This window comes from Mauremys mutica, chromosome 2 (assembly GCF_020497125.1).
Source record: "Mauremys mutica isolate MM-2020 ecotype Southern chromosome 2, ASM2049712v1, whole genome shotgun sequence".
NCBI lineage: Eukaryota > Metazoa > Chordata > Testudines > Geoemydidae > Mauremys > Mauremys mutica.
Window position 1 is genome coordinate 290,338,666 of NC_059073.1, and position 71,742 is coordinate 290,410,407.

At 48.6% G+C, this 71,742-nt stretch overlaps 1 protein-coding gene across 1 annotated transcript; it reads right to left on the reverse strand.

Moving 5' to 3' along the window:
- Positions 1–2,315: 2,315 nt before the first annotated feature.
- MYL3 (myosin light chain 3) lies at positions 2,316–49,585 on the reverse strand. The gene is made up of 7 exons (XM_045005745.1): positions 49,454–49,585; positions 29,440–29,467; positions 16,066–16,215; positions 12,915–13,088; positions 6,840–6,917; positions 6,441–6,476; positions 2,316–3,114 (listed from the first exon to the last, which is right to left on the reverse strand). Exons 1-6 carry the CDS (start codon positions 49,583–49,585, stop codon positions 6,448–6,450), a joined length of 591 nt encoding a protein of 196 aa, XP_044861680.1. The 3' UTR covers positions 2,316–3,114; positions 6,441–6,447.
- Positions 49,586–71,742: the final 22,157 nt, after the last annotated feature.

The window sequence follows — 71,742 nt, forward strand, 5'->3', positions numbered from 1 at the left end:
CCCAAACCCTTCCGCCTGCCAAGGGTCTCCTGAAGGGGCCTCCAGAGCAGAGCAACTGTGGCCACAGCTTCTTTTCTCTCTCTGTTTTCTGGTCCCTTCTGGCTCTGACGGGATACCAGCTGTCCCCTAGCATGGTGGTTTTCAAACCTTTTTCCTCATGACCCAGCTGAAGAAAATCGTTGGTGCCCGTGACCCAACGTAATTATATCTTTTGACTAGAGTTTTCATAAAATCATAATATTGCAAAACATTCCAGCTTACCCCGCTTGACATAACTAACACTAGACGCTAGCCCTAGTAAGCCAATGGTAAGGAGTGTGGGAGGTGGCCCAGGGTAGGGCAGAGGGTAGGGTGCGGGGGTGAGGGCTCTGTCTGGGGCTGAGGGCTCTAGGGTGGGGCCAGGGATGAGGGGTTCAGGATACAGGAAGGGGATCAGGGCTGGGGCAGAGGGTTGGGATGCGGGGTGGAGAGCGGGGATCTGGCTGGGGATGCGGGCTCTGGAATGGGACCAGGGATGAGGAGTTGGGGGTGCAGGCAGGCTGCCCCAGGGCTGGGACCAGAGGACTCCCCCCAGCCTTCTCTGCAAGTGCACACGGCTCCTAACGAGCGATGCTTCATGGTTGTCCAGTCCTGGGCTCTCACCCAGTTCTGCCAATGACCCTCGGTCCTTTCCTGCAGTGTTACCCATCCTCATGGTTTTATTGAGAGACTCCTGATGTTTGGAGTTTTCTTAAATTCCCGACTCCTGGAGTCAGATGAGTGTGTCTGGGCACTGAGGTAGGAGACCAAAGTTTGGAATTCAGTATAGTTTTGTAATCTGCACCTTGAACTCAGCACCCTGCGGTGAGGGGAAATCCTGGGGCCAGAAGCAGCCTGACTCCTGCATGAAAAGGACGCCTGCCAGCAGTGATCATTAGCCCCTCTGCAGTAACTGAGAAGTCCAGAGTCCTCTCTGAACCTGAGGCTCATTCACAGAATTATGAGTCACCATCTTTTAGTTAGCCGGTGAACTGTGTCCTCGAGCCAGGGGGTCAGGGCTTGGGAATTTTATTACCTGTTGCCCATTAAACCTGCGGAGGGTCTCACCACCTTATCCCACTTGTGAGTCTTTGGGGCTGTACTGAGCCCAGTCAGCCGCATCGCTAAGTGCTGCACAGAAGATATCGTGGTCACAAGTCATCGAGGGCCCCTACAAAATATGGGTACCAATGGGATACTCGTTTTCATGATCAGGTCACATGACTTTATCAGGTCACATGACATTATCAGGTCACATTATCAGGTTATATCAGGTCACATGACTGGGAAACTTCACGGGTATTATCAACGTGGGCATCGGTGACCCTGAGAATAACGCTCTACCCTGTTAGGTTATATTTCTCTCCTGTTTAATACAATGATTTGTTTGTGTTTGCGTTAATTCTTGGAAGTCTCCAACTCTCTGGAAAGTAAGTCGGGGTCACCCTGTGGTCAGAATTTTCCTCCCAAGCTGCCCTGGTGACCCTGCCAGGAAGGAGCAAGGAGGGGAGGGAAGCACTGCCAAATAAATGCCTATGGAAAGAGAATCAAGAAGTTACACACTGAGGAGTGGGTGGCAGGCTCCAGAAGAACCCAGGCCTGTCCATCACAACCTGTAAGGAGATCGGCATTTAAGAAGGTAACTGGGTGATTAGGGGGTTCTACATACACAGCTTCGTCAGTGCCGCCAAGCTTCTATCGCTTGCATGGGTAGCAAGTATTTGCAAAATGTTTTATATAGACCAGTGCATAGCAAATTTCATTGTGACCTAAATCATTTCAGGGGCTTGCCTAGATGGCATCGAAGGGATGTTTTGTCTCCCCTTGGAGAAAATGGCTGAGTTTTATCTATTCGGTTGGACCTAACCAGAATCTCAGCTGCGGATTCAGATCCAAGTTTGCAGCTTGAAACTGTACAGACTGTCTCAATGGATCCATTGGTTTTAAGCACTTGTGATCATGGACTCTGCATTCCTGCATAACACCAGCCATAGACATTCACCCAGGGATTTCTGCAGTAGAGGGAAGTAAGCTCTAAAATGTACGAACACAGAATCCAAACGTCCTGCCATCAGATTTGGAATGCACCTCAAATCACCACAGCACGGAAGGGTTGGAGCCATGATTTTGTTATGCCCCTCCCAGAAATGAGAAATTCAGACCCCGATCTGCAGTTCAGACTTGTGGCTTTAGCTATGGCCCCTCTCTAATACACACCCACACGCACACAATGCAGCAAACAAGGAACCAAGACCCCCACACATGAGAAAAGAATGCTTTAATGAGAAAAGCTACAGTAACAAGAGGCATGTGTATCAGAACATTCTCCAATCTGAACTGGGGTAGACGTTTCACTTACTCCATCATTCAGGCGGTTGAACTGGAAGAGCCCTTTATGGACAAGGTGGACTTTGTGACACCTTTTAACTGACACAAAAACAAGTTAAAATGCCCATACTTCATGCCAAAAAAGGTGCTTTATTCAGGTTGAAACTAAACTTGTGCCTTCTACATCCCAGAAGGTGATGCATTAGGTTGCATTTGATGGTGCATTGGTGGGTATTACGCATCCCTCCCCCACATTTCCTCAAGGACCAATACACCCCCAGAGAATATTTCCTGCACACCAGAGAGATCTCTACACTGATCAGTGTTAATTCCACCTATTCTACCCCACTTGTGAGCTAACTTTGAAGCCTCAAATTCCTCCAGACACAACAAATGCAAAGAGATGGCTCCAGTTGTGTTAGAGGGAAAAAAAACTCTGCTAAATTTCAGATCTTCCAGTTCTTTTTGGTATGAAATAAGTGAAATATCCTTCCCCCAAGCCTATATCTATCAAGTCACTGTTTCCTCTCTTGTATCAGAGAGCAATGAGACTGCCAAAGTACTCATAATTCACCCCAGTTCCTTCTGATCACCACATTTCTGTAAAGGCCACCCATCCTCCCATGGGAAAAAAAATTATCCAAATAACCTCAGGGCTGGGACATTTTGTAGCTTTGTAACAGGAATCTGGGCTGGAAAATGAAGAGACATTCCTGTTACGTTGAAATCCAAGGCCAGCATTGGGGGTTCGTCAGAATCTGTCTTGTCCTAAAAACAAAGTTATTTTTAAGCACGAGGGGGAAAAAAAAACAGCAAAAAGCAAAGCCCCAACAGGCTTCAGATTCTCTTGGATCTGCACTCGGATTCTCAATAATGAAACAGCAAATTGATTTTCACTCTCGTGTTATTATTTAAATTGCAGTAAGAGCCAGAGATTGGGGTCCCACTGTGCTACAAAGTGAAAGACAATCCCTGCCCTGAAGAGCTTAGGGTCTTAAATAAAAACACAGAAAAGGGAATAGAAGAACAAAGGGGCAAAGTGACTTTCCCAAGGACATATGGCAGCCCAGTGGCAGAGCCAGGAACAGCGAGTTATAGCCCAGTGTCCTATCCTCTATACCATACTACCTCCCTATCTCGTTTCTTATATTGCAGTCATCACTCTTATCTGACCACAGTTTCCATCCCACAGCGAGGGAACAGCATCGCCTGTGCCTTGTACCTTTTCTAAGTTATTAGCGTAAGAAGTGAAAAGAGCAGCAAATCTGAGAATGCTTCCCTACGGCCAGGCTGAATGTGAAGCAACAAGAGCTGGCTGAAAGCCAGAAAAGCACTTGGCTGAGAGATCTAACAAAATAAACCGAGGATTCACTAGCAGAGGATGTAACAAATTATACTGTATTATCAAGAGTTTGCAGCAGCCGGTTGGAGAGTAAGTGGAGGGACCAGTCTGTGGTTGAGAATAAAGATGCAAACAGGCAAACTAGTTGTGATAACCAATGACCATAAACAAGAAGAACACAGATCACTTAAGCTACTGCATTTGGCTCCAGATCCACGCTTCCCTGGGTGCTTAGGATGTTCAGGCCTGATGCTTTGGTTTGACCCATTAATCAGAGCCATGCTCCTAATTCAGATTCAGATCTAAATCGCCACAAAACTCAGATGGATTCATATCCAGGGTTTGGAGTTGGCTTGTTATACGGTTAGAAGTCTGTTATCAGTTTGGGCTCCAGATCCGAATTTTCCCAACGCTGCGGTGAGGTGGCATGTGTTCGATTTGGGACTATCTCTAAATAATAATCATGATGAATTATGTTAGCTGTGGACACGGTCCATTTTGGATGTGGGCTGGGGGGGATTTAAACATGCTAGGCATTAGCTAAAACAGTGTGTACATAAGGATGAGAGAGAGAGGCCTGAAAGAAAGAGAACTGGACGGTGACAAGAAAACAGCAGCTGTTTAAAGCCAACTCACATTTTGGTGGCAAATTATATTTTGGAACCAAAGTACTGGAGACCTGGACTTGACTCTGACTCAAATGAACTCACTCTCTTGGGCCTCAGAGAAACACAAAACCAAAAAGCTACAATTTTGCTGTCCTATCACTGTGGGCTGTGACAGTGTCAGATCTCACAAGCTAAGCATGGATCTCACAAGCTGGGCCTAGTCAGTGCATGGGTAGAAAAATAAACCAAAGCTGAAGAGAAAGGAACTGGTCCAAATGAAGCCAATCTCTTTCCTGGCCTATCAGATCCTTTGCGAAACAAATGGGGTGGTTGGTTCTTAGGTCAAACTTTTCCCATGGGCTGTCAAGATATAAATACGGGGATAAGACATGCAGAAATGTTTTCCAGGAAGGGATAAGAAAACCATGGGTAGTAAATACTGGAAATGAAGTTCAGCCAGTTTGGAACGGCGAGACTTGGGTTTGAGGTACTTAAGCTCTATTGTGGTTTGGAGAACGCATTACTGAACGGGAGGCCAAAGGTACTGCCTGGAACAACGGAGGGCTTCATCTGGAAACCTGGGAAAGCTGCCCATAAAGATGGAGAATCAGTGTTGTGTGTGGCCAGTAACAGAGAATCTGGATTTAGAACCATAAGCTTGAGTTACTTCTTTCTATTTAGACAACCATTTTCGTTTACCCGTGACTTCCTCCCCAATCAGTTTCTTCTCGTCTTCCCTACAGGAAGCAAAGCAGGGGTGAAAGTAAAATTGAGCTTTCACTGGTATGGGGCCAGCTCTGACCCCCACCCACCCGACCCACCCCAGAAAAGGGGCGGGGCCTCAGGCAGAAGGGGTGGAGCTGGGGTCAGCATCCACCAGCCAGCCCATCTGTGCTACCTGGTCCGCGCTGACCGGGACTTCAGCAGCGATTTAAAGGGCCCATGGGGGATGCCAAAGAGGCAGTGATGTTAAAGTGCTGCCATGGCAGCGTTTTAAAGTCAGCGGTACGGGCCGGTACTGGTGGCTACTTTTTCCCGGCACGCTGTACCGGACCGGACCGGCTTACTTTCACCCCTGCAGCAAAGCCTTTAAATTGCACAGCTATATTTTCAAAAGTGATGAGTGATTTTTAGGGTCTTCAGTTTTCAGGCGTCCAGTTTGGGCCACCTCTAAGGGGCCTGATTTTCAGAAAGTGCTGAGCGCCCATCTTCTGAAAGTGAAGCCCTTTTAGGGTATCTTACATTGGACTACCAAAAATGTAAGCACCCTAAATCACTAGAGTTTTCAGAAGGTAGGTCACAGATTCATTGCACTTTAGATCCAGTGCGGTGTGGAAAATTATGCGTAACTCTCTTGAACGGAAGTTCTCGTCCGAGTTCCTCCTACAGCCCACTGAAAATGTTCATCCCCTGTGACTGATCATTGGCATTTCACACAATGATGGGTTTTCCAAGCCCAACTCAGAGACATAGATTGATTCCATGGTTCCCGCATCCACCCTTCACCCTCTTTTCAAAGGCCTATATTATGGCAGCTAGCAAGAGATAAGCCAAAAGTAAGGGCGAGTTTTATTTTACTCTCCCCAAAATTGGTGGGGTGGGTGATCAGGCAATAGGTTCTGAATTGGGCCTCTTGTTATCAGGGTGATGGGGATACATTATTTCCAGCCTCTTGTGCAATAAGCTATTGATTTAAGAGCTGAAAATCTAGCCCTGAAAGATTTTGTCTCTGAAACGCCCTCACACCCAAAAGTGCTGTTTTCCAGAACAGAGATGGAAGAGCAAATTGGAAATATAACCCTGGACAAAACTGAAATGAAAACATAGCTTTAGATTTCATAATGACCATTCACAAGGGTATTTGCCTTGTGGTCTCCTGAAAATGATCTGAAGGGGATAAATATCCCCAGTATATAAACTGAACTGTAGATACCAACTCACAGTGGAGGGCTAGCTGGTCAGGCAATTCTCCTCAGCATCCAGGGCATCTTAGACTGTGGCTTTGGAAACAAGGTCTTTGGAGAAAAAGGCTGAGTTCCAGCTACATGTGACCCCACACCCCCCAGATGAGGAGGAGGCTGAAAAGCCAACAGGGAAAACTGAAAAAATGATGGGATTGAGGGATGAAGAAGGAAGAGGCTCACCGAGTGTTCAGTTGGTCATGATGTGCTTCACAAAAGCTGGAATGAATAGAAAGAGATCGTTTAGCATCTATTTCCTTCACTTCAGGAGCATTCTGCATCTGTTCAGCACTGTTGTTATTTAATTCCACTCCTTTCTCATCGTTTTGCATAATGAATGCAATTTAGCTTTGTAAATAAGCCCCCAGGTGCCATGGTGACAAGTACTCTACAGATCCTTAAAATAATATCTACAGTATGTTCTAATGGTCTCTCTAGCCCATATCTGAGTGGCACCCAAACTTTGGGGAAGGTCAGATCCAAATCATAGCTTTGCGGTTGAGGCCCATCGTTGAGCCAAACTTTCGCAGGCTTATTGACACTAAGTCTTGTGAGATGAATCCAACCCTAACCACCTCATACCTTCATAGTTGATACAACCATTGGCATCTTCCTGGCCAGCCATTAGCTTATCGACCTCCTCTTCACTCAACCTCTCACCTGGATAGAAAAAAAAACAAATTCCTGCTCAGTGTTTAGGAGTGTTGGTCCTGCTTTGAGCGTTGGACTAGATACCTCCTGAGGTCTCTTCCAACCCTAATATTCTATGATTCTATGATTTTATGTGTCCGAACCATCGCTTGGGTTGGGTAGTGGTCACCATCCAAAAACTGCCTACACAATAACAGCACCTTCTTTCTCATCTTAGCAGCTATCTGTCTGTTTGTCTGTCTTCAAGTCATAGCTGCTGACTTGGTGTGGAGAAATCAAACTTTTCAATTCTCCCATACAGGTGTGGGAGAGAATCAGATTCTGTGCTACCTCGCATACCTTCTTCATTTCACACTGATGATCGAAGTAGCAAAAAGAACCCAGATGAAATAAGGTGTTGTTAACGTGCGTTTTTAATACTTAAGAAGTGCTCAGGTGCTATGGTGATGGATGCCACATAAGAAAAGAGAGAGAGAGAGAGAGAGAGAGAGAGATCCCAATGTTGAGTGTTAAAAATCCACTTTAGGGCTTGCAAATGGAGGAAATTTGATTTAAAAGCCAGTGACTCTGAACAAATGTGGAAATCCTCACCATATCATTTTCACATTATCACTTTTCTAAGTATAAATATACTTTAGGGGCAAAATCTTAAAGTCCTGAGGTCCAGATTTTTAGATGTGTTTAGGCACCTCACTTCCACTGAAATTAATGAAATCAATTAAAATCAATGGGATTTTGGCATCAATGGGACCTTTTCCCTCAGTTATCACTCAAGGAAAACTCATAGTAACGTCATTTCAGTTTAGCTTTGAGTTTTAGATCCAGAAGGGATCCAAGATGTAACCCAGGACCTCTGGTCTTTCAGGGTCTGCTCCAACTCCCACTGAAATCAGTGGCACGACACATATTGATTGAAATGGTGCTCTTGGGAGCAAAGCATGGAGCCATCTGGAGTGTTAACAGAGACTAATTTATAGAAATAATGTATTTTAGATAGCACTAACTATGATTATGATTTACAATGTTGCCAACTCTGGCAATTTAATTGTGAGTATAGTTTTCTTAAAGCCCCAACTCCAGGAGTCCTGTGATTAAGTGAGAATCTCAGCTCTCGTTTTTTTTTCTAAAAAAGTGAGTTTCTAGTTGTAGAGAAAACCCTAAGAACATGACCCAGGTTAACCTAATTGCTCTGAGACCAGAAGACAACTAAAAATAACTTAGTTTATTTTTTAAAAACTCTCATGTTTTTAAACTGATCTCATGATTTTTGAATACTTCAGGTTAGCAACACTGTGATTAATATTTTTATGGTAGTGCCTAGGGATTGCTTAAGAATGTGGCCGCATTGTGCGAGGTGTTGTACAAGGAGTAAGAGACAGTCCTGGCCCCAATAGTCTAAATAGGCAAGACAGATTCGGAGTAGGGGACAAGGAGCATAACACACAAGCAGGGGTGATCATTTGTGATGGTTGGCAAATGTCATGTTAGTGCCACGGTTTTTCTTTTGAGTTCTGCTCTGTTAGGAGGGGATCAGAGAATGGAAAGGCAAGGGGAGGGAGAAGACTTAAAGAAGGAGGGCCGGGAAGGGCAGAAGAGGGAGGAGAGAGAGAGGAGGGGAGAACGGGGGGCATTTGGAGTGAGGCTGAAGTGAAGATATTGTGGGAGAAGGGTTGGGGAGAACAGCCAGTCTCAGTCAGCACAGGGCAGAGTCTGTCCAGAGTCCAACCTGTAGGAAGCATCCCGATGACATCACCAGTGCCTGGCCAATCCCTGCTACAGTTTCTGCATGGGCTGCGACGCTGCCTGGCCCTGTCCACAGAGCGGGAGGCCAGAGCGTGGGTCCTATTGCCTCCATCAGTGGCTGGGAGTTCTCCCCTGCACTGTGCTGGTTCTGTGGGTGGGCCCCGCTGGGCCCCATCTCCCCTCACCTTCCCCCGGTGCTGCAGAGCCTGCACAATCTCTCCTGCCCCTTGGTTTGGATTGAACTTTCCTGCCCAAGTGACCACAACATGAGCTGAGCATTTAGCCCGTTCCCCACCTCCGTGCCCCCAGCCTGCCATGGTCTCTGCCCCTGAGCCCATTCCTGGCTTCCCTGCTTGTCTCCCCCTTGGCTTCCCTGCACCTTAGCACGTCCCATTTGAAACTGAAGACTGGCGCGGTGTCTGCTTTAAAATCTGAATTCTTCATGACGGCCCCATCACGACTGCACTGGACCAATCTGGATTTCAACGCTGGTGTAAACGAGAGCAGAGTCAGGCCCAAGGACTAGTCACACGAGGAAGGGAGTTTCTTCCTCTCTGTGGGCCCTTGTTTCTTCTCCCAGCCTGTGTCTGTCTAGTCTCTTTAGAGTGTAAGCTCTTTGGGGGCAGGGACTGTCTCTTTTTATGTGAATGAGGCCTCGGTATTTACTGGTACCTTTAAAGCAACCCCATAGTCGCAGTATATAATAATCGCCTGGCACAGGCCCACAATGAGCTAACAATTTTACCCTGCTTCGCATGCCTGTTGCAATGAAACTTCAAAGTCGGACGCTGACAGAGCAGCTACATGTCTGCCTACTGGTGTGCAGAACAAGCCAAATTTTCAGCTGGTATAAACTGCTGGAGCTCCATTGAAGCCAAGGAAGCGACACCAGTTTTCACTGGCTGAAGATTTGGCCTTGCTCAAAAGTCCTTTGAAGTCAATGCAAATCTTTCCAGTGACTTTCGTGGGGTTTGTTTAAGGGTCTTATTCAGCACCGTATGTAACTGCCAGGAAAGTATGTTGCAATTTAAGAGTCCATGGATGTGAAGTCATACTCAACAGGTTTTCTATTAACTGCTTAATGGCGAATTAAAAAGCTTCCCCCCTGACATATAGAGCCAAATACATGCAAAAAGCCACTTCAGACCTGCTAATCAGTAACAAGATACGTGTGCAGATTTTAAAATGTCGGTGTCAACCTATTTTTCAGCTGGAAAGTGAAATTGGCAGGTAGCTTTAGCCAAAAATATAGATGGCATTTAAAATAAAATATACTGGGCTGACTTCACCGCTGTGTTAATCCGATTTTACACCATTGATTTTGAGTGCATTGGGCCAGCTGGTGGAAATCTATGTCATTCCACTGAACCCAGATTTACACCAGTTGGGGCTCTTAGAAGTCTTAATCTGAATTAAAATGTACTGACTTTTTTGCTAACTCAATGATTTTCCTTTGGATTGAAATATTCCCCACTGGGGCTTGAAAGCCAGGCATGACAGTGTTGTGCTGGGGCAGGAGAACCAGAAAGGGGAAATGTCTAGCTAAATTGACAAAACTGAGCAAACTAGTTTCTTTGTCCAAGATGCTTTGAATGGACGCAGCTCCCCTGACCTCACTGGCATTGGGACCACTTGCCTCGGCACTGAATTTGGTCTAGGGTGACCAGATATCAAGTGTGAAAAATCAGGACGGTGTGTGTGTGGCGGGGGTGTGTGGTAATAGGTGCCTATATAAGACAAAGCCCTGAATATTGGGACTGTCCCTATAAAATCGGGACTCTGGTCACCCTAATTTGGACCCCAAAGTAAACAAACAGCATAAATGGTGAAAAGGGAACTTGCCATTTAAAATTGTGTTTTAATCTTGTCAAGTGTCATTAGCAGAGATAGAGCTAAAATGGAATGCCTTCATCATAAGTCTATGCAACTAAAGAAAACCAGCAAAGACACAGATGAGTTTTTCACAGTTTACAAAGAAAGTGTCTGCCAGAGCTGGGCAATTCTTTGGCCATATAAATGAACAGTTATCAGGGGGAATAGGATGATAGAACTAGAAAGAGAGAACTCAGAACTCGGAGAGAGAGAAAACCTGTGAACATTTGAGCTGAAAGACAATTTTCCTGAGCTGGAATCATTTTAGGACTTCTTATAACCCCTGACACTAGACCAGGCCTGCACAACTCGTAAAGCGGCGAGGGCCACATTAGTCCAAAGAAAACAGCCGAGGGACGAAACCTCCCGGCCCCGCAGAAACACCCCACCCCAGGGCCGCCCAGCCCTGCGGAAACCAACCCTCCTTCCCCAGCGCCGCCCCACCAAAACAGCTGTGGGCCAAAAAGGAAGGTTGGGGGTGGGGAGGTGATACTTTATTTTAAATCAACCGGGGGCTCCCAGCTGAAGAGGTGGCTGGGAGCCCTCAGGGGCAAATTAAAGGGCTCGGGGCTCCGGCGGCTGGGGGAACCTGGCACGGCTGGCTCTAGGTTTTTTGCTGCCCCAAGCAAAAAAAAAATTGGCTGCCCCCCGTCCCAGCCCTGGGCTCCCCCTGTACCCCCCCTGCTGCCCCAGTCCTGGGCTCCCCCCCCACCCACACCCCCTGCTGCCCCAGTGCGGGGCTTCCCCCTTTCCTCCCCACAAGTGCCCTCCCCCCACCCGCTGCTGCCCCAGCCCTGGGTCACTGGTAACTCGCTCCCAGGGCGGGTCATTCAGCAGGAATTTTGGATGTGCACAGAACACAGACAGGATTGGTTCCCATATGGTTACAGAGCTGCAGTAAAGTGGAACAATTTTCAGCTTGTGTGACTGGAGGATATCTGGATGCATATTATAAGACTGTCCTCCATAAATGAGGAAAAGTTGAGCTGCCTTTATTATTCTTTTGTTCCACTCTTTCTTTCTATGGGGAATTTGCCAATGCAATATCACTGTCTTCCCTTTAAACAAACAAAGAGGCAATGGCTGTTGAAAATAGCAATTCCAGTCCTAATAAGCATTTCTTGCTCAATTTTATCCTACTTTTTCTACAGCAAGTTACAGTGGATCAGTATATTTGATTTGGGAGAAATGAAGTAACAGCTGCCCAAACTGAACTTGAGCACTCCTGAATTTTGAGAAAGCAGCAAAAGAATCCTTTGGCACCTTATAGACTAACAGACTTTTTGGAGCATGAGCTTTTGTGGGTGAACACCTGAATGTTGAGGTGTTCAAATCTGGAAGGCAGGTGCTGGGGGGAGGGGGGAGGGGGGGCTGTGGGCTCCGCGGGGGAGCATGGCAGCAACGTGTCTGGAGCTGCACAGAGCCAGACACGCTGGTCTGAGTGGCACGGTAAGGGGGCTGGGGGATTGGAGAAGGGGTAGGGGGTTCCAGGAGGCAGTCAAGGGACAGGGAGCAGGGGGGGTTGGATGGGGCGGAGGTTCAGGGGGGCAGTCAGGGGACAGGCAGCAGTTGGAGAGGCATGGGAATCCCAGGGGTTTATCAGGGGACAGGTAGGGGGTGGGGTCCTGGGGGGGGAGTTGGGAGGGTCTCAGGAGGGGGCAGTTGGGGACAAGGAGAAGGGAGGCTTAGATAGGGGGTGGGGTCCCAAGGGGCAGGGGTCTTGGGAGGGGGAAATCAGGGGACAAGGAGCACGTGGCATTTAGATAGAGGGTGGGGTCCTGGGGGGCAGTTAGGGGCAGGGGTCCCGGGAGAGGGATATCAGGGGACAAGGACCAGCGGTGCTTAGATAGGGGGTGGGGGGTGCTGGGGGGCAGTTGGGGTAGGTGTCCGGGGAGGGGGCAATCAGCGGCCACAGGCCGGGATTCAAAGTGCTCTGGGCTGCCCGCAGCCGCGGGGACCCCTGAGCCCTTTAAATCCCAGCCAGCCCCGCCGCCGGAGCCGGAGCCGGGATTCAAATGGCTCTGGGCTGCTGGTCACTGCAGGGAGCCCTGAGCCCTTTAAATCCCAGCCGCGGCTGGGAATCTCTGCGGGCAGCCCAGAGCCCTCTGACTCCCAGCCGCGGCCGGGATTCAAAGGGCTCTGGACTGTCCGCAGAGCGCCGTGTGTGGGGGATTTAGAATCCCCCTGCGGGCCGCACAGTGAGGCTCAGCCCGCGGGCCTTATGTTGTGCAGGCCTGCACTAGACGGAGACATAATCATCCCAGATGCTTAAGTGCACCTGCCTTTCTGTCCCGCAGAGAGCAGTGATGCACATTCACAGCAGTCAGTATGTTACCAGCTGGGTTGAAAAGACCTCAAAGTTGAAATTATATGAAGAAAGTTTCTTCTTACCCAGAGTAGCCAAAACATGGCGGAGCTCAGCACCCATGACTGTTCCATTCCCCTCCTTGTCGAACACCCGCAGGCCTTCCACAAAGTCCTCATAGGTGCCAGTGTCTTTGGTCTTGGTGATGTGCTGGAGCATGGGCAGGAAGGTCTCGAAGTCAATCATTTTGCTGTTCATTTCTGTAAGAGCACAGGTTCAAAAGAAAGATGCAAGGGAATCTGTGGAGACGGTGGGGCTCAGGGCCATTCAGAAGGTGAACAACACCTTGCAGGATGTGTGTGCCAGGGAGCTTGGCAAACTGTCAGCTAAACGGAAGGGCAGGAACATGGGACCACGATAATAACAGAGAGAGAGAGAGAGAGAGAGAGAGATGTATGGAGAATGCTAGGTAGATGGATATTTGCAGTGATGTTGTAGCCATATTGGTCCCGCGATATTAGAGAGACAAGATGGGTGAGGTAATGTCTTTTTACCTCAACAGAAGTTGGTCCAATAAAAGATATTAGCTCACCCAGCTTGTCTCTCAGATAGATAGATAGAGAGATAGAGAGATGTTTGAGTGTGGATGGATGGATGAAAGGGTATGAATGAGTACAGATGGTCAGATGGGCATGAATGAGGATGGATGGATGGATGGATAGAAGGGTATGAATGAGTATAGATGGACAGATGAGTATGAATGGGGATAGATGGATGGAAAGGTATGAATTAGACTAGATAGATAGATAGGTATGAATGGGGATGGATGGATAGATGTGTATGTATGGGAATAGACAGATGGATGGATATGGATGGGGAGATGGATGGGGATGATTGGATGGATAGATGGGATGAATAGATAGGTGGAGAAGAATCAGGATGGATGGATGGATGGATAGATGGATGGGTGCATAGATGAATATGTATGGGGATGGATGGATACATGAGCATGGTTGGGGATGGATACATGGGTATGTATGAGGATGGACAGACAGCATCTGCAACTATTTGAAAATATGTAAATGTCAAGGAGTGGGAAACAATTGTTTAGGGTTAATCAATGCTTATTAATTAAGACTAAGTAGATGAAACTGAGCAAATGAAAATGAATATCTGGAAAACAGCCCTGGCAGTGGAATCAGTTTTGCTGTGCGGTTGTCTCCCAAGGGCATCAGGGTAGTGGTGGCAGCCCTGTAGCGTAGACATGTTTAAAACTGCAGAGCAGGCAGGAGAGAGGCTGGTTATCAAATGGGCCTTTTCCATCTCTAATTTCTATGATCCTGTGCCCCCTCTACTGAGCTAAGGAACGAGGTCCTCGTAAGGTACAGTTCTTTCTTGGATAGGCCTGAAGTCCACCCTTGTGTCATCCGCCAAACTTGCTGTATCTTGATTTATCACAATTATTCAACAAGAGCCTGATTCTCCAAGGTGCTGAGAGGCCTCCATTCCAATTCGCTTAAATGGAGGTGGCAGACAGCGTGGGCAGGTCGGCAGGGCTAGATTATAGTTGTGGGTCTGGGAGTCTCAGCCCTGCATTCCTATGAGCAGATATATTGTGTGTGGGGAGCTTTCAGAGGAGACCTGAAAACCCAACACTAAAGTTCACTTGACACTTTTTTTTAAAGAGCAGGGAATGCCCTACAATCCAGTCTACCTATCTGCTCATTTGACCCTCAGAATATCTGAGCACCTGCTAAATATAAATGAATTTTATCCTCAAGGCAATCCTGTGAGGCAGGAAAGTATCATTATCCCCATTACAGAGATGGGGAATCGAGGCAGAGAGAGATTAAGCACTGAGGGCTGAATGCACAAAAGAAGATAGGTGCCCATGTCCCTGTTTTAGGTTCCTCAGTCCCCGTTTTGGGACCACTCGATGCTGAACCCTGTAGACACCTAAACACGCTTGGCGCCTATGTTTCTGCAGCGTGAGTTCCCTTGTCACCTATGTTTCTGCCTTTGGACATGCACACGGCTGCCTTCTTGTGGGTGCCCACGGGCCTGAGCCCCGGAGCCATCCACAAACTGGTGGAAGATGGGCACGCTGATGCCTCGCTCACCAGAGAGGCCTGATCCAGCAGGAGTGCCCAGAGGCTGCCTGCGAGTCCTCAGAGGGGAGCTTACCCAAAACAGATGGGGGCGAGGGAAAGATGTGGACCAGGCTTTCCCTCATAACTTACAGCCCAATGGTTAGGGTACGCATCTGGGAGAAGGGATCTGAACAGGGATCTTCCACCTCTCAGGTGAGTGCTCTAACCTTTGGGCAATGGGCTTTTCTCATGTGGGGCTCCCTCAGTCTCTCCTGCTGCAGAGTCTTTAAGACACACGGAGAGAGGGAGAGCACACTCATATGAGCATGACCCCATAACTTGCTGGTTAGAGCACACCCAGGATGGGGGAGACCCAGGATCCAGATTTCCTGCTCCAATGGGTCCTTAATTATATATCTGCAGTGCAACAGCTTCTCCACTTCAGGCAGAAGGAGACATGAACCCGGGATCTCCCACATCCCAGGTGAGCACCCTCACCACCGGGCGAAAAATTATGAGGAAAGGCCTCTTCTTCACCTGGCTTCTTGCTCAAATGGCATAGGGCGCCTAATTCCAAGGAGGGTTCTCAGCTTCAGAATCACAAGCAGAGTTAGGTGCCTCCCTGCAGCCGGAACTTAAGTGCCTATCTCTGTGAGAGGGGACACACCCCTCTGGCCAGCATCTCCCAATGGCTAGCTTAGGCAGCTGCCCGCCTAGCGTGGTGGCTTTGGTGAATGACAGTGCAAGGTGCCTATGTCTCCCCATTCATTGTGTAGGAGCTTAGGTGCCTAACTCAGGCTTGAGAATCGTCATGATTTTTCCAGGTACCTAGAAGTTAGTAGTTGTGACACTCAGCATCATGCCTAATTCCTTTTGCGCATTCAGCCCTAAGTGACTTGCCCAGGAAGTGCATGGTCGAGGTAGGAATTGAGATCAGAGACCCCAGATTCCGCTCAAGCGCCTTGACCACATGACCATCACTTCTCATTGCCCCTGATTGACTTGGAGCCACGGAGGAGGTTGTTCTAGGTTTTTATGTTAATTTCAATCAATCTTGCCACCAAAGGAGAGAGACACTATCCGATTGGCCTGACAATTTACTCCTGGAGATCTCTCACTGAAAACAAACAGAAAGAGGGTCACTGACCTTCTGGTTTGGGTCTGCCAAGGACTTTGAGGACCTCAGCTTGGGTTGGATTCTGCCCCAAAGCCCTCAGAACATCTCCACACTGTGCATATGTGATCTTCATCTCAGATTTAGGAGTTCTGTCGAAGAGCGAGAAGGCTTCCTTAAATTCTGGGAGACACAAAGAGAAAAACACAGAGAGAGAGAGAGAGAGAGAGAGATAAATTAATATCCAACCCGAGCCTTCCCCCCAAACTCTCACTCAACCTGACCCTGAACCTTTTGTTTTGCAATTTGGAAGATTTGATTAGCATTGTTGTTGTCTGATATGTTTGCATTCCTCCTTCACCACACTTCCTGCTTCCAAACGGGAATGGAATTAAACAGGTCAAACAGTTCTTCTTGTGGTATTTCCAACTCAGGGGAAATACAGGAAAGCTCATGGGAAAGTTAGACCTTGAGAGCTATGCAGACCAATGAGAATGTTCTCCATGGCCCAGACCTCTCATTGACTTCAATAGCGGCTCTACATGTTAGTTGCTTGGGTAACAATCCTCTACGTGAGTCATCAGTAGGGTTTTACAATACAGGAGCTTTCTATTCCTTCTGAGTTAAGGAGCATCTCTACTAGCTGGTAGCATTTGTAGGCTGTTATCTTGTAGTGGATGCTCACTTGACACATACTGCCAGTGTGGGGATCAACCCCCAAGACTTTGGGGTGCTTATCCAGGGTGAGCCCTACCTCTGACACTTGAGGCGACTAATGATAATACTTCCCCTTCAAGAGGTATTGTCAGTAAAGACAGGCTAACGTAATGGCCTCACTTACAGTCCCTGCTCAGATAAAAGCCCATTGACCATAATGACTGAACGATGATTGAAAGAATTCAACCTAAGGGAACTATATAGTGAGAATTGACTGCTAAAGATGACCAATGTAATAGTAGTTAGCAACCGACTAGGAAGCTTCCCTCTTGGCAATCTGATGAAGCAACGGTACAACGGGGAGCATCGGTGTTGCTATTTGAAAGCTCTGGGAATCAGAAAGTCGTGTAGGCCTTAAAAGTTAAGGACTAGATTCTGAGCAGCACAAAGGAGTAGCTGAGTAGCACAATGGAGCCAGAGTTTGGCTGTAGTTGGAAGGGAATTCTCATCTAGCGTAAAGCTGGTAGGAGTCGGTTCCTGTACCAACAGGTCACCTTTACAGCATAGGGTGTGTGTCAGGGACAGGCATAGGCAGGCAGTGGGCATGCAGGGCATAGCAGGACAGAGCTCCCCTCTCCGCTACTTCAATTCACAGTTGGCATATGGTCTCTTAGGGATTGTAAGCCATTGTCATAATCAAAAGCAGCCCCTAGGCTACTCTAGCTGCTGTTGGGACAGCTTGAAAATCAGCGAATAACTTAATGGGTGAAAACATCTGTTCAATTAACCTCCACAAAATGTTTTCAAGAGTGATAGCTGTTACTGGCTGGTGGATTTGAAATGTTCTGCTCTGTGATGGGGAAACAACTTTGCAACACTAGAACTGTCAAACTTCCTGTTTCGCTGTTCCTGCGTGAACCTTGCTTCGCTGTTAATGTGAAGACCTTGTAGTGCAGCGATAAATACATAACCTCATGATCAGTGCTATGTTACCATCCAGATCTGTTATTTCAAATTGGAAAGAAAAGCCCAGGCAGTCAGTGATGTGTAATACACCCATTGTCACAAGTTCTCCTGGTTGGACTGGGAATGGATTGAACTGGCATTGGCAATGGGTATGTATTGGATGATATATTTCTGGCCCTTTTTAGCACCTGATTCCTTAATGGTTGGAAGGGGGAGAAGAATACAGGCTATTCAAGCTGAGAATGTAGGTAGCAATTAGTCATAATAATATATCCACTGAGTCTGCCAGTGGTTTAATGGCTAACTTAAATACATAGGAGAGAAGAGCAGCCCCGGTTTCACTGCTTTGAGGGCAACTGGGTGCGCCATTGAGCTCAGAAAGAGGGATTCTTTCATATACGGACACAAGCGATCCCCCAAAGCCCTAGACCTTGTGCTCTGGTAAGAGTGCATTCTCATTAGGATAAAGAAACCACCTGAGCTGCAGGTGACTCTGGTGCATCATGTCCTATTACAAGATGTTGCAAGAGGCCCAGTTGCAAATCAAGAGGCCTGCCCTTAAGCTTCTCAGGGCTTCCACGGCACAGTGAGAGGTCCTGAATCCCAAGAGACCTGCTGGAAATGGACCAATCCTATTCAACTTATTCATAAATGATCTGGAGAAAGGGGGCAAACAGTGCGGTGGCAAAGTTTGCAGATGATCCTAAACTGCTCAAGATAATTAAGACCAAAGCAGACTGTGAAGAACTTCAAAAAGATCTCACAAAACTAAGTGATTGGGCAACAAAATGGCAAATGAAATTTAATGTGGATAAATGTAAAGTAATGCACATTGGAAAAAATAACCCCAACTATACATACAATATGATGGGGGCTTGTAGCAGGGTGGACCCTGCTCTGGGGGTTTAAGGGGTTAAAAGTGGCCTGACAGAGCTGGGCTGATTGGGAAAGTGGCTGCAGCTGGAGGCCACGCCCCAAACTGAAGCCCTGGGGCTTATAAGAAGCAGGGAAGCCAGAGCCCAGACAGTCTCTCTCTGGAGGCAGAGAGGGATGGGCCTGGCTGCTTAGGGCCTGAGGCTAGATACCCTGAGTGAAGCAGGGCTGGGAACCGGCTGAGGAGCTAGGGAAGCTCCAGTCTGGAAAGCCCCAGGCTGCGGCCTAGCAAAGGGCCAAAGGTACTGGGAGTTGCAGAGGGCAGCCCAGGGGTAGGACAAAGCAGCAGGTCCAAACCCCTATTGCCTATGATGAGTGGGCTGATACTGCAGTCTGCCCCAGGGTGTGGGGCTAGACCATGACTGTCAGTGGCCACTACTGAGGCAAAGTGGGGATAGTAGGGTGGGGGTTCCCCTGGGAGGGGGGAGACCCAATTATAGAAAGGGGCACCGGGTTCAGGGAGGGACACGGGGGCCTGCAAATAGGGGGATCACCAGCCTGCCGAGGGCGCTCCAGGGCTGGACTGCGGGAAATTCCGAGACCAACCAGCAGGAGGCGCGGCAGGGGTGAGTACGGCCCGTTTACAGTGGTACCTGACCAGGGACAAGAACCACCCCTGATACAAGGGGCCAGGGCAGGGAACCCAAGGGAGTGATGGATCCCTGTTATCCCGGGGTCTTCTTTGCGGAGACTCCAGGCGTAGTCCATGGGTGGGGGTTGGAGTCAGCACCCCAGAGGAAGGGGACTGATGACCCACCGGGACTGCAGGAGGCGCGATGGGCCCTCCAAGGACAGATGACCCAGCTGGTGGAGGAACAGCGGGCCATGCAGAAACTCCTGTGGCAGCTGTTCAGGAGGAACCGCCAAGGACCAAGGGAGGAGCCTGGCCCTAGGGCCAGGAGGCCTAGGGCAGAAAGAAGGACTTGTTTTGTCTGTGCCAGGAGTGGGCACATAAAAAGAGACTGTCCCTATGGGGCTGGGGGCAGGGTGCCTCACCCCAGATTGGGACAAAACCCAGTCCCTCAGACGGCACGCTGGGTGAGGGAACCCAGGCGGCTGCGGGTGTGTTGGGCCTGTGAGAGGCGGGGCCACTTTTGGAGGGACTGCCTGGCCCAGAGGAGCACGACCCAGGGCAACCCAGGAGGGGTTGGCCCAGGGAGGGACAGTGGGAAGAAGCAGGGGGCCCGGGCAATACCGAGGCGGGGAGCCTGTTGGCATTGCCGGGAGCAGGGCCACCTGAAGAAGGACTGCCCCCTAGTGGGGAGGGTAACACAGTTGGAGGCAGCCGAGAGAGTGGCTGACGGGCCAGTGGACCACCCAGGGGAGGTGGTGAAGACCGCAGCTGGGACGGTGGGGACCCTGCGAGAGGGTCAGACCCAGACCATCACTAGGGAGGTCATTAACGAGGAGACCCAAACAGAGTGGGCCCAGCAGGAGGCTGGGGCCCAGGAGAGACTGGTCCTAGAAACCAAATGGACCCAGGTGGTCATGGGACAGGCCACAAAGGGAACCCAGACCCTGAGGGAAGAGGGCCTGGGGGACTCAGCCACGGAGCAGGCGTGGAAGACGGCCGTAACAGAGCTCCGAAAGGTCCACCAGGAGAACGAAGCCCTGGCCTGCAAACTGAAGGACAGTGAAGAGAAGCAGGCACGGCTGGCAGGACACCTCCGGGCCGCACAGGCCAGAAGGCCCTATGATCCCCAGGGGTGGGGGTTTTAAGGGGGGAGGTATGTAGCAGGGTGGACCCTGCTCTGGGGGTTTAAGGGGTTAAAAGTGGCCTGACAGAGCTGGGCTGATTGGGAAAGTGGCTGCAGCTGGAGGCCACGCCCCAAACTGAAGCCCTGGGGCTTATAAGAAGCAGGGAAGCCAGAGCCCAGACAGTCTCTCTCTGGAGGCAGAGAGGGATGGGCCTGGCTGCTTAGGGCCTGAGGCTAGATACCCTGAGTGAAGCAGGGCTGGGAACCGGCTGAGGAGCTAGGGAAGCTCCAGCCTGGAAAGCCCCAGGCTGCGGCCTAGCAAAGGGCCAAAGGTACTGGGGGTTGCAGAGGGCAGCCCAGGGGTAGGACAAAGCAGCAGGTCCAAACCCCTATTGCCTGTGATGAGTGGGCTGATACTGCAGTCTGCCCCAGGGTGTGGGGCTAGACCATGACTGTCAGTGGCCACTACTGAGGCAAAGTGGGGATAGTAGGGTGGGGGTTCCCCTGGGAGGGGGGAGACCCAATTATAGAAAGGGGCACCGGGTTCAGGGAGGGACACGGGGGCCTGCGAATAGGGGGATCACCAGCCTGCCGAGGGCGCTCCAGGGCTGGACTGCGGGAAATTCCGAGACCAACCAGCAGGAGGCGCGGCAGGGGTGAGTACGGCCCGTTTACAGGGCTAATTTAGCTACAACGAGTCAGGAAAAAGATCTTGGAGTCATCGTGGATGGTTTTCTGAAGACATCCACGCAGTGTGCAGCGGCAGTCAAAAAAGCAAACAGGATGTTAGGAATCATTAAAAAGGAGATAGAGAATAAGATGGAGAATATCTTATTGTCCTTATATAAATCCATGGTACGCCCACATCTTGAATACTGTGTACAGATGTGGTCTCCTCATCTCAAAAAAGATAGACTGGCATTAGAAAAGGTTCAGAGAAGGGCAACTAAAATGAGTAGAGGTTTGGAACGGGTCCCATATGAGGAGAGATTAAAGAGGCTCAGACATTTCATCTTGGAAAAGAGGAGACTAAGGGGGGATATGATAGAGGTATATAAAATCATTAGTGATATGGAGAAAGTAGATAAGGAAAAGTTATTTACTTATTCTCATAATACAAGAACTAGGGGCCACCAAATGAAATTAATGGGCAGCAGGTTTAAAACAAATAAAAGGAAGTTCTTCTTCACACAGCGCACAGTCAACCTGTGGAACTCCTTGCCTGAGGAGGTTGTGGAGGCTAGGACTATAACAGGGTTTAAAAGAGAACTGGATAAATTCATGGAGGTTAAGTCCATTAATGGCTATTAGCCAGGATGGGTAAGGAATGGTGTCCCTAGCCTCTGTTTGTCACAGGGTGGTGATGGAAGGCAGGAGACAGATCACTTGATGATTCCCTGTTCTGTTCATTCCCTCTGGGGCACCTGGCATTGGCCACTGTCAGAAGACAGGATACTGGGCTGGATGGACCTTTGGTCTGACCCAGTATGGCCATTCATATGTCCTTATGTTCATTTGAATACCACTCACTATGACATTCTCTGTCCAGCCATCAGCAAGGGTACCATGAGATGAGCCCCAAACTGTAGCAAATCATTCCCAGGGGATCTGGTGTCTGCCCTATCGATGGGAACAATGCCGAGGAGAGGGAAAGAGAGAGAGAGAGAGAGCAAGAAGAAAAACAAAGAGAGACCCAGGGAGAGAAAGAGAGACTGTGCATATCTAGGAAGGGAGAGAGCGGATGCAGAAAGAAGCAGTGGAAGGAAAAAGCAGGGGGTAGAAACAAGCAGAGCGATGCAGGAGGAAAAAGGAGAGTGGAGGAGGAAGGGACTGAGAGGAAAAGAAAGAGAAAGCTGCCGGGAGACGCCAGTGGAAAGAATGAAAAAATGGAATTAAAGGAGAAAGGTGATAAAAAATGAGAGAAGAGAAGTGAGCAAAATTGCGAATGCAAAACTAATGAATAAGGGAATGAAACAGGATCCAGGGAGGGCTAAGGAAATCTAGTCTAGCCAGACTCCCAGGAGATGCAGACCTGGGGAGAGAAAGGCAGACAGGAGAGGAATAACAGCTCTACTAAGGGCCAGATTCAGAAATGTGTAGCTGTTAAGGCTAGAGGACAACTGTGATCATCCAGCCTGGGGTCCTGCATCACACAGGCCAGAGAACCTGCATTGAGCCCCACCACCGGTGATGGAACTGGAGCCTAAAGGTTGGTGAGCATGGACGCCATGAGACCGCCCGTGTGAATAACTGCTCACCAGCACCAGGGGCTCATCCTCTGACCCGAGCACTAGGAGGTGGAGGAGAGATGGAATTAGGAGCAGGCTGTGATGGGAAGTACCTGCTTGATCATGCACCCAAGCACAAGGGGTGCAAGGTGGGTATAAAACCAATTCTTTGGCAACATTTTCTTCTCCTGACATGAGACACATTTCTCGTGACTGTTTTTGTTGGCGTACAAAGGTGGAAAAGTCTCCACAAGCGATCAGAGCTGGAACCAGGGTCTGGGGCATGGATTGAAGGGTTAGAGGATCTTTCTCATAGACTTTACGGGCAGAAGGGACCATCATGATTATCTAGTCTGACCTCCTGCACACTGCAGGCCGCAGAACCTCACCCACCCACTCCTGTAATTGACCCCTAACCTCTGGCTGAGTTACTGCAGTCCTCAAAGCATGGTTTAAAGACCTCAAGTTACAGATAATTCACCATTTACACTAGTTTAAACCTGCAAGTGACTCATGAGCCATGTGCAGATGAAGACGACCCCCACCCCGCTCCCTGCCAGGGTCTCAGCAAATTTGACATGGCGGGAGATTCCTTCCTGACCCCAAATATGGTGATCAGTTAGACCCTGAGCATGTGGGCAAGACCCACCAGCCAGATACTTGGGAAAGAATTCTCTGCAGTTACTCAGAGCCCTCCATCTCTAGTGTCCCGTCTCCAGCAGTTGGGGATTTTCTAGATTTGCCTGTCCTTGTTATTAACTGACTGCTGGCTCATTGGGCCTGATTCACCCAAAGGCCCCTTTACATTCTTTGGCAGTGTAAAGGGACCTTGATGTGAATCTAAATGACCCTTTCCACAGGAGCCTTCGTGTAAATGAGAATCTGGCCCAATAACTTGGCACTAAACCAGTTTCCCAAGAAGCAGCCCTTTCACCAGAGAACCGTCCTTTCTTGGCCTTGCCTCTCCTTTACCATCCCAACCCACATGTGCTTGGCTTTCAAAACCATTTAGTTTGTGACCCTCCAGCGGCTCGTCTGTAGCAACCCAGGGTGACATATGTACAGACACAATATGCTGTCAGGGCGGATTGAACCTGGCACTTTCAGCACCCATCTCACAGGCTAACGATAAACTCCCTTAGGTGTAAGTAGCAGGCCACACACTAGAGGGCGTTATGATCCTGGGATATGCTTATAAAGTGTGGGTTCTGTCCCCCTCCAGTGGCTGCACCATGCTGAGGATAACAGCCTGCTACTGCTGCCAGCTAAAAGAGTTACTCCTTCAGTTCTCGTGGTGGCGGTCTGTGCTAAAGGCGCTAGATTCAAACCCTGCTGACTGCTGGAGGTTACAATCTCTTCTCTTCACCCGCAGTGACACACCCAGACCACAGTCTGAGAATCACAGAACTAGATCAGGGACCGCTCAGGGCACTGAAGGCTGGTTGTCTAGAAACAAGAACCACAGTCTGGTCTTGGCTAAGCTCCTGCACTTGGATGGTTTGCCAGGGACAGAAAGAGGCTCTTTCAGTGCTCTGACCAATTAGACATCTCAGCCTCTTAACAATGCACAGCCTTTGAGATAGAAAGCAAAATTCCCTTTGATCATCCTGCCTGGAGTGAAACAAATTGATGCCTCTGGAAAGCAGACGTGGAAAGAGAAAAACTTGGGGATAGATGCCTGTTCAGATTCCACACCAGACATGGCACAATCTGTCTGTTTCCTCCACCCTTTGATGCCAAGAAGGAGGTTCTCCCCGGCCTGGCTGGTTATCACCACTTCATTTGCTGCAAACCTGTCCGAGGATCAGGGCCTTTACGTCACCCTGGGCTGAAGGTGAAAGCGGCTGCTCTGGCCTGCCGCTGTGGCAGTCCTTGCCTGGCTGCAGCTGGACAAACACGCGGGGTTTTGCTCGCAGCGTTTCTCTCTCGTTTGCTTTGACCTGTCCTTAACTATTCGAAAGTCCTTGTCAGCAGGAGCTCCGACCTCCGTCTGGCTCGTTCGGGAGCGCTCACAAAGCTGTGGCTTTGAGGTCCACCGCAGACCTTGGGCCGATGCTGCCGTGCATTGCTCGAGGGGCAGGCGGGAGGGAAGGGCTGTTGCATTGTGGGAAAGCAGCTCCGCTCTGATTCCGTTAGTCCCCTCGGCAGTGCTGTGGGTTGGAAACCTTCACAAAAACACCCCCTAGAAGACATTGCTGAGGTTCCCATGATCTATCCAGCGTCTTAGACTGACTGGACCAAACAGCAACGGGACAGGCCTCTCTCCGTTTCCCCGTCTCTGTATTTCTCCTCTGTCCTGGGCACTCTTCATTTCAGGGCTCTTCCCCACCCCGTCCCTCTGGTCTCTCCTCTCCCTGCAGTAGCAGGATGAGCGGCAGTAACCGCACTCCACTCCACGGGAGGCGAAACTCATTAGAACGCCTCCTCTCGGTCTCCCTCTGCCTGCTGCAAAATCAAACCGACTAGGGTGCTCTCATCAGTTTCTTGCTGCAGACAACTCCTTACGCAAAGGGAAAAGGGGCCAGGCATCGCCTTTGATGAAGCTCGTAGGCTGAGCCCAGAAGGGAGCAGGGAAAGACCAGGGCTTGATCTAAAGCTCATTGAAATCAATGGAAAGGCACCCACTGCCAATAACTTCAGGGCTGCAGTCCACAATGAGGGTCAGGAAGGAATTGCACCAAGGACGGGCAGTATTTTCAGCTCATGTGATGCCTTTACTGCCCAGTGCTTCTGCTGACAGTACCCTCGCAGCACCCGCACCGCGTTATGCAGAAGCGTCACGAGTGGAGTTGGCGTTGGCTGGGATTTGGTGTCCTGTAGTGTTCTGCCTCCCCTCAGTAACTCACACTCTTGCTGACGCAGTGCTGGAGGGGTGTGTGGTGCTTTATGGCTGCATGGGCTGACATGTTCTCTGCCTGCGGGTCCCACTTTGAGACTGTCACTAAATAATATGGCAAACATGGATTCTCAGCTCTGCCCGGTAGCCTGTGGGTGCAACTGCTGGGGCGGGGGTTGCGAAGGAGATGGGAATGGTTCCCTGATTCCAGGGATGGTCTATAGCATTCTCAGGGCTACTTCAAAATACACCATCTATCTCTGGTCTCCAGAGGTTCTCTTCTGGCTGAAGGTCAGCAGAGTACAGCAGTCCTCCAGCCATGCCCTCTCCTCTACCCTCCCCTATACCAAGGGCCATTGGGGCAGTGGAAGGGGACAAACATAGGAGCCAACAAGGGACTATCCCACCTTAGGGGATTCTCCTTTTAGCGGCGATCCAGCTGTTTTCCAACCCCTTTGTGCCACTGAAATGGTGCAAGGGGGCCGGCTTGCAGCTCAGAATGCGGCCCTGTCAGCTCAGCATTTGCTCACGCACAACCCTGGATCCCAGCCGCTGTGTTCAGTGAGATGGGAACTGTTGGCCGAGACCTGGGGCGTTTCGCTTACCCTTTGTGGAAAGCTCTCTGGGACATGATTCGGTGCAGCATCTCATCGGGAGCAGAGTGGCTGTGTGTGTCAAGCCACACAGTCTGGACCCCAGAAACGGATGCCCCTGGAATCTCTAGTCATTTTTTTTAAATGATCTATAATTGTCAGAAGGGAAACTGAGGCACGGGGTGGTTAAATTACTTTCCCAAGGCCATGCAGTACATCAGTGGCAGAACCTCTGGCTCAAGACAAAAGGCATGAATCCAGTACATCGTGGATCAGAAAAACCCTCCAAAGTAAGAAACCTATCCTCCTTCCCTTCAACCAGCCTGTGGTCCCCTAGCCAGAGGGGAGGTTTCCCTGTGCCGAGAAGCAGTTTGTCAGCTCTACCTTTCAAGCATTTGAGAACTTGTTAAAAACCCCATCAGACGCTCAACCACAAAACATCAATTATGTCTAAACAAACCGACACGTCGGGTGCGGAGCTACTGGCAGCCAGCTACAGCATGTGGTATTTGCAGCACCGCATGAGATCAGCTTCCGCATCGCTTTCTGGGACCGGGGTGACCAGCTAGGAAATTGAACTTGACATTTTCCTTCGCATGAAATAAATTAAAATAAAATAAATGCCCTGAGTTCCATTATGTAGCTGCAACAGATTAAATCCAAATTGAACTCAGGGAAAAGTTTTGAAAGGCAAAGAAGGGCTGGTTGTTGGGTTTTTTTTTTTTAAAAGAAAGGACATATGGTTAGATCGGGTGATTTTTATTCTTTCTCATTGGGGCACTTGTGTTGTCCTTAATGTAATAAATCTGCTTTGCATGTCTGTAATCCGAACGATGTGTGATTTGCTATTGCAGAGCCATTTGGGAATGTGTCTTAATTTCATCAAGGAGGAAATTAAAGGGCCCTTCCCCTCAGTGGATTGTGCAGCATGTCTCCATGGGCAGGCATGATAAGAACAGGGTGGACACGGCTCAGGGATCAAGTGCTGTGAGACGGAGGAGGAGATGTGCATAGCTTATGAGAAAGAAAGAGTTGGTCATTGTGGGGTAAACAAGCTCTGCTCATCCAGGTGGGTGTGGGGTCAGGAGATACACCTCATCCAAAGGGACAAACAATGGTGCTAAAAAACCCACTTACTGTTCTGAAGGAACAGCCATGTGGAAAGTCTTTGTTCCCCTCTGCAGCATCCCCGTGTGACCAAGCGTCACCAGGCCAACCATGTGGCCAAGTACCATCAATGATCACTTCTCCAGACTCCACCAGGGGGCTCGCCTCACCCCTGCTTTACATGCTAGATGGTGACTTGCCCAAGGAAGTCAGTCTCTCTTGCAGCCCTGCAGGGTCTGCCCAGATCTTGAGTCCAGCAGCACAGGGGCCAGAAGGTGATATGTCCCTGCCCAGAACAAGGAGGGGGAGGGGCACTGGTAGAGCCTTGGTTCTGTCTCTCCTCTTCACAGGTTGGAGCAGCTGAGATGGCCTGGGGTGGAGGGATGTTGTAAATTGCTTCTGAAATAGACCACTACTCTCCCCACCACGTAGCAAGGCACCAATGTGCTAGACACTGTACATACATACAGCCAGGGGACTGCTGTGGAAAGATCTGGACCCAAACAAAATTAGCCATCAAAGTGAGGAAGAGAAAAAGGAGAGAGGGACATTTCAACAATTGTTTGCTACACAGGCCTAGTCTACACTACAAAGTTATGCCAGCACAGCTATGTCAGCAAGGAGTGTGAAAAAAAATCACACACAGCCCAGCCGATATAGCTATGCTGGCAAAACCTGCCGTGTAGACTCAACTAGGCCATACCTACAGGATGAGGTGGGGTGGCCCTCTGTCCTGGGAAGCAGTGACTCTGACAAAGGTTTGGAGGACATGATGGATAATCAGCTGAACATAAGCGTCAACTGTGACTGAGGGTGTGTCTACATTGCTTTTAGACACCCGCCGCTGGCCTGTGCCAGCTGATTTGGTCTAAGGGGCTCGGCTAAGGGGCTCTTCAACTGCAATGGTACGGGCCAGCCATGGGTTTTTAATTGCAGCAGCGACATACCCACTCTGACCAAAAGAGCTAATTCAATTCTGGGATGCATAAGCCGGGGAATCTCAAATAGGAGTGGAGATGTGATTTTACCTCTGTATTTGGCCCTGGTGCAACCGCTGCTGGAGCGGTGTGTCCAGTTCTGGTGCCCACAATTCAAGAAGGATGTTGATAAATTGGAGAGAATTCAGAGAATGATTAAAGGATGAAACACATGCCTTATAGTGCTAGACTCAAGGAGCTCAATTTACCTTACCAAACAGAAGGATAAAGCGTGACTTGATTACTGTCTATAAATGCCTAGATGGGGAACAAATATTCAGTCTAGCAGAGAAAGGTCTAACACAATCCAATGACTGGAAGTTGAAGCTAGACAAATTCAAACTGGAAGTAAGGCATAACTTTTTATTAGTGAGAGTAATTAACCATTGGAGCAATTTACCAAGAGTCAAGGGTCCTTCCATGGATGCAGGGGACTTGACTAGATGACCTCTCGAAATCCCTTCCAGTCCTATGATTCTATGGTGGATTCTCCATCACTGGCTATTTTAAAATCAAGATTGGATGTTTTCCTAAAAGACCTACTCTAAGAATTATTTTGGGGAAATTCTATGGCCTGTGTTGCACAGGAGACCAGACTAAGATGATCACAATGCTCTCCTCTGTCCTTGGAATCTATGAATCTATGGCGAGAAAGTGCTAAAGTTGTATGGGGAGGTGGTGTAGCCATGCCAGCACGTCTGTTGGCTTACACTGCATCTCCACTAGGGGCCTCTGCAGGCATAGCTATACCGGCAAAGGCTCCATAGTGTAGACAAGCCCTAAGAAACATGACCACTGACATCACTTACTGTGGCTGAAATTAGTGAAACTACCTCAGTTTACACCAGCTGAGGATCTGGTCCAAGAAGTGAAATTAGGGACAACTCTATTTTGCTTAAGCACAGAGAAAACCACAGTTGTGATGTGTCTTTTACTCCATTGGAGTACGCACCCACTATTAGGTTCTGCACCCCAGCTTTTAGAGAGAACTTGCCAGGCCAGAGCATTTATTTGTTGTCATGGAATTCGCCCAGCTGGACTGCAGGCATTATATGGTAGAAGCATGTTAGAAAGCTGGGGTGATATGACAGTTTGTTCAGTGACTACGGCACTGGCTGGGAACTTGAGATAGTGAGATTCTATTCCCCACTCTGTCTGTTCCCTCCCTCCCACGCCCATTGTCTGTCTTGTCTATTTATCCAGTAAGGGGCAGGGATTGTCTCTTTCTATGTGTTTGTACAGGGCCTAGCACAGTAAGGCCCCGAACTCAGTTGAGGCCACCAGGTGCTACCATACCACAAATAGCAAAGCCGTTAATTAAGTATCCTCTTTGTCAAGTGAATTATGAGCTCCAGAAGCTGTGTTCATTCCGCCCACCGCCACCGCCAGGAAAGAGATGCAAATCCTCCTCACCTTCAATCTGATCGTGTGTGAATTCAAGCTGAAAGAGAGCAACAAAAAAGCCACAGATTAGCTCCTGTGCTGGTGTACCTCAGGGGTTGTGATCTCGGACGTATGGTGCTGGCCACTGCTGGAGAAAGGCTACTTGGCTAGGTTGACCCCTGGTCTGATCCAGTCTGGCATTTCCAATGGGCCTATGGAAACCCTCAATGTGAAATAGGATGAGGGAAATAGGGCCCCACCACTATCAACCCAGCACCTTTCTCTGCTTTGTTTCTGATCAAGGATTGCTTTTTTTTTAAAATTGAAAATATGTCCCATTTTCACTCGGATGGATAGAAATCAAAATTTGAAAATCTGGCCACTTAGTTAGGTGACTCAATCAGCGCTGAAAATCTGGCCATAATGCCCAAAGCTAGACACTGACTAAATGATTTCTCTAGTCACTGCTCTTTGCCTCAGTTTCCCCATCTGTAAAATGTGGATAATGACACTGACCTCTTTTGTAAAGTACTCTGAGATCTACAGATGAAAAGCACTAAAAAGATCTAGGGATTATTCTCAAGGTAACTTTTCTTTCCCAAGGACAATATTTTACACCCACTATTACTTGTGAGTGAACCACGGTGATTGTTTTAGCATTACGCTGTTATTTGGAAAGAGTTCAGCTTTCACTAGTGTTTTATCTGCCAGCCATTGTGTTTTTTAGCCCTTTGGGGCAAGGACAGTTACTGATTATATGTTTGTACAGCACCTAGCACAATTAACTCCATGTGGTTGTGGCCTTTGTTTGTGTGTGTGTGTGTGTGTAGGGAGTTCTGGGCTCTCATCCTAGCTTGGCTGCTGATTCATTGCATGGACTTCTGCAAATCTCTCACACTTCTTGTTGCCTCGTCCTCCCGCGCCTGTAAAACAGGGATGATGACTAGAGCACTGTGCGGAACTATTTTTTTAATCCCATTCCTGTCCCGCCCCGCGATACCCACTCCCACTTGCACTGGCATTGTTTCTTGCATTCTTATCCACTCCCACACGCAAAAACCTTAGATCCTGCAAAGCCTACACGAGAGACAGATCTACTATGCTCCTTAAAAAAAACAATCAAACAAAAACCGATCGGTTAATATAGTACATAGATAAACAGAATTCAAACACAATTTTTACCACTCAAAGAATTAACCAAATCTTGCTTAAACCATTTATTGATATAGAGTTTTCCTGTAACTTGTCACAGTCTTGTTTTTTATGCCCACCCAATCCCACCCACAGCAAAGAACATTTTACATTTTAGCCGCTCCCGCTATTACGGCAGCGGGTTCTGCAGGACCCGGGGGATCCCAGTCCCGCTGCAGGTCTCTGATGGTGCCTTGAATGCAAGGGGACTGGACTGGATGACCTCTCGAGATCCCTTCCAGTTCTGTGATTATATTCTATGATTCTATGGGGACTTTTGTTGCACAGTGTTGTTGTGAATCTTCATTCATTTATTTCCACAATGATTGGAAGGTTGTGCACTGGATCCTTAAACCATCACCGCTCGATTGACTTCAGTGGAACATCTCTGGGTTACACCAGGTGGGGATCTGGCCCTCGTGTTAAACACGATGATTAGTGCCCTGCCTTGTGAGATATTGTCCAGTTTTCTGAGCAATGGCACAGAAGTATTTTATCACTGAATCAGAACGGATTAGAGATGAGTGGAAGCCAATCAGATCATCCAGGCTGTCCTCAGGCCAGTGCAGGATTGTTTCCTAGAGTGCATTTTATCCAATATCCAGTTTTGCCCAGTTCCAATATCTCAAGTGATGCGGATCCAGCACTCCCCAGGGGAGAGTATTCCACAGCCTAAAATAGCTCAGTGATTTTTACACCTCTATCTCAATCAAGCAGAAGGTTACTAGGAAATAAGTCCTATTAATAAAACTGTGCCAGTGCTAAACTGGCATTTATTAGGGTATTACAGGAAAGCATTTAAACAGTGCAAACAAGGAGTCCCCAAAATGGAACCAATGCATTTCTCTTCTACGGCAGGCTAAGGAATTATAATGTTAATAATGAGGTTCTTAACTAACCGGGGCAGGGGATGGGTTGGAAAGAGGAAGATACTTTTTCACAGGAGCCCAGTTTAGGGATTAGAAATGCTGAGGATGGGAAGAGGCCTGGAAACCCATCAAGGTCTGTATCATGGTGATGAGGTGGCATTCATGCCCTGCAAGATTTTTTCCACTATTTAAAGCTATTAACACACATTGTGCTGGGCAGCAAAACCCACAAACCCATCGGTTTGTGCACAGAGCTATTCCCTTGCATGCAAAAGCCTACAGTGCCCAGGTGATGCCTTTATTAGTGTCAGGTCATGTTCCCTGGTTCAGTAGTCCATGAGCTCTGGTCCCATCTGCTTCTTGAAATTCTTTCGGATCTGTGAATACCTGAGGTTCTCCATTGCATAATCCATACAAAAGAGGATGGAGAGAGAGAAATGTGTGTAGGCAGGGGAGGGAGATAGATAGATAGATAGATAAAGTGTGTGTATGGTGTAGATATAGAGGTGTGTATGGGGATGGATGGATAAATTAGATAGATACTCAGGCTGCTCTTAATACTAAGGATAAGTATTATTGTCTGCAGTGACCTCTTTAACCTTCTTACCAACCCCCATCTGCCTCAATGCTCCTTTCCACCTGCTGAACCTACTCCAAACCCTCTCATAAATGTTCTGCTCTGAATTCCCCCCTTGCTGGTCAACCCCCACCCCCACTAACCCTTTCTCCTCCAAGTCCCCACGCCCTCTTCTCTCTTTCCCAGTCATTGAATCCTCCCGATCCCCTCTTCCCCTGGAAGGCAAATGGGAACCCGCTCTGGGTCCCAGGAGTTCCTGGGCTTGCTAAAAGAATAGGGCTTGGCTGGAGCAAGATATCTTGAGAGTTGCTTGACTGGGGTGGCCCAGGAATGGCCTGTTGTTTGGACTAAGTGCCCTTCCTGATTATCGCTAGTCACGTCTTCTGTAGTCATTGTGGAGCACAGAAACTCCCCAGGGATCCCCACGCAGCTTCTATGACTCGCAGCAGCCCATGTGGAGTGACTTGCCTCAGGCCCTGACAGAGCTAGGAACAAAACCCTGGTCTCCTAACCCTGCACTGTAATCTTAGCCTATTCTTCCTCTCCTCAGGCGTCAGCTGGTCTTCTGAGATCTATCCTCATTAACTGGGTTTCCTGAGTCCCTCTGTCCACATTACATGGTAGGTGATGTATCACCGTTGTCTGGCTTGTTATTCCACCACTTATACTCATGGTCCTGGTACAGATTAAGGCCCAGATCCTCAAAAGCCTTTGGCAGTTAGGAGCCTAAATACCTTTGAGGATCTCGGCCAACTTCCTGTGTTTGGGGCAACCACTGGGGCACTGTGCTGGGAAGAAGGGAGGTAGGGCCAGGTCAGGGCTTTAGCCTGCAAAGATCCGGACAGGATCTGCCATGCCAGGAACCTCTCCTTTCCAAGCTGCACTCTCAGACCCTTCTCCTCTCTCAGCCTGTTGAGAAGCTAGATGGGAGAGGCTGTCTGCATGGGAAGCAGTGGCTCACTGAAGTTCTGGCAGGGGTCTCATTGTTGCTTCATGCAGAGACCAGTGCTCTCAGGTGAGGAGGAAGCATAAGGCTCTCTACTTCCTGTGTGAGAAGCTGCCGGAGGTTGTGGCGAAGGCTAGGGAGACGGAAGAGAACAGTGCTGCTGCTGGGACTAGGGTCTGACTGGTTGGCTGGTCTTGCTTAGAGACAGGGCCGGCTTTAGGAAGTGCGGGGCCCAATTCGAACAGTTTCGACAGGGCCTCGGCAGGGATGACTATTAAAAAAAAAATGTAAAAAAACCACATGGGGCTTGTACTCACTGGGCGGCGCTCCGACTCTTCGGCAGCACTTCAGCGGCGGGTCCTTCACTCGTTCCAGGTGTGTTCGGTGGCACTGAAGGACCCACCGCCAAAGACCCAGAGCAAGTGAAGGACTCAGCGCCGAAGTGCCGACAAAGACCTGGAGCGCCGCCACGTGAGTAAAAATTAAAAAGGCGAATCTAGCCAGGGAAAGGATTCTCACTGGGCGTGGGGCCCTCTTAGGCGCGGGGCCCGATTCAGGGGAATTGGTGCAATTGGCCTAAAGCCGGCCCTGCTTAGAGAAGGGCCCAAGCTACAAGACGTAGCTACAGGTCTGCTCAGGGGCAGGGTTTCGTTGCGGGCCCATCTCTTGTAGGGGAAACGAATTCCGTCTTCTGAAAAATGTCAACATGGCCACATTTGTTTTTGTTTCCACATCGGAAGGAGCCTAGCCCTAGCGAAAATGTTCATGAAACCACAATGAGAGCCCCACCCTGTGAGAGCCACTAGCGCAGCGGGGAGCACGCTCTCCCTGATTCAGAGCAAGCTCTTGAACTTGGGTTAGGTTAGGGCCTTCAGCTGAGCTGTGGGAACCCGGGTTCTGGGCTATTGGCTATAATGGGGCAGGCCAGAGATTCTACTTTGGACCTGAGAAGCCTTCCTGACATTTCTGTTGACACTGATACATTTTCACAAAAAGTAGCGGTTTTGACAAATTGACACTCTCCGATGGAATAAGCATTACTGTGAAAAATTCCCAACCCGCTCTAATCTCTAGCTTGCAGCCACTAGAAGAGAAATCCACACACCCTCAGGGTGTTAAGGGCTAAACCTAGCAGCCCATGGGGAACATAAGTCTCCAGTGCTCAATCACCATTTCTCCAGGGCCGCCAACCAAAGAGGAACATGGACCACATGTTCACACTTTAGTCTCTCCTTTACTATTGGTGCTTTGGTCCCAGCCTGCGGCCAATCCACCCAGAGGTCTTCGGATGACTGATGAAGAGCAACCCGCCTTGACAGGGGACGGCCATCCCCAGCCTCCTCCTTGCTAGCATTCTTTTTCAGAAGAGAGTTTTCGAGGGCCTGGGGTCACTCTTTGTTCTTTTAAACGCTAAGCCAAGTTGGCAGGGAAGCTTCAGTCTGTAAAGCGATAGCCTCTTTCTTTGATTGAGAACATGTTCCTTTTCCATAGCATGGGGAATTCTGAGGCATCAGCAGGAGAATTAGCTCCGCTTTGGAGAAACTGAGACAGTTTCTGGCAATGTTCGGCACCAGAAATGTAAAACATTTTAGCCTGATTCTTCCCCTTCAGCAACATGAGCTTGGATTCTCTGACCACTTATTGAAGGCTGGCTCACCTCCTTTCCCCGCCACCCCCCACACCACAAGCCTTGCAGCAGATGTTTGTTCAGATGTTCTTAACCAGCAAAGTAATATGAAAAATTAAAAACACCCTTGGATAAATGGCAGGAGAAGTCAAATGTTGTGTGCACTGGCTGCTTAAAGGAGAAGACCATAAAGGGCTGGCCTGGGTAGTTGGTGTGTTGCAGGGATTACCCTGTAGCTGGGACCCCAAGGGTATGTCTACACAGCAACTAGACACCCTTGGCTGGGCTGTACCGGTCAACTCAGTATCGCGGGGCTGTTTCATTGCTGTGTAGACGTGTGGGCTCGGGGCTGAAGACCCCACTCTAGGACTCTACCAGGTGGGTGGGTCCCAGAGCCCAGATGTCTACACAGCAATGAAACAGCCCAAGCTGGAGTCATCTGGTGCAGGTCAGCCAGAGTTTTTCCTTTGCTGTGTAGACATACCCCAAGAGTGAATTCTGGCTGACTCAGAATTTCCATACAGTCACATAGCAGAGGTCCAGGACTGACTGGGCTATAGAGTCCAAAATATCTTCTCACCCCTAAAGACAGTCCTCTCAGACACAGCCATGTTGTTTTTCCACAGCTCCAGTCCCATATAAAACAATAAAAAGGTTTAAATGCTCACTAAATGTACCAGGAAAATTGCTCATCTTTTGCAGTAGGCCAATGTCCCTTCCAACTCTTCAGCAAGAGTCAGGGCTTCCCCTTGGACAGAAGGGCCTGACCCTTCTCTGAATCAAAATGAAGCTCCTGGGTCTGTTTAAACTCAACCTTTTATACCCAAAGCCCTCTCTTTGTCTCCTGGTCTCTGGAAAAGAGAGGAAACCAGTTCCTTGCCCTGCCCTGAGAGTCAAGCTGTATAGATAGGCATGGGATTCCAGGAACCCACAAATACACATCACCTGTATTGATACAAAAAGTCTATGACTGTTATACAACTCATCACAGAATCACAGACTTTAAGGTCAGAAGGGACCATTATGATCATCTAGCCTGACCTCCTGCACAATGCAGGCCACAGAATCTCACCCATCCACTCCTGTATAAAAACCCCTAACCTAGGTCTGAGCTATTGAAGTCCTCAAATCGTGGTTTAAAGACTTCAAGGTGCAGAGAATCCTCCAGCAAGTGACCCGTGCCCCACACTACAGAGGAAGGTGAAAACCCCCCAGGGCCTTTGCCAATCTTCCCTGGAGGAAAATTCCTTTCTGACCCAAATATGGTGATCAGCTAAACCCTGAGCATGTGGGCAAGAATCACCAGCCAGCACCCAGGAAAGAATTCTCTGTAGTAACTCAGATCCCACCCCATCTAACATCCCATCACAGGCCATTGGGAATACTTACTGCTAATAGTCAAAGACTCATACTGCCTGGTCCATCTCAATATAATGGCTTTTTGAGGTTTTCATGCTTTCAATGTCAAATACAACATGGTCCCCAAAGATACTGACGGTGCTTGCAATATATGTCACAATCATAGAATCGAAGGACAGGAAGGGATCTTGAAAAGTCATCTAGTCCAGCCCCTTGCACTCAGGACAGGACTAAGTATTATCTAGACCGTCCCTGACAGATATTTGTCTAGCCTACTCGTGACCCCATGACACTGTGGTGAAAATCCCACAGCGCTGTCATTATGATTATAACCGGCAGGTCGTAACAGTTTTAGTTAGGCATGTAACGACTCACTCGTACGCCATAGGTGGTCCAAAATGGAGTCCTCCATGTGGCGTGGACAGAGATCATTTGTCCGGTTATAAACTAGACACGTCTTTTGGGGTGTTTTTTTCCCTGTCTGGATGTGGGTTTGTCAGGGCAGGGGATGCCATAATGGAGAGTGCGCCACTCTGCCCCTGCCTGCGTGACCTCAGGCACACCATACATGCGAGGTCATGCCGGTGGGGGCGGCGCAGTGAGCTCTTCAAAGTGACATCCCCCAAGAGGCATGACCTCACATGCACCATGTGTATGAGGCCACGCTGAGGGAGGCAAGGTCACACTAGCCGGGGCAGGTTCATACCATTCCTGAAAGTACCAGAATGTCTAGTATTCCAGGAATGTGTGAGTGGCCACCCTAGCGGCCTGACCGTGCGCATATGGTGTGTGAGGTCATGCTGTGCCGAGGTTTGTTCTACAAAATGGTGTCCTCCATGGAGGCCAAACGGATTTGTGCCGTGGGCCAGATCTGGTCGGCAGGCCACCAGTTGGACAACAGCCAGCCAGTCGGCCATGCAGGACATACAGTGCTTGCCTGGCATACATAGATGCCTCCCCATCGCCATCATGGCCCCACCAGTCTGACTTCCTGATGCTGCAATGAAGGCCTCCTGATACTGTGACACAAATGTCCCAACAGTGCAACCTACACTGGAATGGTGCAACATGCCCCTGAGGATCCAGGCTCCTTGTAGGTTGAATACGTGCCTTTGTACCTGACGGTATTAGAATTCCAGCCGTGTAAACCATATCTAGCCAGCTAGAAATGTCACACTGCCTGCTGTGCTGTGTAACTGGGTCCATGAATAATTAGGGTCACTCTGGCTCTTCCAAAGAATCGCTGCAATAAAGAATTGACACTAGAGAGAGCTCTGGTTTTGTTTCAGAGCTGGCAGTCAACCTACATGCCTCTCCCGAAATAATCACCCTGGAATTCAGCCATGGTCTTAATGGGCCAAATTGATCCCCTGAGCAAATCATCACATCGATGGATCTGCCCCCAGGGCACAATTGGACCCATTACTGTAATTTATTATTGTCCTACAGCGGACACTCTTCATTGCAAGCTGACAAACATTGTGTTCTGAGGGTTCTTTGCAATCCCAACTGTTCCAGACACTTAGCCTGGATCGAGGCATTTGCTAAAAAAAATGGGAAGCTCAGATGAAGTTTTCTGCTTAGTATTGTTGGAAATGTCAAAATTTCGATGCATTTTTTTTTCATCAAAATTTCAAATTATCAAAAGGAAGGGGGATCAAAAATTCTCTTCCCACACACTTGACCCATGGCCCAGCTGCTTTGCAGCTGAACTAGACGGGGGTCGCAGCTGCAGTGCTGAACCCAGATCCAAACCTTTCCACAGCCCACAGGTGCTTGGATCCAAGTATTTGGTTCAGCCCATTAGAGCATCCAGGCTTGAAGCTTGAAGCCAGATGGGTGTGTTCAAACTTTAGCAGCGTTAATGAGGTGTGGACCATGACTGGTCCAGGCTGTTTAGTGAATCTGGGAGTTAGGAGCCAGAGAGAACTCCACAGTTTGTCTGGGTCCAGCAGCCTCATAAAGAATGCCCATTGCATTCATACAGCTGGGTCTGTCCCTTTTCTACCTCAAAGGATGCAAATCATTCAGATGAATGGATTGTGGGTCAAAAATCTTGGGAAATCCACTCTCTTGCCAGGTTTCGACCCCTAAACCAAGTGAATAATCTGCAATATTGCCTGTATTTTTCTTTCAGTTTGGGCTCAAACCTGTCATTCAAAATGAAACTCAGGATGAGGAAGTGTCCAAATCCAGACAGATCCAAGTCCCAAAATATGTGCTGATGGGAAACCTGAGACTTTCAACCTTAGCCATAAATCCTGAGGGGGTTTGCAACTCAAGTATGTTTCCTTACCAATGTTTTGTCCCCACGTCCATTGTACACACACTAGTTTGCTATTGTAAGGTCGCGTCTAAGCACAGTTGTGTCTTTGTAGGGTTCTCTCTGGAGGGCATGGATCAGCATTCACGTTTCACTCCCCATCAGAACCTGGCCTGGGGAAGCTAATGATCCAACCAGACGACCAAATTTGGTGATGAATCCTGGTCACATGCCACCTGAGGCACGTTGCGCAGCAGCTAATAAGGAGGGTTCTCTCTAGACATTGTTTTGTTATGGTAGGGTTGCACACAGGCACTGTTTTGTTCCCAAAGGGTCAGTAATAAGCACCGCTTTGGTGTCCCAGGGCTGGTCGTAGGCATGGCTTTGTTATGATAGTGTTGTCTGTGAGTGTCTGTGTAGCAGGGTGGTCACCAGCTCCTGGCCTGGAAGGAGTTAAAAGCCAGCCCTTGGAGAGTACTGGCTGGGCTGGGCTGGGAGGCAGCCTCAGATGTGGCCACACCCCAAACAGACTCAGCTGGCCCTATAAAAGCCAGGGAAGCCAGGGGGCAGACACACAGTCTCTCCTAGCTGTAGAGGGAGACAGGCCTGGTTGCAGGGAGCTAGAGAAGGTACCTGGAGTGGAGCAGGGCTGGGGGAAGACTAAGGGAGCTGAGGAGCTCCGGCCTGGAAACCCGCCAGGCTGCGGCCTAGTAGAAGGCCAAACAGGTAGTGGGGTTGCCGGGGACAGCCTAAGGCTAGGCAGAGGCAGCAGGTCCAAACCCAACCTTGCCTGTGATGAGTGGCTGGCACTGCAGTCTGTCCCCGGGAATGGGGGCTAGTTGGCGACAGGCAGTAGCCTGACACTGAGGTGAGGTGGGGATAGGAGGGGGTGTTCCCTGGGGAGGGGAGACCCTGAGAGTGAGAGGTTACTGCCAGGGGGCAGCACCCCAGATAACAGGGCACCGGAGTCCAGGGAGGGATAGGGGGGCCTAGCGGCAGTGGGACACCGGCCTGCAGAGGGTGCTCCGGAGGCTGGATGAGCTTATTCCCAAGACACCAGCAGGAGGCGCCGCAGGGGTGAGTCCCGCACCGTTGCAGTCTGACTGATGGTGGCATTATTATAGGACTATCTACATGTGCTCATGCACATCAGTGCTTGCAGGCTCAGCTGGCTGTCTCAGGGGAGAGATCAGGGACTGAACGCCATCATCACGTCTCAGCGCGATCCCGCCCTGCACATGAGTGGGGTGAGGTGGGGGGAAGCTTGCCCCTGTTTTAGGGCTGGCGAGAGGCCTCCTCTCTCCAAGGCGATCATGCCATCACCTCCCCCCAGCTCTGTATTTATGTGCCATTAGCACCCCGCCCAAACTGCAACCATAAAGGGCCATATCCTCCATGGGTGTAAATCAGCACAGCTCCATTGACATCAATGGGCCATATCCTCCATGGGTGTAAATCAGCACAGCACCATTGACATCAATGGGCCAGAGCCTCCATGGGTGTAAATCAGCACAGCTCCATTGACATCAATGGGCCATATCCTCCATGGGTGTAAATCAGCACAGCTCCATTGACATCAATGGGCCAGAGCCTCCATGGGTGTAAATCAGCACAGCTCCATTGACATCAATGGGCCAGAGCCTCCATGGGTGTAAATCAGCACATCTGCATTGAGATCAAGGGACTGTATCATCCACTGGTGTAAATCAGTGTAGCTTCATTAGACTCAATAGGCTGGGTTCTCAGCTGGTGCAAATCAGCACAGCTCCACTAAAGCTAATGGGCCAAATCTGCAGATGGTGAAAGCGGGTGTCGCTCCCTTGAAGTCGGTAGCTCCTGGATATGGACAGATTTGGGGAATTCAAGAACTCTATGCCGATTTTCACCAGCCGAGGATCTGGTCCTGAGTGCAGAGAGACGCCATAAGTGAATGCGTCTGAATCTTCCTCGGGCACTATTATTAGCAATGATAACACCCGGCTCCCTGTACGTGACCATTTGGTACATGATTCTAGGAAGCAGCCATCTCATCCAGGAGAACTTGGCTCCTGGATGACCGCATACCCTTGGCATACCTTAACGCTTTCAGTTTAAATTTAGTTCCTCTGACGCCCGCTCCTTGTGATTCGGAGTACAGGCCGGATAGAGAGAGCAGGGAACAATGCCTTATAAGATGTCTGCCTCCAGCATGAGATGAAATTACACTCGGGAAGGGATTTTGCTCAGGAATAATTCTATCGCGGGCTTGTGGTTGCATTGTCCCTCTGGCCATATGGCTTCACTTTCCTTTCCCAGGTTTCTTTCCAAGCCTCTAAACTTGCCAGCATAAAAAAAAGAGAAAGGCTTGCCGAGTGTGCTTCCTGGCTCTGGCCCAGATTTGTAGCATGACCTTGGGCATGTCTCTTGACTTTTCTGAGCCTCCAGTCCCCGCTTGTCAGATAGGATTAATACCTCTCTAGCGCTCCTTCGAGTGTTCATTTCCTGCCATTGCAAGGGTCCCATGCACTGGCGCAGCTCAGTCCCTCCTGTTCTCTGCCTGTGGCACATAATAATCTAGTCTTCTGTGGATCTCATTTCCATTGCTGGGTATTGTGTGGAGGAGCCAGGTGGTGGGCGTCAGACTAGATGGTCTGGTGGGCCCACCTGGACTTAAACTCGATGACTATGACATAGTGCTAACCATAGGGGGAGGCAGTGTGGCCCTGTGACTACACCACTGACCTGGGATACCAGAGGTCTGGGTTCTGCTGCTGGATGATTTTAGGCAAGTCCTGTCCTGTCCCCCTGTGACTCAGTTTCCCCATCCATAAAACAGGGTAATGCTACTGGGAGCTTTGAGATCTACAGATGAAAAGCCAGCGTTGGTATTATCCCCATTTTACACGAGGAACTGAAGCAGAGAGAGGCTAAGTGACTCGTCCGAGGTCATACAGAAACTCTGTGGCAGAGTCAGGACTTGAACTCACATCTTGCTCTACTGTTCCAACCAACAGGCCGGCCTTTTTCCACATACGAATATACCTCCATTGTCTGGCTGGTCTACTTAGATTGTAAACTCTTGGGCTCAGGGGTTGTGTCTTAGTGAGGGCTCAGTTGTGAATCCAAGTGATCTCTCTCCTGCCATCCATCCATCTCCACCCTCTGACAAACAGAGGCTAGGGACACCATTCCTTACCCATCCTGGCTAATAGCTGTTAATGGACTCCATGAATTTATCTAGTTCTCTTTTAAACGCTGTTATAGTCCTGGCCTTCACAACCTCCTCAGGCAAGGAGTTCCACAGGTTGACTGTGCGCTGTGTGAAGAAGAACTTCCTTTTATTTGTTTTAAACCTGCTGCCCATTAATTTCATTTGGTGGCCCCTAGTTCTTATATTATGGGAACAAGTAAATAACGTTTCCTTATTCACTTTCTCCACACCACTCATGATTTTATAGACCTCAATCATATCCCCCCTTAGTCTACTCTTTTCCAAGCCGAAAAGTCCCAGGCTCTTCAATCTCTCCTCACATGGGACTAGGGTGACCAGACATCAAATGTGAAAAATCGGGACAGGGTGTGGAGGGTAATAGGACCCTATATAAGAAAAAGACCCCAAAATCGGGACTGTCCCTATAAAATTGGGACATCTGGTCACCTTACATGGGACCCAATGAGAAATCAAAGGGCATAAGAAAGGAGCCCCTTTAAGCCCATGTATATCTGCCTGCATTGCCACAGCTTGGAGGGAGATAGCGGCCAATGGTAGGCAGGGAGTGGGTGGACCCTAGGCTCTGACCCCCTAATGCGGGGTCAATAAGCTGTGCCACGAAAGGGACTGATATATGGTACTCTCCGAGTCACATTTCAGTCCCTTTAGGTTTTTCTGGTTTATGGGTGAAATAAATACTCCATGCCTACAGGATGGCTTTTGAGTCACTTGGGGAAAGTGTAGCACTTTGGCTCCAGCCCCCTGCATGCACTTAGTTGTGCGTTTAACTTAAATTTAATAGAACAGTTATTGCACATTAAACAAATAGCGATTATAACCACATTGATTGAGGTTTAGCAGCTATGTGAGAAATGCAGCTCTTATTACAGAGTTGCTCGGTCTCCAGAGTGTGCTTTTAATAACTCTCCGCTCATCGAGACACACCGTGGTTGGGTGTTTAAAAGAATCGACAGGGGAGGGCCAAGGTACGGGAGGGCTAGTGGATAGGGCACCGGACTGGGAATCAGGAGACCTTGGTAAAATTCGCAAGTCAGGTAAAAATTGCCCATGTGACCTGAGGTAAGATGCTTAAGCTCCTCTGTTCCTCCATTCCTTATCTGCGAACTGGGCGTAAAACTTCCCTACACTTGTAATGACCGTGAGGTGCTCAGATATTACAGTGATGAGATTAGCTAAACATGCAACTAGAGAGCAAATAAGATACTTTGTTGGTGCAAATCCGGGTCGCTCCAATCTCAAGGTATACTAGCTGAAGCACAGTGCTAGTCCCCAATCTTCTTACTGGTATCGATAACATTTGTAACTCTGCAGACTACAGTAGCAAAGATAACACTAAATAACCCTCATCCTTCAAAGCACCATCAACTAGCCTGCGAGGGTCAGGAAGGCATTCTACTCTATCCCCCAAGTACATTGATGACTAGAGCTAACTGGTTGCATTCTCAGCTAGTGTAAATCAGGGTAGCTCCATTGAAAATAAAGGCCATATCCTCAGCTAGTGTAAACCAATACTGAAATCAGTAGGCTGGATTTTCAGATAGTATAGCTTCTCTGAAGCTAACCATTGACTTCAATAAGACCTGGATGGGGCCATGGATGCACACCAGGTCCTTTGCAGGAGCAGAGTTTGAGCATTATTAGACATGGGTTATCGTTAGAATAATTACACCAGTGTCCTGATCCGGACACAGCTCTATCCCCGCGCTCCTGCTTTACTGAACATTCCTGTTTTGACTAGAACCTTAAAAGCCACAGGCCTCATCTGGCTGACACCACCTTGGCAATGCAGTGGGAGCAATCTCAGCACATCCTGACTGAGCTCAGACAACAACTTTAAAGCAAAACCTGAAAAAAAAAGATTTACAAACAGGGGGCATCTATAATGCTAATGCTTAGAGCTGTGCAAAACTGTTGTGCCAAACTGAGATGCCAGGTGAGACTCTGAAAGCAGGTAATACTCACTCACCTCTGAGTTTCATTACACAGCTAAAATTCAAGCTAGAGACTATGATGGTGAGAATCATGAGAGAGAGAGAGCGCGCGAAATGGGTACCTATGGAGATGATAGATAATTAGGTGTATTGATGGACATGTATGTAAGGGGATAGATGGATGGACAGGTATGCTTAGGGATAGATAGATATGGTGTATGGGGATGGATAGATATGGTGTATGGGGATGGATAGATATGGTGCATGGGGATAGCTAGATAGAGGGGGTGTATGGGGATGGATAGATATGGTGCGTGGGGATAGCTAGATAGAGGGGGTGTATGGGGATGGATAGATATGGTGCGTGGGGATAGCTAGATAGAGGGGGTGTATGGGGATAGATAGATATGGTGCGTGGGGCTAGCTAGATAGAGGGGGTGTATGGGGATGGATAGATATGATGAGTGGGGATAGCTAGATAGAGGGGGTGTATGCGGATAGATAGATATGGTGCGTGGGGATAGCTAGATAGAGGGGGTGCGTGGGGATAGATAGATATGGTGTATGGGGATAGATAGATATGGTGTGTGGGGATAGATAGATAGAGGGGGTGTATGGGGATAGATAGATATGGTGCATGGGGATAGCTAGATGGAGAGGGTGTATGCGGATAGATAGATATGGTGCGTGGGGATAGCTAGATAGAGGGGGTGCGTGGGGATAGATAGATATGGTGTGTGGGGATAGATAGATAGAGGGGGTGTATGGGGATAGCTAGATATGGTGCGTGGGGATAGATGGGGGGGTGTATGGGGATTAGATAGGTAGATGTGTTTGGCTAGTTTTGTGGTAGTTTGGGCCAGGAGTTGCACAGTGCCAAGTCCAGTTTTAAGCAACCCAGGGTCTGCTTTCAAAGAGCCCCCAGCTTGAGTTTTGAATGTGCTCAGGCCTGAGTTTCCTGCGGTTCCATAACCTGGACTGAATTAGGGTAAACGGTGAAAAACATGTGACACTTGGAGGGGTCCCAGAGTGGCTCTAATCTCCTGGGTCCCAATATAGTTCCTTAACCACAAACCCTTTCTTCCGCTTGACTTTCTGATCCTTCGATCTGCCCTTCTGTATCTAACCTGGCAGCTCTCCTGTCCCTATTTCCCCCTCACTAGCTTTCAAAACCAGTTCCTTCTGGGAATACCCCTAAACATTGGGCCTGTTTGTGCTCCAAGAACTGGAGCAAGTTCTGGTGACTCAAGCCCCATCTCTACTTAGAAGGAAAGTGCTCGATCTTCCCCCCTTTCTTACTCGAGTAACCCCCGAGGGACTGTCAGGTCCAGGCCAGTGCTACTGCATACACTTGTTTCCTAGAGTCCAAATACCACCCGCCGCATCAGACAGTGACCAACTCCTGCAGTTAGTTGCCAGATTCAAGTCAACCCAAGGCAGCTGCTCAGAAGGGAGAGGGGGAAAAAGGTGCTTTCTCCGAAGATTAAAAGCCCACCAGTGCCCAGCCTGATGGAGGACAGTCTGTACCTCTGACGTTACAGGCGCTGCGATAAATAAAGGTGTGAACAAAAGAGCAAAGCTGCCTTTAGAACTGTCCCATGACTGTCTGGTGTTTCAATTATCTTTGCTGCTGGGATCCATCCGTAAGCGCCAGAGTAAATTACTAATAGGGTATTCGAAGCATGGCATGGGCTGTATTGCATACATAAAACAGATCCAGTCTTGGCAACAGGCTCCTGAATGCTGAGGGAGAACCGGCTGGAGGTAATTGAAGACAACAGCCCTTCGCCGCAGAGGAGGCTTGTGAGAGGAAACAGAGATTGTGTTGACAGGCCAGATCTGGATCCCTCTTGCTGAGATGCCCCCTCCCTGGGTGTGTATGCTGTGTGCAACATCACACTTTCCTGCCTCCTGTTACAGAAAGGGGACACAGCGCGGGGGGGAGAAAGACCCTTCCATTTATAGAAGACGAGCAGAGGGGAGGCAGGCCTCAGCTGTGGTGTATCCCAAGGGTGGCTGCTGGATCCTAATAGAACACGGTCTGCCTCTCCTCTGCTACCCTGCCAGGGGACAGCACGGGCTCTCCGAATGCTCTCCAGGCCTGTGACCTGAACCCATGCCTTTGAGAATTGGTAGGGATCTCATATTCCCTGTCACCTGCTGCAATATATAGGTAATAATAATTAGAGATATACCAATCTCCTAGAACTGGAAGGGACCTTGAAAGGTCATTGAGTCCAGCCTCCTGCCTTCACTAGCAGGACCAATTTTTTGCCCCAGATCCCTAAGTGGCCTTCTCAAGGATTGAACTCACAACCCTGGGTTTAGCAGGCCAATGCTCAAACAACTGAGCTATCCCTTCCCCACTGAGCTTTACTCCTTCAGGGCTGCAGTAGTCCCAGAGCCTTAAAATCCTTCCTTTCCTGCCAAAAGAGGAGGGGAGCTTTTTAACCAGAAACTCAAGGTGTGCAATCTGCAAGGCAAGAAATCCCTGCAGGAGAGGTGGGCTTTCAAGGTTCTAGGATGGTAGGTGCCCAGTGAAAAAAACCATGCTCATCCCGTCTCCAAGACACGTACGTTCATGAATATTGTTACGATGGGCGTATGGAATGGAGACATCTGACCAAGCTTCTGGAATGGTGACTCTTAGCTCAGCCCTTCTAGCTCCCTGCGTAGACCTAGTTGGTGTTGGTCCTGCTTTGAGCAGGGAATTGCACTAGATGATCTCCTGAGGTCTCTTCCAACCCTAATCTTCTATGACCTACTGCACTTGGTCTTCGGACTCCAAACCCCCTGGACTCTTCACAGGCACCACTCTGGGGCCAAATCCTGCCTCAATTTATGCCCTGTGCAATCCAGGGGTGCAGAATGCAGGACAAAATTTGCCCCCCTCCTACATTAGGAGCACGCTACCGGGAATGAAGGCAGTTCGTGCCATGTGTATAAAGAACCCAATGTTCTGGCTCCAGAACGTCTGAAGAACAATTCATCCTTCAGGGGCGGGAGGCTCAGGCGCAGATTTATCAGTGCCAAGAGACTGTGCAGAAAGTTCATGGTATTGGTCACAATGAGACAAAATCCAGGGAAGGGCTTATGTTCTTCATGGGCCCAGTCCAATGCCCACCGAAGTAGACAGAAACCTTTCCACTGACTTCAATGTGCTTTTGATCCCGCTAATGTCCTTTATAGTACCAAAGTGTCAGACCAAATCCTGCGCTCCCATCCACCACTACAGCTCCCGAATCACTCCATTGACTTAAATGGAATTACTCCAGATTTCATAGAATCATAGAATCTCAGGGTTGGAAGGGACCTCAGGAGGTCATCTAGTCCAACCCCCTGCTCATAGCAGGACCACTAATGTAACAGAGACAAGAATATAGGGCCTGATCCTGAACTCATTGAAGTCAACTGCAAAAGTCCCATTCATTTCTGGAGTGCAAAATCAGGCTTTTAGTCCATTATTTATTAAGATAGAATCTAGAGGTAGAAAAGGTCATTTATCTCTGGCCCCAAGAATCAGAGTAGCTACGCTCCCTGCTGTGCATTTACTAATGTTTAGCCAGTCTAGTTCTAAACGTGCCAAGTAATGGTTTTCAATTGGTTCCCGTGGAGCCCATCCCACAGACGGATAGATCTCACCACTGGGAAGTTTTTACATTTCCCCACAAAAAAAATGGCCTTTTTCCCTTTTATAAAATATGTTGTATTTGAAAATTCTGGTCTGGGAGGATGAAAGATCATTCCCATGGAGAAAAGGTGCAGCATATTTGTTTTAAAATGAAAAATCTGCCCCTTTGGAAAACTAGTAGCATGAAACTGTGTTCAGATGTTATGAAAAGTTGGTGAATTTTAAAAATATATATATTTTTGAATGTAGTGATGCCCATCTCTCTAGCCTACTAATATGGCTTTCATTACTGTAGAATCTGAGTGCCTTGCAACCTTTAATGTATTGAGGATCAGAACGCATCATGAGGTAGGCCGGTGCGGTTATCCCCATTGTAGAGATGGGGAACTGAGGTACAGAGAGGCTAAGTGACTTGTCCAAGGTCCCAGAGGAAATCTGTGGCAGAGCATGGACTGGAACCTACCCCTCCCAAGTCCTAGGCTAGACCCATAACCACTATCATTAGAGTCCTTTTATGCCTGTTTGTCCTCTCTCTTACTAGGAGGCTATAGATCTCCTCTTCCTGGTCCGCCATTTGCAGACTATGTCATGTCTGGGGCCCTTGCTATGTGAAAGAAACCAGAGGAGGTCCCAGCCCAGCTCTTCCTTTCTCGGAAACCCTCAGCTGGAATGTGGGGGTGACAATCTCTCTGGGGGGCAAAGCACCCGCCATGTTCTGCTACTCTGCCTGTGGGCCTTGCTCTGAGCTGAACGAGCACCCCACGTAGGCAGCAGAGTGACCCATTCATGCCCTTTGGCGTTCCCCGGTTCTTTTATTTGCCTTGACTTTTTAACTAGCAGGAAAGGCTGCTGGGGGTATTACCATCCCCCCCCCCCACCACACACACACAATGTCCCAGAGAAGCTGGGTGTAAATCAGCATGGTGTAAATCAGCATGGCTCCATTGACCTCAGTCAAACTATGCCAATGTGCAACAGCTGAGGGTCTGGCCCCATGAACTTTGTACCCTAGCTGAGGATCTGACTCCATTCTCCATTCAATGGAGTGACACCAGTTTACACCAGCTGAGAGGCTGTTCTGCTGCAGGTTTCTTTGCCCCCTCTCTCCCCGGCCTTACCCATTTTATCACCGTTGCCTTAAAATCTTCTGCTTGTCCTAAATGCAGACAGTCCTCAGGACACTTCCCGAGCAACAAGTTGGATCATTATGAAAGCAATGGGCCAGATCCTCAGCGGTTGCACCTTGGCATCGTTTTAAATCAGTCTGTGGAAATATTCTGATTTACACCACCTGAGGATCAGGCTCATGTTCCCACCAGAGTTCGCTGTATGAAAGGCCACGGTGGGTCCTTCATTTCCTGGCTCAAAAGCAAACCCTTTGCAAAAAGCAGACAGACCTGCCACTGCCTGATGGCCTCCGTCTGTTGCGTAGCCTTTAACGCGCAAAGGGTGTGAGAAAGTGATTCCTAAAGACATCTAGGGGGTGTCTGAATTTCAATGCGGCCCAGAAAGAGCGAAGTGTAAATGTAGCTGCCCCGTCTTCAAATATTTCTTTCGTTAATTTTGTATGAATCGATGGGGCAAACCCTCTGGTAATTCACCTCGGACACTGACATTTGGATACGTTCTTGCTCTCTTTCTCAGTCTGGGCGAGATCCTCAGCTCATGTAAACAGCCACAGCTGAAGTCAAAGCAGCGACACTGATTTACACCAGCTGAACATCTGGCCCTCTCTGTGCTATATAGGAAAGGAAATACACACCAACACAGGCATATGACCACGACTTAACCAAATTCTCAAGGGATCAAGAGTATCAGCCGTGTAACAGAGATGATCTGAGAAAGGTAGAATGGAATTAGGTTCATTGCACTTGGTTATCCTTCGGGGCAGTCCCTTAAGGCAGCAGGATGCTCAGCATGCATGGACTTTCGCCCGGGTTTCTCTCCGCATACCTAGCATACGTGCACACTGAGGTTTCATCCGCCACTGTGTTATGCTGCTCTTAGAACCCGTGGGTGGCTTTACTCGCTTGCTTTCAGGCAAACAAGTATTTTTTTATTGGCACTGCAAAGCCCGCTGCGTTAGAGTTCCCATCCCCATGTGGAAAGGCGGAAGGGATGGATTTGCCTCTAACCGTGCCTGCTGGGGGAAGAGGATCAAACGGAACCCGTGTCAAGTGGAGTTCAGCCCTCAGCTTTTCTCTTGGGAAAAGAGAAGCCCAGGGAGGTTGATTTCGTTGCTCAACTGCAGATTTGACTCCAAGAGCTGGCCCAAGGGCACAGCCCCTTTGCTGCCCACCTCCCGCAGCGGGACCCGGCCAAGTGACAAAGGGTAACTCCAGAGAGGCTCGGCCCTAACCTCATAATGCCCAGACGGCAACAACCCTGCTCCAAACAGCCCTGGCCGCTCCTCCTGCGCTAGGTCGAAAAGATACCTACTTTGATGTTAGCTGGGTCAAACGGGATTTCCTTGGGCGGCTCCGGCTCTGGTGGTGGCGCTGGCTTAGGTGCTGCCTTCGGTTCCTCTTTCTTTGGTTCGGGCTTCTTTGGTTCAGGCTTCTTGGGGGGCATGTTGCTTTTTCGCTTGTTTTAAAAAGAGGGGGGGAAAAGAGACGGAGAGGGAGCGAGAGAGACAGAGCAGAGGTGGCTGCTCAAGGATAAAGCAGAGCACAAGTCACTCCTCCAGCAGAGGTCTTTATCCCTGCCGGTCCCTTAATGTCACACATTGTGTCATTCACCCAGCCCATCACATGCCAGGGCCCACAATAGGGGCACTGCTATAAAAGGACAAGACAGTTACCCTGCTATTTTAGAGCGGTCGGTTATGGCATTGTTATGAATTAGCACTTAAATGGAAAGAGAGTTTAGGGATTTTAGGCATGAGGTTGGAGCTTGGTCAAATTTTTCCGGGGAAGGGGTGTGTGTAGGGGAGGGGGGGAGCGGATTGCACTGCAGGTTCCAATCTCTTTGTTCTATGTCCACTGGACTGTGCCTGGTACCTTTAAAGTTCACCTACTGCTGAGTGACCAGCCCTTCCAGCAGTGACGGAGCTCTGAGCCTTTGCTGTACCGTACTTAGCTGATTGTCAGTCTTAGTTCCCATCTGAGACAAGAACAGTCTCAATTTTAGACGTCAGCTCTCTGATTCCTAAGAGAGGATAAGGCACAACGGGTCTGCCACACTGCAGTTAGACACCCATGGGCCAGCTGACTCGGGCTTGGGCTGCTTAACTGCAGTACAGACCTTGGGCTCGGGCTGCAGCCTGAACTCTGGGACCCTCCCACCCTGCAGGGTCCTAGAGGCAGGACTCCAGCCCGAGCCCAAACGTCTACACAGCAGTTAAACGGCCCCATGGCCTGAGCCCGAGTCAGCTGGCACGGGCCAGCCGCGGGTGTCTAATTGCAGTGTGGACAGACCCTAAGGCCCCTGGCACCATACACACAGGCCTCTCCCAAGCAGGGCCGGCTCCAGACCCCAGCGCGCCAAGCGCGTGCTTGGGGCAGCATGCTGCGGGGGGCGCTCTGCCAGTTGCCGGGAGGGTGGCACGCGGCTCTGGTGGAGCATCCGCAGGCACGCCTGCGGCAGGTCCACCGGAACCGCGGGATCGGCGAGCGGCAGAGCGCCCCCTGCGGCGTGCCGCCGTGCTTGGGGCGGTGAAATTGCTAGAGCCGGCCCTGCTCCCAAGGGAGATTAAAGGAGCCAAGGTGGCCGGATATGTAGCCAGCATCCTTTATACAGCAGAACACAGCTATGCGCATGTGCACAAGCATTCACACTCTAGTGCGATACCAAAAGTCTCTGTAGAAAGAAGGGTTTGACCATAGTGGCTGCGATTTCCGAAACTGCCTTAGGGACTCGACCAATGAGTTCCCATTAAAATCAATAGGATCTGTGTGCCCAGTTTCCCAGGGAAGCTTTGATAATGTCAGCTTTTGTTCTGATTAAAAAAACCTCACCACCATCAACGTAGGGACTAGGGCAGCCTGACTTTTTTCAAAATATCACCGTTTTTCAAGCATTCCTAGAAATGACACAATTTCCCCAGTTCAAAATCTACAATGTACTGGGAGTGTCCCCAGTATTTCAGAGGAACAGCAGTTCCAGCAATATTCTCTTGTGCTCTGTCATTCTTTCTGGGTTAATGCAACATTCAGGGGTCCCATCATGCAAGCCCCTATGGGACCTATATTCATTTATGTTTGACGTCATTGGTAGCTTACGGGCTCTGTCCATCTGTCTGTCTCCACCTGTTGTCTCACTTGTACTTAGTTTTTAAGCTCTTTGGGCCACAGACCGTCTTTTTGTCCTGTGTTTGGACAGTGCCTAGCACAAAGGAGACCTGCTCCATGACTAGAGCTGGTAGGTGCCCTGGTAGTACAAATGATAAACAATAATACTATGTTTACTTGTGTGTCTTGAAAAACCACAATTGTCCATTATGTGTTGTCCAGCCAGAATTTCCCTCCTGTAAACCAAGGTGGATGTGAAAATAACCCAGATGCTTGGTTTGCTTTTCTAGCCTGATGTTCAGTTTCATTCTGTGTTCTGCTGGCTAGTCACTGATTTCCAGAGATCTCTAGTGAGCTGTGGATTATTAGAGATGAAGATCATTTTTTTGAGAAGTAGCTTCAAGTTACTATGCTGGCTCTTACTCAGGACACTGCCTCACCCTAAGTATATGGAGGTATACCTAGCTCAAAGAGCTGGAATAGACTTTAGAAGGTCATCAAGTCCAGTCCCCTGCTTTCATGAGCAGGATGAGGTACCATCCCTGTCAGATTTTTGCCCCTAGATGGCCCCCTGAAGGATTGAACTCACAACCTTAGGTTTAGGAGGCCAAAGCTCAAACCACTGAGCTATCCCTCCTCTGCTTGTAAGGAAGGCAGAAAGGATTAAAGCTCCTATTTGGCATTTTGGAGGCGGCCAGTCCATAGGCCTCAGAATCTACCGGCCAGTGAGCACACTGAAATGATACGTACCAACAGCCCCTGCCAAATGGAAGGTCGTCTGCTCTTCGGCAATCTTAGATTCAATGCCAACAAGAGTTGCACGCCCGGCGGGCATCTCACATTTCTTTCTGCTCTATTTGGTCCTGCCAGAGCTCCCGTCTGCAGTTGTCTCTGCTCAGGCACGAGCCAGGTGAAACACGAAGTGCGAGAAGCGCTGAGGGTCCAGCTGAAATGACACACTCAAGAGCCCCCTCCCCCCCCGCCCCCGCGACGGGAGGAGCACAGCAGCTACCTCGCTGGGGCAAAGGTCGGACAAGCCTCCCGGCATCTAAAAGGAGAACGTTGACGCAAAGCTTCCCAGGCTTCTTTGCCTCTCCAGTTACCAGGGCAGATGCTATGCCAAAGCCATGTCACCTGGAGTGTGAGAGATGAGAGCAATCAGCCAGGGCGGCGCTTTGTCTGCTCGCGCTAAAAGGACGTTGCATGGCTGGCTTGACGGCCCTAGAGCCCGACACCTTCTCGCAGGGCAGGACTAGGGGTTGCCAACTTTCTAGCTGCTGACAACTGGACACCCTGCCCCACCCCTTTCCCTACAAGGCCCCAATCCCAGCCTCGCCTCTTCCTCCAGGCTCTGCCCCCTGCTCACTCCTCTCCCCCCTTCCTGCATTGTCGCTCCCTCCCCCGTCATCTCTTGCTCCCCCCAGTCCCAGGACTCACCTGACACCTGCAGAGATAGGCTGGGAGGAGCTGATGCGGAGCGTGCCTGCCTACTCAATCAGGACATGGCAGGGCAGAGGGAGGGGGGGCAGTGCCTGCAGCGAGGGGGTGGGGGGCAATTGAGGGACAGCAGGGCAGACGGAGCTGACAGGATCCCCTCCCCATACCTATTTCTCTGCTGGAGAGGCTGGAGCCACTCAGAAGCCAGCTGGCCACTGCTGTCCATGAGCAACGTGAGATGCCTCAGCTACTGATCTTCCCGCCCCGTGGTGGCAGAGGCCAGTAACTGCAGGTAACCGGACTATTCCCTTTTCGACCGAATTGGACATGGCCGTGAGGAGAGGGAAATATCAGGCATGCCAGAGACAGCTTAGCAGCAGTTCAGCATCTCGTCACCTCGGAAGTTACAAGGGAATCATAACAACAAGGCGTTTTCTCCACCCAGGAGTTCACAGATTGCAATTAATTTCTCAGCCCTATTCATAAAAAGACAGTGGAAGCCTGATAGTGCAGGTGGAAGACCTTGTCAGGTCAACCTGTATAGGCTTGAAAGCCCATCGCAGTCTGCTTGTTCGCCCAAGTGCTGACAATGGAACCTGCACTGGTAGGAACAAAGAGCCCTGGAAATGCTGAATTCTAAAGTCAATGGGAGTCTTTCCATTCATTTCAAATGGCTTTGACTCAGGCCCTTGCTGGAGAGATGCTTTTTGCCCTGGGCCACCAAAGACACAAGGCAATTTGTCATCAATTAAACAGCGTCCTCAGCCATGCACGGCTCTGGGATGGGGTCTCGTCAGAGCTCTTTGAGGTTTTGGGGGTGGACGTAGTGAATTAAGAGGAAAATGGGCAGTTCTCAGACACCAGATGGGACCCCCCTGATAAGAAAGGCTGCTTCAGTCAGGGAGAGAGCGGTGCACAATGTAGGGACAGCAGTGTTTCATGTACCCAGCACCTCCACCTATCCTCCAAGTGCTAACCATGTAAACCTTATAACGTCCCTCTGGAATGACTCTGCATTATTAGTCCCATTTGACAAGCTGGGAAAGCAAGCCACAAAGAAGTTCAGTAAGTTGCTTGACATCAGTTACAGAGCTGGACGTAGGAACCAGGAGTCCTGATTTCCTCATTCAATGCTCTAATCCAGCGGTTCGCAACCTTTTTTCATTTGCGGACCCCTAAACATTTTGAAAGGAGGTGCCAGACCCCTTTGGAAGTCTTAGAGATAATAATTCGAACCCCAGAGGTCCGTGGACCACAGGTGGAAAACCACAGTTCCATGTTAATGGCACCCATTCGCGGATGTCTTACTCATGGTCTGCGGACCCTCAGGGGTCCACGGATCGCAGGCTGAGAACCACTCTCTAATCCCTAGCTGCCGTGCCATAGCTATTCTGTTGGCATCCCGGGAGCAGCAACAGATGCAGTAGGCATTAGCAATAATCTTGCTTCCTATTAATAGTCTTTCAGGTGCAGAGAAACATGTTTTTCTGATTTCAGTCATGCTCACACAACAGATGTTGGTGGCAGCTTTCTGTGCCAGAAAGCTGTTCTGGAGTCACCTGAGCATCTTATACAACATAAGAACATAAGAACGGCCCTACTGGGTCAGACCAATGGTCCATCCAGCCCAGTATCTTGTCTTCTGACAGTGGCCAATGCCAGGTGCCCGAGAGGGAATGAACAGAACAGGGAATCATCAAGTGATCCAGCCCCTGTCGCCCATTATGAGCTTCTGGCATAGGCTTGTTGTGGAGTTATTGAAATACCCTTCTTTATTACATTTTGAGAAGTTCCACCTGGGAGCAGGGTTGGGATAATCACCAAAGACAGTAGAGCTCATTGGAAATGGGCATTTTCCACAGATAATTTCACCCTTTATACCAAAAGAAAAATCAAAAGCCAAAATATTTCAGGCCCAAACCAGAATATTTCAATTCAGAAATGCTGCCGTGGTGCCTCATGGGAGTTGTAGTTCAGGTGTCTCATGCTCCCATTCTCCTCCATCAGTCCAGCTCCCTATTCAGACTACATCTCCTGTGCTCCTCACAGTGAGGTGTGGAGAGTGCATCATGGGAATTCCTGGGTGTGGTGAAAATGGGAGATGGGGGCCAGCCCATGTAACAAAATGAGGGCATGAGGAAACTGACCTACAACACCCAGGAACCACCACAGCGGGATATTTGAATTTAAATATTTTGATTTTCAGCCAAAATTTTTCAGTTTTCAGGTGCTTTTTTTTTTAACAAAAAAATTACATTTTCCATGGAAAGCAGATACTATTTGTGAACATTTCATTTAGTCAAAATCTCAATTTTCCATCTAAAACTAAGTTTGATGGAAACATTTTTACGAGACATAAAAGAGATCCCAAGGGCACGTCACAGGAGGCTGTTGTGTGGCATTCCCCAGACCGGAATCCCCTAAGACAGTGATCACTTCCAGCATCTTTCCCGGCAGGAGCGGCGCCAGGGTTTTTGCCGTCCTAGGTGGCAGCGCTCCTCCTCTGAGCATTCAGCGGTGGGGGGTCCTTCCACGCCCCGTCTTCGGGGAACTTCGGCGCGGGGTCCCAGAGCAAGTGAAGGACCTGCTGCTGAATTTCTGCCGAAGACCCGGAGTGGGAGGACCCCCGCCACCAAATTTCACCGAGGATGGCAAAATGCCGCCCCCCAAATCCTGCCGCCCTAGGTGACCGCCCAGGGTTGCCTAGTGGAAGTGCCGGCCCTGTTTCCTGGAGAAGAATAGCAGAGAGGTTTTTGCTGACTTGCCTGCAGAAGCTGGTGCCTGTTCATGTTCCTTCAATTCTCACCCCAACAGAGGCCATGTCAGTCACTGAATGGAGAGGAAAAGCACCAAACCATATCTGCTCAGATGGCGAGTCGAGATCTACACATTGAAATGGCCAAATATTTCAAATTTTCAATAACATTTCAAATTTTGACAATTAAAACAAAACACTGGAAAAAATTATATTAAATTGTCACCATTTCCCCCCTATTTTTGAACAAGCTGTTGAAATTCTTTTCATAGCTGGAAATTTTGAAGTTCACAAATTGAAATTTTTCAGTTTTCAAAATTTCAAATTTTGGAAAAAATGGGGAAGAATTGAATAGCATTGTCCCCCCTCCTTCCCCCCCCTTCAGCTCTGTTCAGTTAGTTGTGTTGAAAAATCTGCTTTAATGTATGGCAATTAATATATATATGTTTTCAATTTGTAGTCACTTTATGTTAATCTTAGAAGTGGCGGGTAAGAGAAGGGTTGGATGGATGAATGTCATACAAAAGAAATTGATTAGCTGAAGAGTTTCCCAAGATAAAAAGACCAAGAGTACTTGTGGCACCTTAGAGACTAACAAATTAATTTGAGCATAAGCTTTCGTGGGCTACAGCCCACTTCATCAGATGCATAGAATGGAACATATAGTAAGAAGATATATATACATACAGAGAACATGAAAAGGTGGGAGTTGCCCTACCAACTCTAAGAGGCAATTAATTAAGATGAGCTGTTATCAGCAGGAGAAAAAAAATTTTGTAGTGAGAATCAAGATGGCCCATTTTAGACAGTTGACAAGAAGGGGTGAGGATACTTAACATGGGGAACTAGATTCAATTTGTGTATGTATATGTATCTTCTTCCTATATGCTCCATTCTATGCATCTAATGAAGTGGGCTGTAGCCCATGAAAGCTTATGCTCAAATAAATTTGTTAGTCTCTAAGGTGCCACAAATACTCCTATTCTTTTTGCGGATACAGACTAACACGGCTGCTACTCTGAAACCTGCTTCAAGATAGAGTCCTTCTTAGCCATTCCAGTCTAAGAACTGACCCCATATAGATGAGAATAAGGCTAGTAGAACAAGGAGATTTGTAATCACTTCATTACTTATAGCACGATGGAGCAGCACAACCATTCTGTGCTAGACCTCTGGGCAACTATCAGCTGACCTGACCTGGAGTGTGTCGTCGATGACTATACCAGAACATAGACATTAGTTTCTGTATGTCTGTATCCACGTGACACCTTCTAAAATGCTGCTGTAGGCAGACGTTATTCATAGAGTTGGTCAACAGTTTTCCAACTTGAAAAGGCTGTTGAAATTTTTCCTCAAAATGTTGAACTTTGATGACAAAATTAGCTTCCTTCAATGGGCTACAGTGGACCTGGGCCGACTTTCAGACTCTTTCCCAGTCTTCCCCTCCCCTCTTCTTTTCCTCTCCCTCTCTCTCCCGCTTTGGTGACAAGCTAGATCCTAGGTTCATATGACACTGTGACTATTTTTTACAGCCTTCGCCTGTCCCCACATGTACCGCAATGCGGCTGCTGTAAATTAAAGGAGCTGAGCATTGCGGAGACAGCTGCAGGGCAGGGGGAAGGTGGATTTCTTTTCTTCTCTCCGGCTCTGTTGTTTCCAGCCGGGTCAACTGGAAATCAATCCTGGGGCCATACAGTAACAGCTGCTTGCTTCTGGCAGCCGGTAACGCATGTAGGAGTTGACATAGGCCTAGACAAGGCTAGGAATATGACTCACTGCGTGTCCACAATGGAACCAGCGCTGCATGTGGTTTGCCTGAAAGGTTGGACCAGGAAAATACATGTTAAAACCTTGTCAGGGTTTTCTGATGCAGCGCTCAGTCGGCAATTAAATCATGCTCCTCCCTGTAAAAATCATAAGGAGAATTTTAACATAGCATGTTAAGCACAGGCCTCCACCCCTTCAGCTAACTTCTTTAGCTGGTTGTATGCTGTGATCATGCAGTATATCCGCCGTGAGAGGGGAATGCAACACATTCTCTGCCAGAACATCACTCTGCACCCCTTATCATAGAAGATTAGGGTTGGAAGAGACCTCAGGAGGTCATCTAGTCCAACCCCCTGCTCAAAGCAGGACCAACCCCAGCTAAATCATCCCAGCCAGGGCTTTGTCAAGCCGGGCCTTAAAAACCTTTAAGGATGGAGATTCCACCACCTCCCTAGGGAACCCATCCAGATTAGAACCTTCTGAGGTTTCTTCCAACCCTAATCTTCTATGATTCTATGAATAGCCAGGGCTTTGAGGCAACTGGGAAGTAGCTGAGGTGCAGGACCACCCTGGCCTGCCCATGAATTGGGTCCAGAGGACCTGGGTGTGACGACTGAGCGGTTTCAGAGCACTTGCAGCTCCTGTTGAAGTCAATGGGAGCTGAGGGTATCTAACATCTTTGGGATCAGAGGATCACAATCCAGAGATGGAAAAGAGTCCTGTCCCAACATGCACCAGGTTGAGCGTAAAACTGGGGATCTGCTCTCTTCTTGGGTTGTTGCCAAGTCCTGGTCAGGAACCGGGAGGGGACATTCCCAGGGCATCACAAACCTTTCCCATAAGCACGCACGGCGGCGCTAAGAGTGCGTTGGAGACACTCCTGCGCTAGTGGTGACGATCATACGCCTAGTACACAAGATATGAATCCCCCTTAGATGTGAGTCGAGATGGCGGGACACCCCAGCTCACAAGAAACTGCCAGAGCCACGTTAGGACTCAGGACTCTGGTGGTGCTTTCTGACAGGATGTCAGCAATAGAATGGCTGTGCTCAGTGGCGGTCACCTTGGGCCTGATCCTGACAGGAGCTGAGCACTAGCAACTCCCATTAGAGTGATATGGGCCAAACACCTTTAGGGCTTATCTCTGATTTCCATGTCAGCAGAGCCCTGCTACACCCCAGCCCTGGTGCAGAAAGGGGACAGTGTCCCCAGCAACCCTGGTTAAAGCCACTCGAGCCCTATGATCATTTGTATCACAGGAGCACTTTGAGGCCCTTGTGCCTTGGCTATCACTTGCCTCTATTTCCCCTTCCCCAGCGCCCCTTTAAGAACCCAATGTTCCCCATTTCCTTCGCAGCCCAGAATCCTTTAATTCACCCTTCACCAACAGTGCTTGTCAAAACCAGAACTCAAAATCACAAAAGCCCCCCCACACCTTTCATCAGTTCCAGCTCCACACAGTCTCCTTGGGTTCCCCAGCTCCCTGCCAGGCCTCCAGTCTTGGAAAGTCCCAGTAACTCCTCCAAGCCACCCTCCTCCCTGCCAAATCCTGCTGCCGGGCTCCTCTCAGGTGAGTCTCCTCTTGTAACCCAGGTTCTCCTGCCCTAGGACAGCCGCCCTGCCCCAGGCCCCAGCAGAGACTGGAGCCCCATTGCGTTAGGTGCCGGACAGACATGTAGATACAGATAGTCCCTGCCCTGAAGAATTTACAACAGAGGCACACGTGCCGAAGGCGGCACACGAGCTGATTTTCAGTGGCACTCACACTGCCCGGGTCCTGGCCACCGGTCCGGGGGACTCTGCATTTTAATGTAATTTTAAATGAAGCTTCTTAAACATTTTAGAAACCTTATTTACTTTACACACAACAATAGTTTAGTTATATATTATAGACATGGAAAGAGATCTTCTAAAAACATTAAAGTGTATGACTGGCACGTGAAACCTTAAATTAGAGTGAATAAATGAAGACTCGGCACACCACTTCTGAAAGGTTGCCGACCCCTGATTTACAATCTAGCGAGACAAGGCAGCCAGAGAGAGTATTTTCATCTCCACTTCGCAGGTGGACCTGAGGCACAGGGAGATTAAGTGATTTGCCCGTGGTCACATATGAGCTCTGTGGCAGAGCTAGGTATTAAACCCAGCTCACTGAAGTCCCAGGCTAGTGCCTTAACCCACAACAAGACCATCCTTCCACACGTTATTATACTACCCAGTGGCTGGCTACAATCCCTCTATAAGGCACCTGGCAAGAGCGATTATTAATTCTCATGATAGTGATTCTCTCTTATAGTGAGAATATTGACGGTGATCAATTTCTTTGGTGTGAACTTGGATGTTTCTAACAGGATTTCCACAGGGGACTTGGCATGCAGACATGGAATCCTTTTGCATGCTGTCATGCATGTACAGTAACACTGCCTCCCAAAATACACGCCTTCCTTTTTCATTCAGTGGAATGTCTGGCCCGAGAGCGAAATCCAACTCCACTTGTGAGAGCTGTAACACAATCTGCAGCAGCCGCTCAGGAACAATGCTTGCCCGGGCTGACGGCAGAGACACCTAAAGCCTGGCCTGGTGGTGGGGACTTCTGGGCTGCCTGTCTTCTCTCTGTGCTCTCGAAAATGTGGGACACTGTATGACAGGTCACTTGGGTTGAGAAGAGAAGCCAAGCATATTGGAGGGGGCTGGTGGCATGGAAAAGATATGGGCCCATGCATCCAAATTAGGATCCAAATCCAAACTTCTGCAAAGCCTGTGGGTGCTCCGATGCGGCTTTGGTACTGATTCGTCATAGAAATACAGTCCAGCCATGGAGTGGGACTAGCGATCCACAGTTCACAGGTGTTCATCCAGGTCTCGGCTTTGGGCCATTTCTATTTAGGAGCCACACTGTATCTTTCTTGTAGTACGTTACTCTCATTCTTTATTGACAGGAGCGTTTGCCGGGAATGGAGAAGCCAATTCCCATATAGAAAGCACCAAGCAGAGCCCACTCCCTAAACTCTAACTGAATCTGCCTTGAGCTGTGAAAGCTTTGGTTAGCTTTTCTCTCCTGTTCTGGGTTCCACCTGTACTTTTGGGCTCCAGCTGTGACGTATCAAGAGAGATTTTCAGCCTCATTTTGCAGATTCCAGAGGGTTGGGCAAGGATCAGATACACAGCTGAAGTTTGAGGTGTGATTGGAACCTCCCAACTGTTGTCTGTTGCTAATATTTGAAGGGACCTTTATAATCATCTCATCTGACCTCCTGTATAACCCAGGCCAGAGAACTTCATTTGCTCCCTACTACAAAATTAAGTCGACCTAAGTGATGTCGATGTACATCCACTGCAGTCATTCCATTGCTTTTGCACGTCCACACTATGTTCCTCGTGTCAGCGGTGCGTGTGCTCACCAGGAGCGCTGACACCAATTTGACTGTCAGTGTGGATGGCTTCTGAAAAAGCCAAGGTTCAAAAAATAACTAGATAAATTCAATTGCTATTAGCCAAGATGGGCCAGGATGGTGTCCCTAGCCTCTGTTTGCCAGAGACTGGGAGTGGTTGGCAGGGGATGGATCACTTGGTGATTGCCTCTTCTGTTCATTCCCTCTGGGGCACCTGGCTTTGGCCGCTGTCAGAGGACGGGATACTGGGCTAGATGGACCTTTGGTCTGACCCAGTACAGCTGTTCTCATGTTCTTAAAGGCAGCAATGGGTGATGTAAGCAAAGCAGTGTCTACATCAGGGGTAGGCAACCTATGGCACGAGTGCCGAAGGCGGCACGCGAGCTGATTTTCAGTGGCACTCACACTGCCCGGGTCCTGGCCATGGGTCTGGGGGGCTCTGCATTTTAATTTAATTTTAAATGAAGTTTTTTAAACATTTTAAAAACCTTATTTACTTTACATACAACAATAGTTTAGTTATATATTATAGCCTTATAGAAAGAGACCTTCTAAAAACATTAAAATGTATGACTGGCACGCGAAACCTTAAATTAGAGTGAATTAATGAAGACTCAGCACATCACTTCTGAAAGGTTGCTGACCCCTAGTCTACATGGACACTACGTCAACCTAACTGCATCGACCTAGGCAAGCCGCCTCTCACAGAGGTGGAGTTATTAAGTTGGTGTCGTGGGTGAGTTCCATTGGTGGGAGTGACATTTTAGTGTAGACGCTTACAGAGTTAGGTCGCCATAAGCTGCCTTGCATCAACCTAACCCCGTAGTGTAGACCAGGCCTGAGAGTCACCTGAAGTCTCTGCTTTTAGCATAGAGCTGTTGCTAGTAGCAGTAGGGCCATGCAAGGCAGCTCCCTGCATGTGAATGGAGTGCTTTCTACAGGTATGTCTACCTGGACGGCGGACACGGCACACCCCACTAGCTAGGGGGTAAATAGCAATGTAGACAGTGAGGCACAGCTTAGGTGAGCAGAGTAGGCACAGTGCCCTATACACTTGAATTCTAAAATATATAACCTCCCTGGCTCTCTGCACATCCAAGCAGCGCCTCCCACGCCTACACTGCTAAAAATAGCAGTGTAGTGTCCTCCTGCCTCCCCTTTGCCAGAGCCTTTCCCTGCTGCGTCCCCGCTGCCAGAGCCTTTCACCGCGGAGTGTAGCTATACGCAGAGTGCCTGTACACTACATGCCGCCACACATGTAGACAAGGCCTGTGCAATACTCCCCCTTCACTGATCCAGTGCCGCTGGAATGGCCTACCAGGCATGTGTGTACATGCACACGCAGGGATTCCAGCTTTCACTGGTCTCGTAACTGGTGACTGGATGAAGTGAGCTAGGATGTGAGGAAGGAGGAGGGCTGGCACTCCGGGCGTTTGATGCCTCGTAACTCCTGTAGCTTTAACTGTAAGACCAGGGCATCCAAAGTGCCCTTTGGCGTGGAGTATCTTTTCGATCAAGCACCGTCCCTCTGAAAATCAGGGCTCCTTAAGGCATCTCGAGTTGAGCAGCCAAAAATGGAGACACCTCAACTCACCAGTCACTTTGGAAAAAATCTGGACCTAAATGAATGATAATAAATAAACATCAGTCTGGTCCTGTCAGGATCCCACTGGCTTGGCTAGGAGATGAGGCTGGCAGGTGCGTGGCACCTGAGAGGATTGGACTCAAAGAGGGGATTGCGACAGCAGATGGGGAACAGGCCATGCAAGCATAACCCTCTGGTGAACACGTGTGATGTACCCCCCTCTGCGCCGATCCATCAAAGATACGAACCTGTTACGGCAAGAGTTCCGCAGTCGCGGTGCATTTAGCTTCAGAGGTGGTTCAATCCCTGGTGTTTTGGTCAAGATCAGGGCCAGCTCCAGCTTTTCTGCCACCCCGAGCGGTGCAAAAAAAAAAGAAAAGAAAAAGAGCAGCGGCACTTCGGCGGCAGCTCAGTCACACCACTTCTTCTGCGGCAGTTCGGCGGCGGGTCCGCCCTCTCTCCCTCTTTGGCGGCAATTCAGCGGCCGCTCAAAGAGGGAGAGAGGGAATGAGGGACCCGCCCTCGAATTCCCGCCACAGACCTGGACGTGCCACCCCAATATTGGACAGAGTGCCACTGCCACCCCTTTGAATTGGCCACCCCAAGCACCTGCTTCCTACGCTGGTGCCTGGAGCCAGCCCTGGTCAAGATGGCAGCCAGCCCTCAAGTACCCTGATAATTACAGAACAGGGGAAAGCAAACGATGATAACGATTTACATCGCTAACGAGAACTTTCCTTCCACCTGGGCCTGAGTGTGCTTCGCACATGTTACTAAAATCCAGATCTCCAGGAGTGGTTCCACTCACCACAGAAATGCAGCTACCTCTGGAATAAAATGGGGCAGCTGCTTACCCATGTGCAACCGTTGAGGGAGAGGACATGGAGAGGAATGCTGTCTCCTAATGAAACCTCAGGGGGAATTTCACAGAGGCAGAATGCAATTTAGCCACAAGGCTGGTGCCAAGATGCCAGCTCATGCGATACGAGTCATGTGATCGTTAATAACGAAAAGTGGTCGAGTGCTTGGTTTTATGACCCATCCCAATGACGTAGTACAGAAGCAGTATGGTTAAGGACAGAATGAGCCCAATTCACATCCACTGATACCTTGTGGATGAACTTGACCAATCTATTTTACAAGAAATGCCAGTGGTCGTATAAGAATGTTCTGAGGTTCTGAAATCAAAGGGTCCTTTCCTTTCCTTTCTACAAGCTCTATTGATTCATTTGTGGGAAGAATAACTGTACTTTTTCCTTGTGTTCTTTCTTTGTACATTTGAAGAACTCGATTACCCAATTTTTTTTTATATACGATGGTCATACAAGACTGCAAAGGCTCAGGAAGGATAAGATGAATGCTAGGATGATGAAAGAGACAAGTCCTTATTCATGAAAAGAATGAGGGGGTAGGACTGTCAAGCGATTAAAAAATAATAATCTGGGTGAATCGCGAAATTGAAAAAAATTAGTCCCGATTAATCGCAGTTTTAATCACACTGTTAAACAACAATGGAATACCACTTTACATTTATTATACATATTTTGGATGCTTTTCTACATATATATAGATTTTAATTACAACACAGACTACAAAGTGTGCAATGCTCAATTTATATTACTATTGTCATTACAAATATTTGCACTGTATAAAAGATAAACAAAAGAAATAGTATTTTTCAATTCACCCCATACAAGTACTACAGTGCAGCGGTTCTCAAACTAGGGCCGCCACTTATTTGTTTACCTGCCGCGTCCGCAGGTTCGGCCGATCGCGGCTCCCACTGGCTGCTCCAGGCCAATGGGGGCTGCAGGAAAGGTGGCCAGCACATCCCTCTGCCCATGCTGCTTCCCGCAGCCTCCATTGGCCTGGAGCAGTAAACCGCGGCCAGTGGGGGCCGCGATCAGCAGAACCTGTGGACACAGCACTTAAATAAACTGGCCTGGCCCACCACAGACTTTCCCAGAACAAGTGACGGCCCTAGTTTGGAACCACTGCGCTAGTGCAATCTCTTTATCATGAAAGTGCAACTTACAAATGTAGAATTATTATTATTTATTACATAACTGCAGTCAAAACAAAACAATGTAAAACTTTACAGCCCCCAAGTCAAAGCATAAAGGTTTAGCGTATCTGGCATGCAAATACCTTGCAACACTGGCTACAACAGTGCCATGTGAATGCCTGTTCTCACTTTCAGGTAACATTGTAACTAAGAAGCGGGCAGCATTATCTCCTGTAAATGTAAACAAACTTGTTTGTCTTAGTGATTAGCTGAACAAGAAGTAGGACTGAGTGGACTTGTAGGCTCTAAAGCTTTACATTTTTTTGTTTAACAGTGCGATTAAAACTGCAATTAATTGAGATATTTTAAAATTTAGTTAATTTGTTTTGTGTTAATCACATGCATTAACTGTGATTAACTGACAGCCCTCGGTGGTAGCTTTACATTTATCAGACTGGTCAGATTTCAGTTTGTTATTTATTTACCTCCAGTCTGCAGCCTGATCATCCCAATACCTTTCACCAGCACAGAGTTTGGGCCAGGGTTTGTTTCATAGCAACTGCTGGCCAGGAAGTCTAACAAACTCAAATACAGGCCCTTTCAGCCTGCATTCTAGTGACAGCTCCTGGGAAACAGGGCTCCCCTGCTGGCTGCATGGTAACCACTAATCCTCGCCTCCATCGATTGAGCCACCACCTATGAATCATCAGCAGAGTGTGAACCCTTGCACTAAAAGCATGAAGCATTTATTGGGATAAAGGACAAATGTCCACATTTATGGGTATTTAGACACCTAATTGCTTGATTTCGATGGGAGGTAGATGCCTAAATACATTTGAGAAGCTATGCCAAAGTCCTGTTGTTGGAAGCAATTGCAGACTCCTAAATCTATTATGTGGAACATTCACTAGAGGGTGACAAAGACCCATATTCTGCCAGCATGAGTTCCCCAAAGAGGACTTTTGTATCGCCACGTCCTCATGCAATCACGATGCGGCCAAGCCTCCCTGCAGGAACAAAACAGAGTGGATCAATAGACGGGAAAGCAACTGCCTCTGCCATGTGAGGCTTGAATTTCCACCCAAACTTTCTGCCTAAATTTATCCCTGCAGAATGGGGAGTTGGGAAATGAAATCAAGTCTTCCCTCTCTGACGTGCAATCCTGCTGCTTGCGGCAAATGGCAGCGGATGCCAAGCAGTGACTCTTCAGCGGGTATGTCTATTTGTCATGAACTGATCTAATTTTCCACTCTCAATCAAGTAGCGGCCTTCCAAACTTTGCAGGCATTAAGGCATATCCCTTACATGACATTCACACCTAGGATCAAATCCAATTTCTCAGCAGGCAGCCATAGTCTAAGTGTTTGAGCCACTGACGTAAGAGGATGAGCTTTTTGCAACCGCACGGTCATCATCTGCTTGCTATTTGCATTTGGGTGCTTGCAATCCATCCATTCCAGCTCTCCTTCCCACCTCCCGCAGCCTGCAGGGAGATTGATGACAGCAGTGTGGTGCTTTCACTTTGCTTTTCCATCACATCATCCCAGATCTTCAACAATCTCCGGTCCTAGGGGTCAAGAGCAGTCGGTGGAAGGCCATGTTCTTGGTGGTGAATCCCTGCCGAGTGGCCTATGGTATAATTCCAGTAGAGACGCTGTCCTCTGTAACTGGAACCATGCCAAAGGGAACAGTTGTCTCAAACAACGGGCCAACTCCCATCGCAGAGACAACGAACGCTAGACAGGAAGCAGTTGCTGGTCAGGAAGTCATTTTCTTTCTAATGTGCAAAATTTGGAGGTTTTCATCAAAAAACCCCAAATTTCTCAAAACATTTTAGCTTTTCACCCCAAACGTGAGCATGTTTGGGGGTTTTTTTGGCAATCAAAAACTGAGCAGTTTTGGTTTGTGAGGAAAACTCGAACATTTTAAATGGAAGTGGAATTTTTTTCTTTCACAAAAAAATGTCTGGTTGGTTGGAAAGTTACGGCTGGAAAAGAAGTTTGGACAAGAAGTTTACAGTTAGTTGTGCATTTTCTTCTCATTGCATCATTAGGCATCCACAAGATACTTATCCAGCCCTCATCACTAGGGCCCTACCAAATTCACTGTCCATTTTGGTCAATTTCACGGTCAGAGGATTTTAAAAATCGGAAATTTCATGATTTCAGCTATTTAAATCGTAAATTTCATGATTTCAGCTATTTAAATCGGAAATTTCAGGGTGTTGTAATTGTCGGGGTCCTGGGCCAAAAAAAGAGTTGTGGGGGGGTCTCAAGGTTATTGGGGGGGAGACCCTGCAGTACTGCTACCCTTACTTCTGTGCTGCTGCTGGCAGTGGCGCCAGGCACCGGGCCAACAGCGGCTGCTCTCTGGTTGCCCAGCTCTGAAGGCAGCGCAGAACTAAGGGTGGCAATACTGCGATCCCCATAGAATAACCTTGCAACCCCCCCCCCCCGCAACTCCCTTTTGGGTCAGGACCCCCAATTTGAGAAACACTGGTCTCCCCGGTGAAATCGATATAGTATAGGGTAAAAGCACACAAAAGACCAGATTTCAGACCAGATTTCACGGTCCATGGTGCATTTTTCCCGGCCGTGAATTTGGTAGGGCCCAACTCATCACCATAGTGTTTATTTGCCTCACACACTTTCACCTCCGTACACCCCGGTGTGGGAAGTGCTGTTATTACAGAGGCGTGTCAAGCCTAAGGGTAAGTCTCCACTGTAATAAAAACCCCACCGCACCGGGTCACCTGACTCAAGCTTGCGGGGCACAAAATAGCAGTGTCGATGCAGCCCATGCTCTGAAACGCTCCCTGCTTGAGTGAGCTCAGTGCCCAGGGTCCAGTGCAAACCCCAACATCGACACTGTTATTTTTTAGCCTTGCAGAGTGAACCCTGGGAGCCCCAGTCAGCTGAGGGGCTTTTACTGCAGTGTAGATGTTTCCTAATCAACTTTCTCACAATTACGCAGAAAGCCTGCGATAGGGCAGGGGACTGAACGTGGCCTCCTGAGTCACACGTTAACATACTAGCCGCTGAAGCCCCCGCCTCTCTGCTGCTCCAGACTGGCTCTCCTCTTTCCATGCTTTTTGGAGACTGGGTAATGTGATCAGAACCAGGACTCCTGGAGCCTGATTTTGCTCAATCTTGCTGCATGGAGAGGAGCAGCAGGCCCAACAGGTCGGTGGAAGGAAATTGTGTGGGACCTATGGAGGGAAAATTAACTTGGTCAGTACAGTGCTTCCTATAAGCGCTGGAGAACGTAGAGGCTTAGCAGACCGAAAGCCCCACTTCAGCTCTTTTGAGGTTCACCCTTCAGTATTGAACTGAATTGAACTCAAAGTGGAGGCTGGACACTGACAGTAGCACAATGTGTGTCACATCACCCTCTAGTGGACGGTCTGAATAAAAAGAAAACAGCCTACTATTGCTAGCAAAGAAAGCAGCCAACCCTATACCCCCACAATAGAGGTCTGTGCTGCAACTGTCCTCCAGACATACCAACTTCGAAAACTATTTTTTTTTAAAAGAAAGAAAGACAGAAAAAGTGAAAAAAATCAAGTGTGTGAGAGAAAGTGTGCCTGGTGGGTTTTCTGAGGTGTTAAGAATTTGTAATTTGCCCTGGCTGTGTGCTTTGAATGACATCTGTAATGAGAACAGCCACATGTAGCCTAGAAATTACACATCTTGGAACACAGCAGCTTGTCACTGTCGCTCCCAGCTGGGTTGTCAAGAAAGAAAGACTTAAGTGTGAAGCGATGGCACTGCTGCGCTCCTCATTGTCTCATAAAAAGCAGAGCCTGCCTCAATTTGTCATGTGCACTGTTAGCTGGGAAACTCATGATTTCCCCAAACATCAGATAACTTTGCAGCTTTCAAGGTGTTCATAATATATTCAGAACTGTCAAGGAGTTGTGTGAAATGACAAGTGCAGCTCATGGTGAGAACGGCTAGAGAGAGGCAGAGAGAGAAGCGGTCAAAAACTTTGGCAAGCAGTGAACTTTTTTTCGAAAACGGAAAATGTTCAGGAAAAAACGTCCAGCTAGAAACTTTCCACTTTTCACAACCATTTCAATCCAACTGTTCAGCACAATTAGTCCTTTTTTTTTTTCATTTACAAAAAGGGGAACATTATAAAAAAGATTGGGTAAAGATTTGAGAAAACGTTGATTAAAAAATCGCCCAAAGAAATGTCAAAACAGAAAATGGGCCGGTCCATTGCAAACCTTGTGAAATGCGAACAACTCTGAAATTGTTTGCAAAATTGTTTTTTCATTTTTCAACCACTTTCGACAGATTGCTAGCCAGCCAACAAACACTTGTTCACTAAGAATGGACGAGAGCTATATTTGTTTTCACATAGGCCAGAGAGCAGATTCTAAAAAGGTAATCATTTTTAGGTTATAAATCTAACCTACAACCTACATCAGAGGTAAAACGCTCCATTTCCCATTGCTAGTCCCCTGACACATCCTTCCTCTCATTAAGCGCAATTTAATTGTGCTTTGCCATTGCATTTCATCCAGAGCACTCTCTCATTAGAAGATAGCAATCAGCAGTTGCCTGTTATTGCTTTTTTGAAATTCTTTTCAGTCGCGTTGATTTAAAAAAAAACACCAAAAACAAATATCACTAAATATAGCTGACGCCAGCTGGGTTTAATTAAAATAGTATAAACTCACGCCTGCCAAAAGCAATCTACGTACAGTCCCGTTTGCATTATATGTTGATCATGCTACAGCTTTGGGTTTTTGTTGGTTTTTCTTTTTCCATTCCCCTCAGTGAAATCATGCCCGGGTGTAACAAGATCTCAATGCATTCCAGGCATATCTTTTTGCTGACAGTCAGTGTTTTGGATGCAGTGGAGTGATTGGTGCCACACGATATCCAGGCTGTGGTTTGAAATGAGAACATCATGTCGGACTCTGCCATGGGATCAAGTTACCAAGGTGATCTCATGGACAAGATTCTCTGTAGAGATAAAAAGAGGTGTTAGCTGATCAGAGAAATATCAATGAAAAAAATTCCACAAATTTCCCTTCCGTTTTCTGACTAACTCTATGTCATCGCATTGAACGAGCTGAGTTTTTGTTGGATTATGCCTGGGTCTTGGGTCAGGTAGAAGGTGCTAGACCACGGAGTGGGGAAAGCCTCCTGAGACAGGGTCAGAACTCATGTTTCAATGGATTGTTAACCAGTCCCAACTTCCTGCTACTGGATACCCTTCCTGATCTGTAGAACATGGGCTCTTTGTCGACAGACTTCCCAAGAGCAGGTTCCGGACCCAGCTCTTGATGTCAAGATACTACTTTGGGGAGTGATTCTGAGGGAGATGGCACATCTAGTAAGGAAGTGTGGTAGAGATGAGGGTCTCCCTGGGGGTTGCAGGACAATAAAACTGCTGGAAACAAAATCTGAACTATCCTCTAGGCAGTTAAGGCATAGTGTGATCCAGTAACTAATGGGTCCAGACAGGCAAATGGGAGAGCTGAGTTCTTCTACGCTTTGAATTGCAACTGAGCTGCTGGGTGACATTGGGCCAGTCACTTCCTCTTGCTGTGCCTCAGTTTTCCCATCTGTAAAGTGGAGACAATGACACTTATTCACCTTTGTAAAGCACTTTGAGATCTGTAAACACAGTCAGTACGTGAGTGTGATTGTAACATGCAGTATTTGTAAGGCTCCATCTCTTTGTGGAAGGGATCCTGGTGATCCGCAGAAGCTGCAAACCAAATACCAAGGCTCACAGCAGGCAGCCAAAGGGGAGAGGAATATCAAGGGCAGGAGTATGTGTAGTGATGGCTGGGAACTGTGCAGCTGGGAACGTATAGTATCCCTGTTTCCCCACAGCTGTCTCTGGACTGTGCGTGATAATTGGCCCTTTGGCTACAGCTAATAACAACATTCATTGGTAATGGGGTGTGTACCCCACGCAGGTGATGATGGGTTAACCGGAGCTGGAGAGCTCAATTAAGACACCTGGGGGGTGGGCCAGGACCAATTAAAGATGGAGCCCAGCTGGGGGAGTAGCTGGGTCGTGAGCATAAAGGGAGGAACTCTGGAGCAGAAGGGGGTCTGAGGGGTGCAGGCTGGAGAGCTGAGTCTGAGGGGAGCGGCTGGACCGGGGCTGATGTGTGGCCGGCTACAGCTCTGGCTGGCAGGCCAGGCAGAGTGAAATGGAAGGGAGAACAAATGAAACTGGAACCAAGCTAGAGCATGAGGCCAGGGAAAGCGTTGAGGGAGACGGGATGCGAACAAGGACAAAGAAAAGGGGAGATTCTCTGGAACCAGAAGGGGGAGCAGCAGACAGGGGGGGCAGGAAAGAGAAACGGGGGGAAATGACACACAACTGTGAGGGAAGGAGATAAAGATGGGGAATCCCAACCCCCCAGGGATTTCAGCGGGGATCCAGAAAAGGGCTGGAGATCTAGTAAGAGCTAAGAAACTATCTGGTGGGGACTTGCTGGTGGGATGTAACGCAAAGAAGAAGTAGGAAAGCTACTAACGATGGCAGGTAGAATAAAAATAAGCTGTCGGCAGCCCAAAGAGGGGTAGTATATAGCCAAATGAAATATGAGAAGAGGAAATAACGCAAGGAGTAGGTGAGGATAAAGTGATACTTGCTAAGAGGCTAATTAGCAGATGACTAGCAAGCTCTCAACAGCTGTGCTGGCCACATTTAAGAGAAGGATGCCACCAGACAGACTAAGCCAAATATTCCTCTGCTTCTAAGATGCTTCAGATGCCAAAGATTTGATCATGCAGCAAATAATTGCAAAGGGACAATGCAGTGCAGGAATCATAGAATCATAGAATATCCGGGTTGGAAGGGACCTCAGGAGGTCATCTCGGAAGCATGGAGATGACCATTCATACCATAACTGGGAGGAAGGGACAGAACACAAACGCTGCCAATGGGGCGGAAAACACAGCTCAGTATATGAAGGATGTCCTGAGCCAAAGCAAGTCACAGAAATGCAAAACACCTCCTAGGCAGAAGCTGCTGGTAGATATCTAAAAGCAGAAAAAAGACAACCTGATATGGGGAGAGGTATAACCAGCAACAAGTGAACGGGAAGGAAGTAACGAGTGACAACAGGGTGCAACGCTGGTGACATCTGAGTCATAGAAACAAAGAGATTGATTAATTGTGTTTATGGTTGAAGCAATACCCTGTTTGTCTCAAACTGGAAAGAAAACAGAGAAAATGAGAAATTATAGTTAAAGCTGCTGAAAAATATCTACGGGGTAGCAACTTATCAGTGGAATGACTTCATACATTCCTAAGTGAAGGAAATGAAGTTTAAAAGAATGGTGGTGATTGTTTTTAGCGGGAATGTCCATAGCCTAATAGCACATGGGAAGGAATTAAAGAAAAATATTATTAACCTGAAAAAGCCTGACCTAGTATGCCTTCAAGAGACTTTGGCTAATAGGAAAACTAGACTCTAAAATCCCAGGATATGGCATATACAGACATGATAAAGAAATAGGAAAAAGGTGGATCTATCTGCACCTTCAAGGAGAACTCCTTGAAGTAGAGGTTAAAAAGCTAA

What these genes read in the sequence shown, in the direction of transcription:
- MYL3 (XM_045005745.1), bottom strand. Translation starts at nt 49,585, where the DNA reads ATGCCCCCCAAGAAGCCTGAACCAAAGAAGCCCGAACCAAAGAAAGAG. An exon ending in CACACACGATCAGATTGAAG is followed by an intron (nt 16,216 to 29,439) that starts GTGAGGAGGATT and finishes TGTGTCTCCCAG; the next exon opens with AATTTAAGGAAGCCTTCTCG. An exon ending in CCATGTTTTGGCTACTCTGG is followed by an intron (nt 6,918 to 12,914) that starts GTAAGAAGAAAC and finishes TTTTCTATCCAG; the next exon opens with GTGAGAGGTTGAGTGAAGAG.